Here is a 71,086-nt window from a genome sequence, read left to right on the forward strand (position 1 = left end):
GCGATTGTGAAGCTTTAAAAAATAATTGCTCTTTTTAAAAATAAATCCTTGAGACATATCAATAATAGGATATAAAAAAACATAAGACACCTATAATTGTATTTTAAGTTATTCTACCCTGCATGTTCGAAGAGACACATTATCCTTTTTTAATCAAATAATTTCATTATTTTAAGCCCTGGTTACCATTTTTTTTGCTTATATCACTATAGCGGCGATATAGGCAAAACAAACAAACAAACAAAAAAAACCTAAACATATATTTGCCTCACATTTCACTGCATTATAATTTCCAGGTGGAGATATAAAACTGGATTGGTATAAAATGGCTGCTAATAGACCTTTCATTAAAATGATTAGTGGTAAAAAAAAATAATTTGATTTTTTCTTCAGTAAAAATGGTAACACCACACTGTAAAATACTCAGTTGCAGGTGAAAATCTTGCATCCCTAATTTTACTTGATAAAAGTACTAAAAAGGCAGAGTTGCAGCCCAACTCCTAATAGTTTCAAGACCTATTCCTTCAATTTCCTTATTTTTATTCTAGTTCTGTGTTAATTGTTCTGCACCAAAATCACCAAAACAAATTCCTTGTATGTGCAAACCTACTTGGCAAATAAACCCCGATTCTGACCTGTGCTTTTATTTTGAAGGTACACCGGTTTGCTTAATGTCTGCCTTTGAGCCCAGCTGTCTGTTAGTTTAAGAGGCTCTTGTTGTTTCAAACATTGATGCTTCGCTGCTCACACACTACAGAGCTGTCTGCTGCTTTTCACGTCAGTGAAGTGTGCTGAGCTGTAAGAATCAGAGAGCTTCAAGCTAATGAGACATGTCTCCTTTTAATTAAATACCTTCCTCTGTGCTCTCATGACTTTGTGTTGGTCTTCAGTACATTTTGTGACTGCTTTGCAACTCACTAAAAAAAGTCATGCAGGAGTTCATTTTGCACATATTGTGATTGTTTTTTATTCGACACATCTGATGTTTGTAACTGCAAAAACTTATAATCACAAAACCTAAGCAGTAAGAGATTGAACGACGAAGATACAAAGATAAAGGTTTTATTAGATGGATTTTTCTATTTCCTACTGAAGTACTATAAAACAGTACATTTCTAGAAAATGTAGAAAAAATAGTCAACAAGAATCTAACTTTACAAAACTGAAGCAAAACAGACATTTCCAGGAAGAGAATAAAAATAAGAATACTATTTACAAGTCGGAAAAGCTGAATCTTCCCTTCAAACAAACTCAAGCCGGCAGCTGAAACAGACAGAGAAAATATGAGACGTGTATGAAATATACCAGAAGAACAGCTCATGAAAGACATCAATGACTGACAGTAATAGCTTCCTCTTACATGTGACTGGTATAAATATGTTCTTGGGATCGTTTGCAGATGAGTGTATGGAAGCCCAGATGCACCAAGTTTGTTACCAAGTTATTTATGAGATAATAAAGCCAGTCAAACATTTCTTTCTAAATCAAAATTATTCTGAATATCAACTTCCTTTTGGGGGATGGACTTATTTTATCATTCTGAATTTAAATCTCATTATTTTGAGTTCATAGTCATGTAATTTCCATATTTCTTTCTCATTCTTGCAGGAACGAGCCTCCACAGGTGCATCTCCAAATCGGTTTGATAATTTTACAAAAAAAAGTGTCACTTTTTATTCACTTTTCATAATGCCCTCATCATCGCTGCTCCCCGCAACAATGTTACAAAAGATAACAAAGCATTAAAAGATACATAACTATAAATGTAACATTGATATTTAATACTTTAAAATATGTAACAACAATGTAACCACAGTATTCAACACCTTGTGTTGTAGGAGAAGAACCACCAGTTAAATGAAGTGTATGTTAAGAATTTGGCAATTAAAAAGTAGAGAGTTAAAAAACTACATTTCAATTTAACACAAGCTTCACACAACTCTCCAACCAGATGATATCACATTAGCAGGTTTCTGACAGTTTAATGATTCATGAGTGGTCATCAGATTACTGCCTGCTCCAAACACAAACATTTAGATGACAATTCTTTGTTGGAAAAACCTTCAAAATAAAAGCATGCTGTTAAAACATACGACTGTTCAATCATTCAAATCCAATGTATAGTGATAAAATGTGTCAACACCAGCTGTTAACATAGAATTCCCCTTTCTAACGAAACATGTTCCTAAATGAAAAGACGGATTTAATGAAAATGGTAACTGTTAAATGACATCATTCTTTCCCCAGAATATGTAGTGTTAACTTAACTTCTAAAATTATCTCTGAATTGGTATTTTTTTATACATTCAGCAGCCTTAGGCAAAAAGGGTTTGAAGGTAATGAGCCTCAGAAGCTCTGATTCTGTTGGATGTTCTTGATAGGGATCAACCTGTCGTCTCTGTGGTGTTGTCTCCTCCTGGGTTACTGCATCAGAAAGTGCCCGAAAAGTTCGTCTTGCTATTAAACCTAAATTCATACGAGTCAGCTGTGTATCAATGAAGGTGTTGTGCTGAGGCAGTCTTTGGTTTCGAACCGGTTTGCTCTGTCAGCATCTCAAGAGAGAGTCCTTCAAAAATCATCCAGGCAGGGCGACCAGCGAGACGAACTAAGTACCTTAGTTACAAGCAACTAGTGTTCTACACACAGTGGTTACCAGGGAGTGGTGTTCTAGAACTCAGTGGTTACAACAGTCACCGGGGAACAGTGTTCTAAATGCAGTGGTTACCATAGTTACCAGTTAGTAGAGTTCTACAACTCAGTGGTTACAACTGTTACCAGAAAGTAGTGTTCAAGAACTTTGTGTTTACAACAGTAACTGGGAAGTTGTGTTCTAGAACTCAGTGGTTACAATGTTACCAGTGAGCAGTGCTCGAGAACTCAGTCATTTCCACAGCTGAACCACAGCAGTGCCTCATATTAAGTTCCAGTTTCCACTTCAATGGAAGGACAGCACTTGAGTTCAGGTTCAAGGTCAATACATTTCTGTCCCTGTGGTCACAGCAGGAAGTGTCTCCTACGACAACACAACAGGTGCGAGTCCGTCGCCGTGCTCCAGGTGGTCGTGGTGGTGCAGCTCAGCTTTACAGACTGTGGCAGCGCTGCAGCGGAGCGACGTGACAGCAGGCGGCTCCTCGTCTCCTGAAAGACACAGCCATAATTGAACAATTACAATTACAATTCACTTTAAATATGCTAACAGAGTATTTTATGGGATGATATGTAAATTGCCATCCTTACCCAGCCCAGACGAAGATGATTCGCTTTCAGCCAGAGAGGAGGAGTCCGCCTGGTCATGTGACAGTCCCTCCATGAGGGGAATGGAAAGCTCCGAGGAGGGCACAGACGAATCATAGATGCCTGAATCACGAGGAGGCGGGACTTCTGGTGGAGAAGGACAGCCTTCTTCTGACTGGGCGAGGATGGGGCACACGTCCTCCTGAAGGATGGAGGGAGCAGACAAGGAGGAGGAGGATTCTTCAGGTAACAGTCCGGATATTCCAGAAGTGGACCTGAAGGAGCAGAGAAGCAGACAGGTTGATGAGTGATCTCATTATCTGCTATGGAGCCCAAACTACCTCCAAACTACTGTGGAAGCTACAACATTATTTTATAATATTACAATTTCCTTTACCTTGAAGTGGATCCCAGCATGGACAGAGAACAATGTGGCAGACCTGGACTGGGACAGACACCAGGGCTAGGACAAGGACCAGGACTTGGACTGGGACTGTGGCTGCAGCCTATGTTAAGGCTGGGACTGGAGCCAGGAGCCAGCAGGAGCATGTTCCTCCTCGGTGCTTCCTTCCCGCCCTCCAGCGTCGGCATCTTCACCACCACCTCGTTCAGCACCAGGCCGGAGTCAAACCTCTGCTCGGGTTGAGACGAGCAGGAGGAGCAGTGAGGCTTCGGAGGAGGTGTTGGAGCCGGATCAGCAGGTAGAGGAGGATGTTTGGAGGAGGCTGAGGATCCTCCTGAGGGAGTCAGCTGCTTCTCGAACCAGTCGGGGTTCTGGCTGATGTGCTGGTGCATGTTGCAGATGGAGACGTAGAGCGAGCGTCCGGACTTGCTCCTGAAGTAGTTCCTCCTGGAGACGTTGAGAGGCTGCGACTCGCGATCAGACAAACTGGACTGACCGGAGTGGAGACGGCTGAAGAGCTGAGGCAGCTGGTCCATCAGCTTAAACCTAAACACAGGAAATTATTTTTGAACTTCAACACCAGAAAATAAGACAGAACTGTATTAATCCTGAAGGAAATTGTAGCACTAGTATCCAAAGGTGTTTCTGTTGTTTTGCCCTTAGTATTCTTTTTACCTGGGAGCCAGACTCAGAATGGTCGGGATGTCGTTTTCTGTCGAGTAGTCGAAGTAAACGGTCATGAAGCGGTTCAGCTCCTGACCACCGCCCCCCTCGCTCTGCTTCGCCAACCGCAGCTTCTCAGCGATCATGGCCACGCCCACAATGAACAGATCGCTGCTTGATCCACCAATAGGAGAACTGCTGCTGCTGCTGTTACTACGGCGACTGACTGGTGTCTTCCCTCTGCGGCTCTTCTTCTCCATGTAGTATCTGCAGAAGGACAAGTTAGCTTTTAGATAATAAGGAAATAAAATACAATATACACTTTTTATATGTATTATTATTGATATTGTTTGATTATGTTTAAGGGTTTTTTGTTGTTTTCTTTTTGCTTGACTTGTTAAAAAGGAATATGTATGGGAATACAAATAATTAGTTGAAGGCAGGATGGAAGAGCAATAAAAAGAAGAGAAGAAAGATAGAAAACGAAGGAGAAATCAAAGAAAAAAGGGGAATATAATTTATATAGTACTTCTCCACAAAATCTACATGGTGCTTTGCAGGCATGAAAGAGCGCAGAGCAGGAAGAACATGGGGGAAAAAAGATAAAGGAGGAGGAGTAAGGAAATAATTATGAAAGAATCAAGCAAAGGGAGGTGAAGAACAAAGAACACAAAATGAAGGACAGCTGGGATCAGAGCGAAGAAGCAGAGCTGAGGAGGAACAGGTGGAAGGGACAGCGCTGACCAAGGCGAGTGTTTTGGGTGTTATAGGTTGAGACAACTGTCAATCAAACATGAAAGCCTCCTAACCATGCTGCTGTTTAAATTTATTTTAATGATATAATATCTACCAAAGCACAGAATAAAAAAAAATTGCCAAACTTCTTTAGGTAATAAAAGGATTTCTTTTGTTCCTTTGGAGGACTGTCTTAAAAAAGGGTGTGTTGGCAGCATCTAGTGGCCACTGGAGGAACTGCAGCTGAAACACTTAGTTTTGACAGAGAGGAATAGAGTAGAGTAGAGTACCGTAGGCCTTTGGAGCAGATGGTGATGATGAAGTTGGCTTCGTCCAGCTGCCTGCTGAGCCACGACATCTGACCCTCTTTGCACATCTCCAGGTGTTCCCACAGGTCCAACACCACCTGAGCAGGAGCGAACAGAGACTTTAGAACCATCCCAAACTTTACCTCCTCACCATTCAGCCATTATCTGTTTATTCTGTCTCACCTCACAGCTGCAGAAGTCCTGCAGGAAGTAGGCGAAGCTCTGGATGACGCTGGTGTGTTTGGGACAGTCTCTGTTGGAGTAACAGATAAAGACTTTGGGGCGGGGCCACGGCCGATCCGTGTTCAATGCTGCGCTGTGATTGGACGACTCGCTGCTCTCCTCGTCCAGCTGGCTGTAGATGTTTTCTAAGAGGAGAGGAGACAAGGGGACCAAATTGGTTAATATTTTAAAATAATGTAACATATGTCTACTTAAATAATGCATCACTGAATGCATCAACAGTTTTACATTGCACAGTCCTAACTCACAACTGCATCAAAAACTTTATTATGAGGTCTCCTTGAACCTTGCTAAGTGTTATAAAGACTATAAACCTGGTGAGGTGGGAAAGTTAAATCAAATTCAAGTGTGCAATAATAGCTGGTAAACTATAACAGGGAACATCAGCACAAATGAGCGCTCTCACCTTGTTGTTTCTTGCGGCACATGACAGTGAACAGAGTGGCGAAGGCGGACATGATGACCAGAGGGACTGTGATGGCCATGGCCCGGATCGGCCCGGCCCAGGGGGAGTGGACTGCAGAGGAAACAAACACACCCAGCATGAGACAAAAAAAAGCTTGCTATATTATAACTAGTCATTAAGTGAAATTGCTATTTAGTGTCTATTTAAAATCAGTGTATATCCTTAATTTGCTAATATAAGCTTTCTATAAGCTCTTTTGCTCCTTGTCATTACAGACTAACATTCCCCGCAGCTGCAACGTTTTGGGTGGGAAATTATGGCGGGAAACTTTTCACATTTTTGATATAAATAGATGAAGCAATAACTTCATTAATCTTATCTCAGGTTAACAGATAATGAGAATCATCCTCAGTTGCAGCTCTAGAGGGATAAAGTTGATTATTGTGTGTCTGTGCAGCTCACCCTGGCTGACGTGGTACTGAGTCTGCCTCCTGGTCGTGTTGCTGTCGTCTCTCAACTGAAAAGGAGGGATAGTGAAAGAAAGGGAGGCAACAGAGGAGAGAAAAACACTTTATTAGAGTAGAAACAGACAGAAATTGATCATTAAATGCTTTAAAACTTTTAAGTTTTTAAATCCATGTATAAACTGAGGTGGTCATGTGGTGTGTTTAAGTACCTCTATAGTGTAGGTCCCTGGAGTGACGTCCTGGAGGATACACGTAGTTCTGGGCTGGTTCAGGTCCTGCACATAGTAAACTCATTAAAACCACCATTTTAACCTAAGCCAGGACTTTAAACAGCATCATATCATATTTTACAGATCATAAGGGCAACAAAATAAGAGCATCTTTTTAATTTTTTAAAAGTTAGGTTTGACTTTCTTTCTGACGGCAGAATCAGAGACAGTGTTGTGACTTTTGAAACATGATAATACTCACAGGTTTGCAGCGCTGCAGCCTGAAGGGCCCGTCCTGTCTCAGTTTGTAGTACAGGAAGTAGAGGTGGAAGCCGAAGGAAGACGGAGCCTGGTCGAACGCCACGTGGAGGTTCGACCCCAGCTGAGACACGTTCAGGGTCTTTGGCTTCCAGACTGCACAGAAAGAAACGGCACTTAACCTCCACTCTGTTGGACATGCACTGTGTGCACTTAAACTTTGATTTGATTCTGTTTTTAATTCTAACAATGTTTTCAATAACTTTTCATGCATTTCAATCTTTGTTAAACATTTCCTGCAAAGACTTCCAAACATAACCGTCTCTTCTTTGGTCGGCTTTTAATTTGAAACATCTGCACCAGCCTTTTTTCATCTGGTGGGTGTAAAATTAAGAATATACAACTTTATATCTTGAATAAAAAGAAGGTTATGATTGAATTAAAACCTTTTTCCCTTCACAGAAAGACGCTGTGTTAAGACTCAAAGGGAGTTTGTGGAAATGTTTTATTTATTTTAACTACTTTGAGAAGAAGACAATCAAACCCTGAACAAACGCTGTCTACACATGGCTCTTATTATGACGACGACACTGAGGAACTTACATGGTTTGCAAACCAGGTTGTCTGATCCCAGGAGGACTTCACACGCTGGAAGATGAACACACACAGAAATGGTTAGAGAGATTGTTCCTGTCTGTACTTTATGGGGACTCTATTAATCTCTGTCTTAGATGGACACTATTTTCATCTCAGCGAGTCCAGTACAGGGATTTTTACAGGATGTGTTTAGCCTGAAGCCTTTATCATACTCGTGTATAGATGACAGCTGCAGAAGTGTACTTTACTACAAGCACTTCAATCTGCGGTTTGGCATATGCACACTAGAAAACAAGATGGAGATCCTTAATAAAGATCCTTTGTTTGTTGTATTTGGCTGAGATTAGGACAGAGCAAAGGGAACACAGTAAATACACACAGTAGAACAAACCCGCATCCTTGCAGGCTTGTTGTCAGACCTTTTCAGACTTGGGAGTGGAAAGTGGAAAAAATATGAACCTTCCAACAAAACTCGACATGTTTTATCTTGTCTTTGGTGGCGACAAAACAATAATAAAAAGCTCAAACCTGACAACACGACTATGAGTCTTACACAAAGAATTTTAAGTTGCTGCAATTCATTAAACTTATTTGAACAAGATGCTTTTGGGTTTGTCGGCATGGAAGGCGGGGCTGCTCGATTAATCGAAAATTGATCCCGATTTTGTCTTCCAACGATTAAATAAACATAATTGGCGGCAATATTGACATTTAAAACGCTCCTCAAGTAGAAAACTCTGCTGCATACCAAATCAAGCGCTCCCTAAACTAACAGCAACTCCCCCAGGGGGCGATGGGGAGATGTTGGTTTCACTTTTGAGGGAGCTGGCTTGTCATGTGTTGAGCGCCTACCTTGCAGCAGCAGTTTAGAGTGGAAGAGTAAACAACAGAGGCCGGTGTTTCGATTCAATGAGTGACCATGTTAACTGGTTTCAGCTTAATCTGTGGTTGTCGTAGTTACAGCACCGCAAACAGGAAGAGAACACGTAGCTGTCCTTGTGAATGCCTCTTTGATGCTTTTCATCATGAGCTCAAAATATACTTCTCTGTTACGTCTTTGAAATGTTGTTTGTGCAGACGTGTCTTGTAGGCTACTGACGCTCAGTGTTGTTTTGAACGCTGCTTGTTGTGACGCTAAAACAGGAAAAGAGCGAGTCACTCATTAAACCAAAACTTCGGTCCCCCGAAACGGCTCGTCATGGCTTGTTTGGAGGTATTTCAGGTTGAGGGAAAGTTAAGATGAAAAAAGAATCAGCAAAAAGTGCATGAAACTTGTGTCTGCGCCGCAAAGCAACACAACTAACTTGTTCAAACAGCTGAAAAACAGCAAAAACGTGCAGCATGATGTGTGTATGAAGGCCAAGAGGGAGAACGCCGCTACTCCCCGTCCTTGTTCAGCGTCAAGTCAGACATCCAGAACAGAGGCGCTGTACAGCACAACACCTTATCCACCCAACTCCCAAAGACAGAAGACATGCCACTCACGCAATTATTCTCCAAAGTGGCATTACCTGCACTGTATGCAAATTGTCGAGGAGGAATAGAGGGAGAAGATGCACCACATTCAGGTAAAGAACCTGATTTTAAGTCTTAGTTTGATACATAATCATGCAGCCCTAATGGAAGGCACCATTTCCTGTTTTTGCAGGCTAGCACTTTCCTCCTGCTTCCGATAGTTAGGCTAAGCTAAGCTAAACAAATGCAAGATAAGATACATATAATTATTTTGTCAATTAATGTGTGATCTTGTCTGGATGAGGAGTTTGCTGCACTCACAGTTGGTCCTAAGGAATGACGGAGGGAAGAAGCTCTCGTTCATCAGCGTGGGGAAAGGAACAACACGAACCATGTAGTCGGTGTCAAAGGTCAAACCGCTGAACGGCTGACTGCTCAGCTTCTGTGAAAAAAAAAAAATTAATTAACAATAAATAACACAAAGAGCAAAATGGAGACACGAACAGGTAACATAGTGCAACTGTGATGAATTTTGGTCGTACCGTGATCCTGTAGGAGAAGTTGAGCTGTCGGGGGTCTTTGAGGATCAGATGTTGACACTGTTTCCCTTCAGGATTCTTGTCTTCCAGATAAACTCTGAAACCTTTAATGTGTTCGATTCCTGCAGAGACACGAGAGGAACAAGTTCAGCTTCAACAATGATCAGCTTCCATCCTTCTCTCCTTGTTTCTTTTCCTTTTCTCCTCCTCTGTCATCACCTCACTCTGCCATCTGTCAAACGATTCTTTGTTTCCTCAAGTTTCTCCCTCCTAGCCTCTCCCCTGCTATGTTTCCTTCTCATGCCCTCTTTCCTCTCCTTGTTTCCTTTGTTCCCTTACTCTCCTTGTTCTCTTTGCCACCCTGTTATCCTCCTTGTTTCCTTCGGCTCATTCCCTTCCCTTAACACATCCATTTTCTTGTCCTCCTTTCTCCTTTGTTTACTGTACTCACCTCAATAACTTTCCTCTCTCTCCTCTTTGTTTTCTTGCTCCCTATCCTCCTTAAATTAGTCTCCTCATCTCCTCTCCTTTTTTTTACTTTCTTCTCCTCTATCTTTTTCTTTCCTTACTCACCTCTTTCTCTTATCATCTCCACTTTCCTTGTTTCTTTCCCTTTCTCCCCCCTCCTTATTTTCCCTTACCTCATCTCCATGTTGCCCTTCCCGTCCTGCACTCTTTGTTTCCTTTCCTTCCTCTCCTCTTTTTGTTTTCTTTTCCTTGTTTTCTTTAATCCCTCACATCCTCTCCCCTCTCTTGTTTCCTTTTATCTCCTCCCCTCCTCCCTCCTTGTCACACCCCTTCCTCCTCCTCTCGCCTCCTTGTTTCCTCCCCTCCTCCTCCTCCTCCTCCTCCTCCTCCTCTTTGCTCTTTGAAAACTCGTCTGTCTTGTAATTACACCTTTACATCCACAGGACATGTTTTTCTTATTAGCTCTGTGGGGATAGAGAGAGAGAGTGAGAGAGAGAGAGAGTGAGAGAGAGAGAGAGAGAGAGAGTGAGAGTGAGAGAGAGAGAGAGAGAGTGAGAGAGAGAGAGAGAGAGAGAGAGAGAGAGAGAGAGAGAGAGAGAGACCAAAACAGAGGAGGACGGAAAAAGAGAGAGACAGAGGTAGAAAAGAGAGAAAGTGGTGGGAAAAGAGAGAGTGACAGAAAGAGCAAGACTGAGGGAGAAAGAGAAAAAGATAGCAAGACGGAGAGAGAGAGAAAATGGAGGGAGGAGAGAGAGAAAAGAGCAAAAGAAAACAGGGAGACAGAGTGAGAGAGAGAGAGAGAGAGAGAGAGAAAAGAGAGTGAGCGAGCAGCAGAACAGGTTTTTCTGTCTCCGGGCAGATTCCTGAACACCTCTCTGAGTCTCTCCTGCAGAGTCGACGACAGACGAGGATTTTTTCTGCATTTTAACGACAGCTGCAGCGTGACTGCAGGATCACGTTTAGTTTAGTTTCTCCTTTCATATCTATTTTTTCTACATGTTTTAAACTTTACCTATTTTTTATTATCCAACCTCACCTGGATGCGTCTATGCTTTAATCCAGACAAAAAAATCTTTCGGCACATTGAACTTTCCCTGAAGGTTGATGTTGCTGTCAAATCCCTTCACATCGTTTTTAACTGTTAACCAGATGAGGGTTTAAGTTATCAGAGAAGCAAGCGTTGTCCCCCTGAAAAATACCCCTTTCCAACCGAAATTATCGTGCAGGTTTTTCAGACCCGGGAAGACCCACTTATAAATGCCGATTGTCTCTTTTCCCATTGCCAGTGGAGTATACTCCTGTTGGTCTCTTTTCTGCGGCGTCACCGTCTGACGTCACAAACACACCCGAAACAGGGTTAGTACAGTGAAGAGGTTACAATGGTTAGGCCTCTATTGTATATTTTACTCATTCAGTCTGTGTATAAAACTCGGCGCCGACAAATCTGGAACGATGTTCAAGCGCTGCTCGGAGACTAGAGTCGACACGGGTTTTGTGTTCCCATCAATGCCATGGCGATAATTACCCGGGTCTACTGATCTTTTTGACCAGTGGGAAAGTGGCTTTAGGAACGACCTACCTGTTTAGGGTCTGTGTCCACTGGCAGCACCCACGACCTAAATTTCAGAGCGCTTCTGACCGGCGCTTACTTACTCGCTAGGTTACAAAAGTTGTCTGGCGGCCCTTCCGCTTCCCTCGGTTGTGATCGTTAAGTCTGTTTTGAATCTCTCTGTATGCTTAATATTTGCTTTTATTCAAGTAAATTTAACAAAGAAAACATAAAAACGATGGAAAGGAATCGTGTCCCGACATCAGCAGCAGCTCTACACCTGGATATTGTACCCTCGAAGAAACGAAAGGATTAGCTTCTCCTCCGCCACTGTTGACACTGAACTGCGTTTGGTTTTGTACAGACATGGAACATTTCTGTGTCTCTGTGAGAAAACAACAGGATGTATTGTCAAAGAGAGAGAGAGAGAGGGGGAGAGAGGGAGAGAGAGAGAGAGAGAGAGAGAGAGAGAGAGAGAGAGAGAGGGGTTCACCTTACACTGAGCGACACACACACACACACACATTCCTTCACGGTCAAATAGTGGTATTGTAGTGCGAGATGTGATCCTCTTTCTTATTCTCCGGGCCTGATCAAAGGGACACACACTCTTTAACACACACTCTTTTACACACACTCTCACACACACACACACACACAGCGGGGTAATCTTACGGATCTGAGCACTTTGAAGGTTTCACTTTCCTGTCCCTCTTCCCCCTCCCTCTAACAGACAAGACAGACAGACACATAAACAGGTAAACAGACAGACAGGTACCTAGTGGACTGGCTGACCAGTGGACGACCACAGCGGCCTGATCCTCACAGGCGAGGTGACTGAAGGAGACGTTGGTGACCTCATGGATCACATGTTTCCCCAACGGGTAGTTTAATGAGCAGTCTGCAGGGCGAGAGAGAGAGAGAGAGAGAGAGAATGATCAACAGCAGCACACACACACAAGTACTCAAATCCTTTACAAGTGTATTTGTTGAAAGGAAAACAAAGATATCTTTGATGAAACAAACTGATGGTGTCTGAATTTCTGTTTTTATAATCTCTGATCATTTTCTCTAACAATTTGCGAGCTACTTCTGCTAAATCTCAGGCAGTATTCGGGTATTTTTTCTTGTTCTTGTGATTTAACCACTTTAAAGGGATAGTTCGGTTTGTTTGTAGTGGGGTTCTATGAGATACTTATCATTAGTAAGTGAACAGCACTTTGTCGTTTCCATATTTTCTCCTGTTTGTTGTCTCTTCTACAAACCGCTGACACAAACAGCTGATCCGACACCGTACGCTGCAGGCGTAGTAACACGTATGTGTTGCGGCCCACACAAAGTAGTGCCAAATAAAGAGTTCTTACTGAAAAGTGAAATGCAGTGAATTATTTAAATTTAGCGTACAACTGAAACCATTATTTATTTTTAGGTGGGACGTCCTTATAAGTGGACAAATTACGTGCAAAATTGACCCTATCTGCAGCAGCACATAGCCTAGCATCTGTGTCGGCACTCCACCAGGGCCGTGCTGACCGGCATCTACTGTATGAAGTACACTTACTATTGATATGTATCTCATTCAACCCCAATTCAAACAAACCAAACTATCCCTTTAATTTCAGAAAATGTCAATTTTGCCAAATTCACATTCAAATTGTGCATTAAGAGCCATTTAAAGACAAAAGTGTGCGTCTTTTACAGGCATTTCATTGTAATGTTTTGTATATACAGCTCAGGTGGGATCTCATGAGGCAGGACATAATGTAAAAAGTACACTTTGGTCCCCACAACAGGTTAGCAATGTCAGCGTCGGCCCTCACAGCCAGAAGCTCCTGAATCTCTTCATCTCTCCAGTCTGCAGACATCTTTGTGTTCGTCTTGTAAACGATCCTTCTTCTTCAACCTCAGATGTTTTTAATCATCCTGTTATGTGTCGCTCTTCTGGTTTCACCCCGGTCACATGATATAAACATCACCACCCCGCCCACTCGCTCGCGGTGAATGTTCCTGACTGTTACCTGCTGCGTTTACACATCGGCTCATCCCGACTTCTTGCGGACATTTTACCAGGAGGCTGGCGGGAAAAAAGTCTGCATGAAGTCGGGGAGAAAAATTCGGCTGTTTGCGTTCACACATGCAGCCCACCCGGACCGTAAAAGCACAAATAACGTTAGCAGTAGGATTCTTTAAGAATCATTTCTCCTGATTCTTCAGGTGTCCAAGCTACTTCAGCTTCGACCTGTCAATCATAAGTCTTATAAATCACTTTTTTTATCTTATGAGGAAAACGGAGGGACATAGGAGGAGGAGGAGGAAGAGGAGGAGGAGAAGCAGCCAGCCATGAACTGAGAGGGATCGGAGGAGAAAAGCTGGACTTAGGATGCAGAAAGAAAAGGGGGCGTGAGCTCAGACACGACTCACTGCTCCTCTTTCCTCCTGTCTGCCTCCTTTTGACGGAGAGGATCGCGCTGAGGAAGAGGAGGAGGAGGAGGAGGAAGAGGGGACAGGCGAGAGGAGCTTTAGAAGGATGGGGAAGACTGGGAGGAGGTTCAAGAGAGCATGGGATACGACACGAGTCACTGCTCCTCTTCCTCTCGCCTCCTCAAAAGCGGGGTCATGTTCAGGGCTAAAGAGTAAGGTCACGGCTGGACGCTCATCTTCTTCCTCCTCTTCCTCTATCGTTAAAGCCTTTCTATCGGTTATAGGAAGGAGGGGATGGCTGCAGATTGTGCCTCCTCTTCCTTCTTTCCTTCTCTTTGTATTTAAAGTTTCTTTAAAAGACAAAGGAGAGGAGGAAGAGGAGGATGAAAGAAGGCCAAAGTAGACTTGAGAAATAGTAAAACCTTCATCTTTCACTTCTTTCTGCTCCTCTTCCTTCTTTTCTAGTTGCTGTTGAAGGAGCAAAAAGGAGAAGATGGAGGTGTTCATCTTCTCCCCCAACAGATAAATTAGGAACAAAAGAGAAAGTCACAGCTGCTTGCTCCTCTTCATCCTCCTCTACCATATATTTATCTTATGGGACCCATATTATAGTTTGTTTCAAAGATACTGGCTTTTATTAATGACTACCTCTTAATACTACATTACCCATGAGTCTTAGATGCTGCGGATGGAGAGAAGCAGCAAGTTTGGGCTAAAATTCAAAGCTAATACAACATCGGTAATTTCCCTACAAAAAAGCTGGTCTTTGTAGTTTTTTATCAAACAGGAAGAAACAGCACATTTGTTGGGGACTATTTTCAGTGGCGGATGAATCCACATTTGGTCTAGTGAGTATTTCAAGCAGCAGGATGGTGTATGGGGGATGTAGTCAAAATAAACTACAGTGTGTGTTTGACGCAATTTAAGTGCATGTTTCCTATTTTTGGAGGATTTTTGGACATTAATAAAAATATAAAATGTCATCAGACTTATACGTTAAGGTTTGCAGATCAAATCACCTTCTGTTAGTGATGTAACAGAGGTCAAAGGTGGAAGAGGAAGCCTCTCCGCCATCCTTCATCCTGCAAAAGAAGGAGGTTCAGAAGAAAGGAAGCAGCGAGGTGTGTCGCCCCCTTCCACACACACACACACACACACACACACACAAAGTCTGATTGTCATGCTAAAACACCTCCGTGCTTTACTTTGGCTTTAAACGTGTGGGTTTTAACACTTTTCACTTCTTCCGTTCTTAACAGGATGCGTCATCATTTTTAAGTCACATGACCTATGACCTTTGACCTGGTGACATAATATGTATTTAGGTTAGGTTAAAAGAAAATGTCAAGTCACCCTCAGAAAGATAAACCCTTATTTTTGCTTATTTGCAGAGACTTTAATAACGAGCTTTATACCACTTTAATATCTGTATTGGTAAATTTGAAGCTAAAGCCAAAATAAAGTTAGCTTAGCTTAGCAGAAAGACCTGTAATATAGAGGGAAACAGCTAGCCTGCATCAGTCTAAAGAGATGGGAGGGATTATGTGGGATTTTCCGGATGGAGTTTGATTGTAATTCTTGGTGCAATGTTTTGATTCAATATCTGCCTTAAGATCAGCTCAGCATCATAGAAGACAAGAACTGCAATAAGGTCTGAAACGATAAGTCAATTAAACCAATGCCAACAAATATTGGATTAAAATATTCAATAGAAATATGTATCAAAAGTTTGAGTAGCAGAAGGCAAAAAGTGTTGTAAAAAATGTAACATATTGTAACATATGTGATGGGCATTTTTGTTGTAAAATAAATAATGCCTTTAATAGCAGACTTAATCTTTAAAAATCAGTCTCAAATGTGTTTCCCAGAAAAGAGACCTATTAATCATTAAAGCAGTTTTCACATTTTATTTTGTTCTGATTTTAGAAAGAAAAGTTATTTTTCATTTTAACGCAGGGATTTCTTGAAAAACTGCAAACAGACACACGGACAGTCCCTACAAACACACACACACACACACACACACACACACACACAAAGGGCACTCTGAATGTGCTCCTCGCTCATGGTCACGGACAAAGGCAGGAGGCAGGGATCGGCTACGGCTCAGGAACTTGACTTTTAGGGAGAAAAGAACAAAAGAGGAAGGAGGAGGAAGAGGAGGACGAAGGGGTGGAGATGTGGGGGGGTGAGGATTCTCTTGCTGGGTAAGAATTGACCCCCAGAGGAATATGAACGTTCACAAAAATGATTTAAAACTGCAACCTAGTTCTGTTGAGCAGTCAGGGACATAAATGTTGGAATCAAAAGTTTTATTTCCAACGAAACTGGAAGTAAAGTTTGTTTTACTGGAAGGTGTCAACATCTGGGCTATGACCTGAAGAAAACGGGGTTCAAACACCTGAAAAAAAAATCAATCAGTTTCTAGAATATTAGAGGAACTCACTGTCTGCTCTGAGGGTGACGGCCAACCTGCGACCCCCATCTGCACCAGACTGCACCTGAGAGAGAGAGAGAGAGACACACACATTAAACATCACCATACTACAGATCTCTTGTTAGTCGTGTACTCTTTGGTTGTTAGATTCATTTGGGCTACCATTCCAATTCAGAATAAGAATGTTGAATATTTGATGTGGCTTCTTAAAAAATGAAGATGTTGCCTTGTTAATACAACAGAATAAATGCTGCAATCAGCATTAAATAAGCAGAAGAAGCAGCTGTTAGTGGACTAACAGAACTAACAACTGAAATTAGTCTTGACTTTGATCAGAGTTTCATTAACTACAACAAGCAACTACTGCCACGGAAAATCGGAAGATCAAAGGACAGATACATTAATCACCTGATCGGTTTGAGCAAAATGATCTTTTCTAACAAACAAAACATGGCAGAAATAAGAACATGATATCAGACTGAAAACTTAAAGGAAGTCGATTCTCAGTCTGATAGTCAGACCACATCCTCCTGAAGTCTCAGGGTAAAAAAACATTAACTGTGACGTGAAGTGAAAATAGAAAAATGCTCTCATTTATTGCACTGTGTTGCAAATCACACTTTTGACGACATTTTTTTTTCATCATTTGGACGCTTTGTGTTTATCTGCACTATTTTCGCACCAGCGTTAGGGGCAACTCGTTTCAAAGCAATCCATTAGAGTACTCTGATTACTTTTTCATTGTAGTGAGTAACGTAACGCGTTAGTTCTGCAATTCAACTAATCTGTTATTTAGCTACTTTTCCGTAAAAAATAATGTTACTGGAAAATAAATTGCCGTATTTCTCTCTTCCTTTTGTCGCCACAAAAACAAAAAATCCCTGAAGCCCTGTTTCTGTTTCCCTCCTCCTTCTTGGCAGGTAGCTGGGAACCAGCAGAAGGTAAACACAGCTGTGTCAGCGCACATGTGTAGCTAGCTAATTCAGCTAGCGAGATGGCAGATAGGACAGCGTTTCCTTTGTGGAAATATTCACATTATTTTGAATGGAGAAGTGCTCGACAGCTGTGAAGAGCTCGACTTCAAATGTGAAGAAGCAGCTCAACACAGCTCCACAACACTGGTGTGACTAAGAGCCTGTGTTGTTATTAACGTGTTACTTTTCTCAGTATGTAACAGTAATGCAACGAGTTACTGTCTTACCTACTTACTTTTAAAAGAAACGTTTCCCAGCACTGTTTGGCACTAAAGGTTATGCAGGATAATAATGTCAAAATGTATCACAGTCCCAACAACAGACAACACTGAATTTACAGTGTTTGTGTAAAGTATGTCAATAATAGCACAACTTTTTGTTTCACATTTAAACAACAAACATTTTTTCCCCTTATCTCTGTTTAAAATAAAAATAAATTAAAACCTGCATAAAATCCAAGCAGCGCTTTCAGGTTAGTCTGAAAATGGCTGCTGTTTATTTTGGACTATATTATGCAGAGTAGGGAAAAACTGTTTGCCCTAATGAAGGTCGAGCACCAAGACGTTACGAGCAAATAAATGTATTTTCTGCAAGTTGGACAGTGTGCAGGCGTTTACTTGCAATGTGGACTGCATTACGCAGCTAACTGTTAGCAGCCAGAGCTAACTTTTGCTAAAACTTTATCCGACAAAACAAAAGAAGAGAAGTAATAAATGTAATAAGCTAACGGGAAATAATTAAATCAGTGTTTGTGAGTACTTCCTATTAAAACGTTAATTCCCTTAATCCCTGCTGCTACAGTAACTTGACTGTAATGAGACACCTGGTAGACTGTGTGGCATGATGTCAGAGGTGGAAATTTTCCAGAAAAATCAACTGCATTTAGTTTTTCTGCAGTAAAAAGAGGCTGTAGGAGGAAATTGAAGGACCTGGACATCTTTCAAAGCTCCACCCAGCAGCTCTTTTCAACACAAAGGACGCAGGTAGAGTTACACATGAAGAAGAGAGAGAGGATCTGACTCTTTCTTTGGAGCTACAGTTACCCAGAATCCCTTCCTCTGAGTCCCAACACAAAGACGTGGACTCTCATGAGGTGTGTGAGAGCAGCTTTACAGCTTTGACCTTGTTGTCACACACGCACACACGCACACACACGCTCCACCTTCAGGCTTGTTACAGAGGTGTCAGGCTTTGGTCACACACAACAAGCACACACACACACACCTGACTCTAATCACACAGACCCCCTACTGTGACAGTGTGTGTGTGTGTGTGTGTGTGTGTGTGTGTGTGTGTGTGTGTGTGTGTGTGTTAAAGAAAGTGTGCCATGCTTATTAGCAGTGACTGTAACTCTCTCTCTCTCTTTCTGTCTCACACATTCTCACACACACACACACACACACACACACACACACACACACACACACACACACACACACACACACACACACACACACACACGTTTGTAATTATATAGTTGTGAAGACCCTCATTGCCAGAACACATTCCCCAGACCCTAAAACACTCACAAACAAGGACCCTGAAACCATCAGCCGCCTTTTGAAGTGAAGATCAGACAAAATGTTTGCAAATTAATTTGTGAAAAAGTCCCGAAAATTGTCCTCAGAAAGACAGAAAAACACTCACACGGAGCTCAATCCTATGATTTCTTTGTAATCATACATTTTTCTTCAGTTTGCCTCCACTTCTGACCTTTGACCTTTGGAGGTTTACATGCTGCTGTGTGCACACATGTCCCGCTGGCAGCATGAAATGGGAGGCTAATTAAAATCAAGGGAAGGCTCAGAACAGCAGACTTCCTGATTGGATGGACTGCAACACAAAACCCCCACACCAAGAGAAAAGTGGGTTCTTTTTCAGCTTGTGTGTGACTTAAAGAAAGACTGAATGCATGTTTTTTGGAGTTTGGGAGAAACCCAGAGCAGCAAAAGAAGTCCACAGGTAGGGCTGAACAGCTAATCAAAATAGTAAAGAAAATGCAATAAAAGTGCAACATCCAGATTTGGTCCTGCAGACATGGCCTGGCCTACAAATCCAGTTCTCCATTTCCATAAAACACATACAGAACATGCAAACATTATGCATAAAATCTGACATTTAAACCCAGGACCATCGTGCTCAAAAAAAATGCAAAGGGGTTTGAAATTTGTTGAATGCATGGCTGTTGTCTGTTAAACATGGCCTCAGGGAGTTAGTAGACTCCCAACAGAGGAACTGTCCCCCAACAACTAGGCCTGAACGATAAGTCGTGTTACCACTGCAATTGCACATGGTGCACATGTGCAATGGTAACATCGCAGGACGTACGATTGTGAAGCAAATTGTCCGCAACTCGTCAAGCTGCTACTTTATTGTTAATTTGTGCAAAAAGAAAACTCACAATTTTCAGGTTTTCCATCACAAATCTACAAAAAAAAGTCTCTGTTATCACATCAGGGCAGCTCTTTCCGGCGCGATGCAATGCTCCGTCGGTAACTTCTGCTACTCCTTGTCATCTCAGCTAAAAATTCCACCTGTCTCTGTCCGAGCAGCGCTGAAACATCGTTCCAAATTTGTTGCGCCAAGTTTCATAAATAGACTGAATGAGTAATAGATACAAGACCTAACCAACTAACATCTGCACTGTTAACTAACCCTGTTTGGGCCCGTTTGTGACGTCAGACAGTGACGCAGCAGAAAAGAGACCAAAAGGAGTATACTTCACTGGCACCGAGAAAGAGACAATCAGCATCTATAAGCGGGTCTTCCCGGGTCGAAAATCCTGCGTTAACACGCTAAATTTAGGTTGGAAAGGGGTATACTTCTTCATAAGGGTGTCAGAGTTTCTGAACTGGCAGCAGCATGTAGGTAGGACCTTATACTTACTGTAATGAGAGAATCATGGATCAAATGTCCAAACAGAGGATTTAAAAAGCGATAAACAGATTCAGTCAGGAAGTATCTGTGTTACTGACTGGCTAACACTTCATGCTCATCTTTCCATCTCAAAACAACTCTTTTTTTTTTACGTACACACTTAGGTCATTGAAGTATTTAAGCTCCTTTTCTCCCTCCGTACTCCAGCGGTGACCCTGCCCATCGCCACGAGCCAAACCTCCATTCTTTACAAGTGATCATTTTTCAAACAGACAGGCAAAGGAGACACTTTTCTTCCTTCCTGCTGCCAGGTGTTTCTCACTAGTAATAATCATTATCCACCCTACACACACACACACACACAAACACACAGACACACACACACACACCCTCGGGGCTGGACAGACTGAGTCACATCAGTAAACAAGTGAAGAAAAGACGATAAAAAGGGAAGAAAGAAGAGATTAAAGAAGAGAAAAGAGAGGTTTATTACTGGAAACAAATAAAGACTGAACAGCAGACGTTTGATTACAAGAACTCGCTGATCGTTTCAGGAAAGTCGCTGGTTTGATTCCAGGACTTTTTAAAGTGACAACGAAGAAAAGAAGTGCATTTAAAAACGTGCAAACACAAAATCTTCAACTATGAAGAGAGCAGAGTTTCCCCTCGGGAATCCCCAAACACACACACACACAGAATGTTTGTGTGGTAATCAGACGGCTAATTACAGTGTCTGTTAGCTGAACATCAACAGCAATTCATCACAGCGCTGCGGGGAAGGAAAAAAGGAGGGAGGAAAGGAGGCAAGGAGGAAAGAGAGGAGGCTGCTCAGGTTCAGAGTCGTACGGGGGGGGGAGTGAGGGATGATGGGAGATGTAATCACCGAGCCTGCAGAAAGGGAAGGAAGTGAGGAAGAGGAGGAATCTGATTAAACAGGAACTCCTTCAATTACAGCTTTCAGGGTTCACGTAGCAGCCTTCTCCTCTGACTCGTCATGTTTGAGGGGCGAGCGGATCAATTCCAGATGTGGGACGGACGGAGAACGTGGGACACACTCACAGCTGACCTTCTAATCAACACGCTGATCAGGAGTGGAGGCACAGGCAGCGAAAGGGGTTCAGTGTGGGGAACCAGGATCAGAGCTGGGATCGAGCGTTTTTGGGACATAGGTCAAGGCCCCTCAAAAAGAAATCATGATTCTGTTCACTCACTACAGCTTTCTTTTCTTAGTCAGTACACAACTACTAGTGCAATTTCTGATGCAAAAAACATGGACTGCCTGTTTGTCAATGCCAAGAGACAGTGAGAGACCGTGTGCAGTTTATTGTAGTTTAAGATCATCTTCTCTAAGGCCACTCCAGCCGAGGTGACCTGGGTCTGATGCCCAAGAAAGCCGGGTTTTAGCTATTTTTTTGACCAGTAGGAAAGCGGCCTCATCATAAAGACAATAGCAATCCAGCATCCAGCCTTTTGTTCGCAGCGTTAAAGGTTAAATGCTCCCAGACTTTAGAAGTTTTAGGACGCGATGGCGTTGCAGCGGCCGCTGACATTTTTTGTTTACTTGTCGTTTCCCGGTCGCTGTTTTGCATGAGCAACTCTCAGCAGAGATGGTGAGGATGTGAGATCTCCAGGAAACGATGTTATGTCCACGCACAGCATGAAAAACATGCATGATGACGTAACCGACTAATTATCGACAATTAAATTGGTTGCCAACTACTTTTGTCATCGATGTTGACAACTTATGGTTGCACCCCTAATTCCTTCATGAGAGGGTCGTGTGAAAGAGGGGTGATGAATCAGGAAAACACACATCATGACTGATAAGCAGGCGAATGTCCATGTCTGTGCCAGCGTTATAAAAACTCTCTGTCTGGAAACACTATAGAAAAACCCACTGAGTTTTCAGGTCAGCAGCATTTCCAAATGTCTGTTTAGGGGCTCTAAAGTGCCAGAGTAGCGTGGATGCTAACTGTAAAAGCAGCAGATCTGTTTATAAACTCGACGGATTAAATCGGATTCAGCTTTTCACTTCAACTTACATGGCTGCCTTTGTGAAAGGACATAAACACTTTGATCGCTGACACAGCCAATGTGTCCAGAGGATTTGATTTTGTGAAGTCGTATAAATTTACGACCCTCTAAAGGAGGACAAACAAACACCTGCTTAACAAAGTGGCCAACAGGTCTTAAACGTATTCGCTTAAAAGCATAAAAAAGTAGGTTAAAAGTCACAAAGAACTGAGCTCTTCTACTCTGTGTGTGTGTGCGTGTGTGCGTGTTTGTGTGTTGATGAGGGTCTCGTTCTTGCAAAGGCCTCCGGGCTAAATTCTCAGCCCTGTTCCTCTTAATGTCTTCCTGTCTCTTACACACACACAAACACACAAACACACGGCTTCAAACGTTACCATATGTGACGACACGGCTGCTCTGATTATCTGAGGGGTCGGAGGGGGATGGGGGGGGCCAGGCCGGTACAACATTAATTACATGAGGTCCAGTTGGCTGGTAGTGACCATAAGCTCTGGTGAGAGTTACATTCAGTCTCCTCTGGTCTGGAGGAGTTTTGTTGAGAGGCTGAAGGTCTTTATGCATCGATATGTGGATCTACACTGACCCTGTCGTGTTGTATCATCACCATAACAACAAAAAGGGCTTCAGGTGACCAGATTTAGTTTCTCTGCTTGTATTTGATCTTCTGACAAACAAACAAAATTAAATTAAATCCCATGTGACTTCAGCTCTGCAGCCTCAGAGGAGGAAAAAGTGCAGAGAGCTGGAAAAAGCTGGAGACAAAACTGAGGTGCAACAATACAAACTCTGAGAGGAACTCTGTGTGTGTGTTCGGGAGCAGCCAACCAGAGATTTCCCACCACAGGAACAAAACCTGCAGCTTCCTCCTCCTGCATGACTGCTCCTCAATGACCCCCCACCCCTCTTCTTCATCAGGACTCCTCCTCACCCAGGAGGAGCTACTCCTCTCCCGCTGTGACGGTTTGTCCTCTAAAAGGCTTTTTCTCGTTACAGAGAGAGGACCGGGACAAACCAACGTCGACCACCAGCAGCTTTAATGTGCAGGAAAGTCCATGTTAACAAATCCAATGCAAGAAAACAGAGCAGGAAGTCATGTGACCTCGACCTGCAGTCACCAGCTGAGAGAGGACGGAGCCGTGGAAACCTTTTCTTAAGATATAAACTGATGTGATGTCTGCAAACAGCTGATGATCGATCTGTCTGCTTGAAAAAGAGGAAAAGAGGTGGAGAAGTTAAAGTGCCTAACAGCTTTAAGTTCTGAGAGGAAAATGTAAATAAAACTAATAGTGACTTTAATTAGGAGCTGTGCAGAGAACGAATTAAAATAAAACAGGCAGCAAGCATTGCACTGGAATCCCACCTGACTGATCCACATTTGTTTTCTACCTCATCTGCCAAGAAATAAAATATAAGAAAGCTGATTTTCAACGAACAAAAACAGGCTACCTCAACATCATCTGGCAGATACACTACGTCATCCTGCATTCTTTCTAATGGCCAGAAGGGGGCGGCTCTCGTAGCAAAAGGTACTTCCATTTAGGGCTGGGTTTAAAAAAAAAGAAGATTTTTCGGATTTGAATGGATTCTCATTTGAATGACTCAATATCGATTAATAAATCCAGAGATCGAGCTTTAAAAATATGTGTAAAAACGTGTCTGATCAGTCACGTGTCTGAGCGCTCCTGAACGCAGCACGACTCAGCACCCCCGAAACACGGCAGTGAGGGAGACATGCCCGGACTCGTTTACTGCACCAACTACGGAGACATCAGTGATCACTTATCGTGTGTGCTTCCAAGAATATGCAAGTTAGTTTTGCACTGAAGTTTATGTTACTCTCTGTAACAAGCATTGGCTTTTTCTCCGTGAATGTGAATTTTCGGCATGTTGTTATACAGTATGCCTTTCCCCAAAATCTCGTGGCCAAATCTCACACAAGTTGTAGCATGAGCCAGATGTACAGACTAGAAATCTGAAACTATTTCTATAGCGCTGAATCACACACTTAAGAGAAGCGCAGGTCTAGACCACCACCTCATTGATGACAAATCTCGACCCAAATTCCTGAAACTTTTCAACCACTCTAATTTTTTTAATGAAAAATGGTGCAGTTTGGACCTGAGATGTAACGAAACATCACATGTCAATCGTATGTCAACATCACAAAACACAACAGTATAAAATTCAAGCAAAGTGACCAGCAGGTGGCCGTGCATAAGAGGAAAATAAACTAGTGTAAATAAACTACACAACTACTGCACACTAGTCAAAGGAAACCCATGTCCTTCAAAATAAAAGTGCAGCACAGACTTTTTGCCACAACACTGATGTGTCCTTTTTTTTTCCGAGCACATGTGACCCACTGAAAACAGTTTCGCGACCCACTTTAGGGTCCCGACCCACCAGTTGAGAACCACAGGTCTAGACCGTACTCTTTAGCCCTTTTCACACATGCACTCCTCACAAGTTACAAGACAGTCTGCTCATTAAATTTTCCAGAGTCGCCCTCGGGGTGAGGGCAGATATCTTTGCTGTCGTCTCGTAAACGATCCGTCTTCTTCAGCCTCGGATGTTTTTAATCATCCTGGTATGTGTCGCTCTTCTGGTTTCACACTGGTAGCATGATATAAATGTCATCACCCCGCCCACGTTAATTGTAACTTGCGATTGAAAAGTCACTACCACAGCAGCTATATAATGTCTTGTTCTGTATTCAGTTGTACTTTAACCAGGACCAACAGAAGCACCCTTTTAACCAAGCTAGCACCAGCATTAGATTGCCAACCTCTTGTCCCTTTCCAACACTGCATCCGAATAAGGTGACTACTGGCTCCAAAAAACAAGACAAAGACGCCACAAAAGACTCAAACTCAAAGTCCACAAACCAGTTGGTGACGTCAAGGTGGCTACATCAACTTTTTATATACAGTCTGTGTTCCAAACACACATTTTTAATCCGTCCAGCACCAAAATAACCAAAACATCTGTCATCTCTTCAGTCGGATCTGAAATCTGTTTCCTTACTTTTGTTGGTAAAGGCAACTAAAAGTTTCCAGAGTTTCCTTGAGAATAAAACCAAACTCAGGATGTTGTTTGGGATATCATCTTTGGACGACAGCGATGAATAAATATTTCCCTGACATGTTTTATGTAAGAGGTGAAGTTCCAGCATCGATACTTCACCTTCTGCCTGATTCACTCGCCAAAAAAACAGCCAACACACGTGTTTCACATCCGACACCCACCCAGCCGTGACGCCCTCTGAGGCCCTCTGATGCCAAAAACACACCGACGCTGAGGAGGTGGAGGATGATGGGATACGTGAGGAATGGAAACCTGCTTTATGATGATGGAAAGGGTAGAGAGAGCAAGAAAGAAGGATGAGGAATCCAGAGAGGAGGAAGTTGGATGGTTTCCTGGTGTGTCTTCCTCCTCTGAGACGGACGTGATGGCTTCAGCAGATGTGTTCAACCGGAGAGACTTTACATGGAGCTAAATCATCGCTCATTCTGCAGCAACATGATTTCAAAGCCGTTTCCTTCATCAGGTTTAAATGACTCCTGTGTTTTTCTTTTGGAGGTCAGCTGATTATTTGTCCACATAGACGAACACATCAAAGTCTTGGGGAATCGTTTGAAGCCTTTTGTGTCTCCTGACGGGGCTACACGACGTCTGATAAAGTGATCGAGTGACTTCAGTCATCATTGGTCGGGGCGGGAGACGGAAAAAAATCTGGAGGTGTTGAACAAAGAAGTAAGCTTACCAGACCTCTGCAGCCTGCTCCTCATCTTTGTATAGTGGCTTTCCGACTGGCCAAAAAACCCATTAACACCCTGCTTTTTCGCTTAATGGGAAAGGCTACCATCAGCATTCAGACAAATGACTCTGCTTGGACCCGGGTAGTTATCGCCTCGGCTCCAATCTGACGGGAACACAAAACCTGTGTCGAAGCGCTAATCTCCGCCCCCTTTTCAACGCGATGCTATGCTCCGTCAGCGCCGAATTTGATACACAGACTGAATGAGTTACAGGTACAGTAAAGACCTAACCACTGTAACATATTCACTGTTTATTTACCCTGTCTCTGGCGCATTTGTTATGTCAGATAGAAACACAGAAGAAAAGAGCCCAACAGGAGTATACTTCACTGGCAATGGGAACAGAGAAAATCGGCATTTACAAGTGTGTCTTCCCCGGTCTGAAAAACCGGCGTCAACACATTAAATTTAGGTGGGAAAGGGGTATATGAGGCTAGCAGCTTGGCGCTACATTAGCCGCAACTAGCATCACACCTATATGTCCTACCAAACCACCATCAGACAACTTTAACTGTGGTTAATGACTGTGGGCACCACGCCTTGGTGAGGAAGACGATTGCATAGAACAAAAACAATGACTCTTAACCCAACTGGTCAAGGCAGATGGCTGTCCACCTCGAGCTGAACCAGCTGTTCCCAAGTGTGTACTCAAGGTTGGCTTTACGGTTTTCTGTAAATAACATTACAAAGAGCATGGTTGAGCCCTGTTCTATAAAGTGGCATGAGAACTTTTGTTGTGATTGGCACCGTTTTTATAAGATGATTTTTTTTGCCATTTTGCCTTTATTCTGACGGGACAGCTGAAGAGAGTCAAGAAATATTAAGAGGAGAGAGAAGGGATAACATGGAGCAAAGAGCGTGAACTATAGCCTCTGCACATGCTCTACCAACTGAGCTAAACTGCCGTCATTTGGAACTATATAAAAAAAAATCATGGATGGAATAATCTCTGGTTCTGATGCATCAATTTTGATCATTTTAAGCATCTATGGTGGTGTCCGGCAATGTCCAGAGCGAAATATCGCAGTGGAAGATGAAGGTTGAGGTCGGCTGATCCTTGACAATGGACAGAAACATCATCAATCTGCTCAACCCTACTCCACAAAGAGTCCAAATGTTATAACTCAGTTATCACTCTGTTTTAGGGGAAAACAAAAAAGTCTCTACTCTAGGGTTTGGCCCATTGATGATGCCATTGCCCACCGCTGATGGCTGACATCATCTACCACTAAGACCTCTGCCGTAATAACATGTAATTCTAAAGCCTTTGTTTGCTAAAAACCCAACAACAGTTCCCACCAAAACAACAGAATCAACGTCCATCGAGAGGTTTCACTCCTGACATTGTCGTATGCCAATTAAGCAGACAACAATCAGAGTATCTAATACTTAACACATGAGAACATATGGAATAAAGGCTGGAAACTTAAAATTTAGAGAGGAAGAATGACTCCAAATTGATGTTACAAAACATTATAACAATACCACAGAGACAGTCCGGCTGTAAGAATCACACTCGGTTCTTCTTAAGACCCCGGATCAAAAGCAGAAAGTTGGCTGTGTTCGAAGCTCTGGAGAGACCTGGAAGCAAACTAGAGCCATGTGAGTTACACTAAACTAAAACCTTCCTGGGGATAATAAAATCTAAGAGACACAGTTCGATGTGCTGGTCCAAAGAACTCTCCAGTGATGTGGATCGGGAATACCAGGAAGAGAAGATAATCTGGGAAAACATGTAGTGGCAAAATACACAGTATAGATGTTCTTGAGAAAGAAGAGGAAAAAAAGATGCTGAATGGGTCCCTTAGCTGTTTAAAAAGTGATGTATAAAACAGCGAACAAGTGCAATGACAGAAAAAAGAACAATGACAGTGAAAGTACCATCCAACAGCCCATTGTCACAGAATCCTGCATATTAATGACACGACATCCCCACTGTGCCGACACACTATTCTCATTGTAATTAATGAGGAAGCGGCACTTTTTAAATCAGGCCATGCTACCGACGGTCTGAACCTGACCTGAATTTATCCTGCGACTGAAACTGAGACTAAAAGTTGCTAGATTGACAGTTTAATCTCTTAAAAATGTTTAATAACACTTAAATGTGAGAAAAATTGAGGCCTGTGAGTGATGGACAAAAAGAAACAAATGACCCAGTTATGTCCCTGTTTAAATGTCCCTTATGTCCCTCGCTTAAAGCCCTTTTCACACATGCACTCCTGAAAATTTCCAGAACATTCCAAGACAGTCTGCCCCTGAAATTTTCCAGAGTTGCCCTTTCACACATGTCCCTCAAAGCGGGAGATTTTCCCTGTCTTATAGGGGTTCTCGTGAAGCAGGACATGACGCTGCAGTCCCCACAACTGGCGAACAATTTCATCGTCGGCCCTCACAGCCAGAAGCTCCTGAATCTCTTCATCTCTCCAGTCTGTAGACATCTTTGTTGCCGTCTTGTAAACGATCCTTCTTCTTCAACCTCGGATGTTTTTAATCATCCTGTTATGTGCCGCTCTTCTGGTTTCACACCGGTCACATGATATAAACACCATCACCCCAAGTCTGCATAAAGTCGGGGTGAAAAATGTGGTTGTTTGTGTTCAATGGGGGGTAAGTTCCACGGAGGGCAGTGCATGTGTGAAGGAGAAGTACTTAAAGTTTACATGTGTAATATTATAACAAAAAATGTCTCAATTAAGGGTCCAACTGATGACTTATCATAATCGTTTTGTTTAAGACCAGTCTAATGCCTTCATTTATCTTATTTTGTACGCCTGTCAGCCTAAAATGGAAAATTGTATAATATACGTCACATTAGACAAAGAAAAGCAGAAAAACAACTTTTAGAAACTCAGAATGAAAGAAAATGTTTGTGTTTTTTACCTAAAATAGCCCCTGAAGCAATTAATCAATGACCAAAACAGTTGCTGACTCTTATATTGTTGAATAATCCATTAATAGAGTAATTATTTCAGCGCTGTCCAAAGATTCGCAGCTTTTTTAAACCTTTTTAAATACAAAGGTGACATGTGAAACTAGCAGCACTTTAACATGTCACACACACTCACACACACACAAGCAGCTCTAATAACCTCACACCTGTAGAATAGCAGGTCCTCACACCCCCATCCTGCAGCCTTTGATGTGTGTGTTTCTGAAAAGGAGACGGGGAAGCAAAGAGGGAGGGGTGTGTGTGTGTGTGTGTGTGTGTGTGTGTGTGTGTTTGGGGGGGGTTGCAGGAAGGAATGTTTCAGCAGAGTAAACAGTGTGAAGCTTCCTGTAGAAAACACTTCAAAGCCAGAAAGAGGAAACCAGGAATACACACACACACACACGCGCACACACACACACAGCATCAAAGGCAGGTAGGAGTCATCTATCAACACAGGAAAATTAAAACCTGTACAGCTCGTGCACAGAGACACACACACACAGACGATCAGATAAGTTTGCATCCACGACAAAAGAGCCCTTTTCAACACAAATCTTCACACAGTGAAACTGAAAAGGTTCGCTCATTAATCCATCCGTTGATCTTCAGGATATTAACTTTTTTTGATTAGTAATAAATAATTTAAAGATTGCATCAAACTACTGGCTACAGCTGATTATGCATATAAAAACAGGAGGCGAGGGAGGGACTTGTAGCAGATACGGATTAGCATTTCCAGTAGCCATTAGCGCTAAATGTGAGAACATTAAAACACAACAGCGTGCAACTTTGTAGATCCTGTTTGTCCTGGAGTATAAATATTAGAGAAAGTGATTCAAATGGACACGAAATAAGTAAATGAGTAAATGCCATTAATGGCAGGATGAGTCATCAAATATTTCCTACATAAAGGCATCAACCATTGCATAACGTAATCATCTTGATTTCATAAAACTTAAACACAAAGCATTAAATCATTTAAAGACAAAGCTTTGGGCTCTCTGAACCTATAGTATTAGTCTATATTCAATTCTAAAAAATCAATTAAGATAGTATAAACAGATTAACAACAATAGCTGTAAATTGAAGCCCTTTTTAACTGTGTGAACGTTATGCACACAGAGCTCAACGCCTGTCTGCTCCGTGTCTGCACACAAAAGGGTAAAAGGTTGTTCCTCATAGTAAAAACCCTTCAAACAGAGAAGAATCTGGGGTCTGGTTACAGTCTGTGTTTTAGCTGTGAGTGATGTGGATCCCGGTCTGTGGGTGAATGGGATTAACAAGGGATTAAACTGTGACAGGAGTCCGATACGTCCCATCACTGACTGTGTGAGAAACTTCCTAATCCAACATTAAAGTCTGGGACAAGTAGGCATTTTGGAGATTCAAGACAAAGCCTGTGCATGCGCATGCATCTGTAAATATAGATTGTTTGCATAATAGCATGGCTTCATGTTAAAGTTTAGACGGATATCAAGAACTTTTGCACCCAATAAAGTTGTTTTTCAGGCTTTGATTCATTCGTGGCTTCTATTCCTCTGCTAAAGTGCACACATTTTAAACTGAATGAAGGATACAGTCTTTATAGTTGTTCATTCATGTCCAGAATCAAAGCTGCTGTGAAGTGCAAAAGCAGAACGGCAGTGCGGAGGCGGTGTATTCCTTTTTTTTCCACATCAAATGTTTTTAACAGAACACACAAAAGGCAGGAAATCACTTTACTACCTGCAATTCCCCTGGACCTCAAAAGTCAGATGGAAAGATGAGAAAGTGTTTCATCCTCATGGAATCAAGTCATTCATCACCGAGCGGAGGCTTTTTCATCATTTCTGCTTTTAACATTAATTCTCTGGTTTTCTTTGGGGGATTAAAAAACAACTTTGGCTGTTGGAGTTTGTTTGGTTTCATTTCTCTTTGGTAGATTTTATGTATGCCGAATGTAAGCACAGATATGCCAGATAAAGAAAAACAGCCATAAAGATTTGAGAGTTTACTTTAAAGCGAGGGATCTTGTAAATACAGTTTTCTTTAAAGGAGTTTGTTTTACAGCAAATAATGGGACCTCCTCCTCTCTGCACAGGACAGGTAGGAAAGGATTTAAGAGACTTTGGGGAGATTTTTACAACTTTAATTTCTTAATGGGGTGATTAAAGAGTCTCTTATCTTTATACATTTTAAAGAAGTTTCTATCTGAAAAGACATGCTCCCATAGCCAACAATTCACATAAACAAGAGCTTTGGGAGTCAGGCTAAGACTCCCAAGATTCATCGTTGGATGTCTGGATCTCAGCAAAGATCCAGTAATCAATATGCAGAATCCACGGTTATATCAAACGTGATTTAAGTTTACCGCACTCACATGTGGTTTTTCAACATGTTTTTAGGAGACAGCGTAAACAACTAAGCTGTAAAATTGAGATTTCTTTACTAGATTACATCTGTGCCGAATTTGAAAGGACACCTGACTTATTCATAAGTGTATAAATTATATATTCTAAGAATTCTGTAGTAACAGTACAGCGAATAATCTTTAAATAAGCACTGTTTAAATTACAGTTCATTAGCTTCTATAAGCTTTAACCCCTCTATGGTAGATAACATCTGTGCCGAATATCAAAAGACACCTGACTTATTAATGAGATGTAGATAATATATATTTTAGGATCTGTATATTAACAGTCCAGCGAATAATCTTTAAATAAGCACTTTTTAAATTAGAGTTTGGCTTATAACGTTACGTAAAACCAGAGTGGCTACATCTCCGAACGACAGGTAAGAAAGGTAGCGTGACTGACGCAACCTGGCTTTGAAAACACTGCGAGTGTTTGAACTAAACTTCTTCTGATTCTATCTAATTTTACCTGCTATTAACTTAGTCAGACAAACTGGAAAGATGTCACAGAACACAGAAACAGTCTCCGAAAAAGTTCTGTTTTCGGAGACTTGAGACGACGCAGCAGCAGCAGCAGCAGCTTCAACCAGCAAAAACAACGCGTTAACAAAGTGAGACTTTGTGTTTTACCTTGAATCCGCATCGCTCCAGGTTTGATCTTTTGTTTCCTGACGTCGTAGATCCACAAGATAAATATAAAACCAGCAACAAACCGGAGAGAGAGATGAAGAAACTCCGAGGGGCCGCCATTCCTCCCTCAAGTCTGAACAACTCTGAGAGGGAGAGAGGAGGAGAGCAGTGAGAAGGAGGTGTGTGTGTGTGTTAGCGTGTGTGTGTCTGTTTGGGGACTATGAAGGTGAGAACATCCGGTCCGGTCCCCACTTCTTCAAAGTACTCTTAAGAGGGTAAAAAGACCTGCATGGAAGCCCACATCCGCCCGGTGGAGAAAAAGCAAACAAACACAAAAATAAAAGTATTTTCTTTTTTTCAATATTCTGATATAAAAAGTTAAAAACTCACTTACAAAGTATGTGGTTTTATCTAAAATAAAATAACTATTTTGATTCGTGTGAGCCCTTTTCAAGAAGAAGGGTCAAACATTTGGTGGTTACAGCTTCTTAAATTCAAGAGTCTTTGGGTTTTTGACTGTTGGTTGGACTAAAGTAGCAATTAAAAGATGTCCCTTTGGTTGCTTGAAAATTATCATAGGCCTTTTTTCACAATTTTTTGACATTCAGAAGGCTTAAAGATTATTCGATTAGTGGAAATTGGTGGAAATTTAGCAAATAAATCGATGATGAAAATAATTGTTAGGTGCAGCCTTATAGATTGCAATTTTATGTAAATAATATATCTTATAATAAAAAATAATAATAATAATATATTGTATACTATTGTATTATATCTTGTATATCATATTATAACATAAATATAAATGTTACTAATAGTATTAGTTGTGCATTTTAGCCACTTTACAGAGTTTAAGGATGAGTACTAACTGAATATTCCTGACAGGACATCAAACCTGACACTTTACACCCTCTTGTGGCAAAAGTTAGAAACATTGATTCTCCAACTCCCTTCTCCAAGAGGTACTCACGTTTTGTTCTTAAGTACACATAGCAACAGGAAAACTGTAAAATATTCTATAACAAGTATTAGTCTTTCATTAAAAATACAGTACAGTAAAAAAGTATAACTTTAAAATTTACTAAGTAGGGGGGGGCTGTGGCTCAGTGGTGGAGTTGGTCGTTTGCAATTGGAAGGTCGGAGGTTTGATCCCCAGCTCCCTCAGGCTACATGCCGAAGTGTCCTTAGGCAAGACACAAAACCCTAAATTGCTCCCGGTGGCATAGCCAATGGGTATGAATGTGATAACTGATTGACAGTTGGGCACTTTACATAGCAGCCTCTGCCATCAGTGTATGTGAATGGGTGAATGTGGTATGTAGTGTAAAAGCAGCTTTGAGAGGTCGCGAAGACTAGAAAAGCACTATATAAGTACAGTCCATTTACCATTTTCCATTTAAGTACCAAAAAAAAAAGTACTCATTATGCAGACTTGTCTATTTTAGTTAAAGCACCTGTGAGGAGTTTTTCTCCGGTTATGAAACAGACTGAAATTAATTCTCATTACTCTATATGACTAAAACAAGCAAACCAGACCATCAACAACAAGATAATTATTAGGATGAGATTATAACATAACTTAAGCATGTACAGGACAAAATCAGCAAAGAGATAAGAGGTACAGCTTTGTCCACAAGGGGGCGTTCCTCACAGGAGCTTTAATGTCATTTAATGAAGCTACATTATATTACTGGATTATAATTATTAAGTCATAATGACACCTTAATGCAGCAGGTGGTAAAATTGGAGCTAAATTTATCTTGTATACTTTTGGGTAACTTGTGAATTTCCTGCAGGACCCCGATTTGTCGACGGAGCTGTCAATCATGAGGTCACACCCCCTTTTTAGAGCATCAAATAACTAATTAAAAGTAAAAATTAACACTTGGACATAAATCAGCATGATAAGAACGAACTATAATGACAGAAACCATGTTTGAGAAACATTTATTTAGATTTTATAGTTTGACTCATGTCCCATCTGTTAACATGGAGGAGGCGGGCTTTATGACCTATACTCATTTGGCTTCACTTTTGGGGAGCTGTCATGTCGGCCATCTTTTTATACACTCTATAATATGTACGTATGAAGTTGTATTGTTCAAATGAGTTCTATTTGTGTCACAGTTCCTTCAGTTCCAGAATCTGTGAAGTCACAATGAGACATTCCAGATTCTGGTCTTAAGGTCTGAACAAGATCAGAATTCAGTCACTTGACAATTGTCTGGAGCCAAAACCACACAGCTAACAAAACCTCTAAAGACCCACAGAGAAAAACCAAAAAAAAATGAGTGGACAAGGAGCAGTTGCCGACTTATTAAACTCTGAGCGAGTTGAAAAGGAGAAAACAATAAGTGACATGACGTCTGCAGCCTTAACTGAACTCCGTGCAAATGGAAACCTGTGTGATGTTGTGATCAAGGTGGGTGACGTTAACTTTTACGCCCACAAGATCGTCCTCTGCGGCTGCAGCTTGTACTTTCGGTGAGTAAATTATCTCTGCAGAGCAACGACTGAGACACCAAACTCTTTAAACAAGCCTGTAAACAGATGTAGCTTCACAAAACGATCACAGTGTATAAACTGTAAAAACTAGGCTAGTCTTAGTAATCTACGTACTCAAAGAGTTTTATATAAGATGTTGTGACAGTTTTAGGGAGGATATAGTTGATCTCTAAAACCCTGATGTCTTCTTGATCCCACAGCACTCTCTTCACCGGTGCCTGGTCGACCCAAGACAGGCTGATGTACACTATCACTGGTGTGTCACCTGAGGCGATGAACCTCATCATCAGTTATGCCTACACCCGCTCTGTTCCTCTGACGGACAAAAACGTGGTGGAAGCTTTGGCAGCCGCCGACCAGTTCTTGATCCCGGGGATGGTTCAGCAATGCGGCTTCTTCTTTGAAGACCAGCTGTGCCTGAAGAACTGTATCAGCACCTGGAAGCTGGTGGACTTCTACCACTGCCCTGAGCTGAGGAACAAGGTCTTCCACTACATCATGCAGCACTTTGAGGAGGTAGCTTTGGTATCACAGGAGCTGTGGGAGCTTTCTGTGCAGCAGCTGACAGTTATCATTGAGAACGATCACCTCAATGTGAAACAGGAAGAAACGGTGTTTGAGGCCGTCCTCTCCTGGATTAACCACCTGCCCCAGCAAAGACGGAGTTACATCTCGGTGCTGTTGCCCAAGGTAACTAAACATAGGTTGACTGTAGTAGGACTCAAGTTGATATCTGTTAAAACTCTCTTCTAACTACTGTCTATATTTATCCAGGTGCGGCTCGGCTTGATTGCCACTGATTACCTCCAGAACCGCGTGATTGAAAACGCTCTGGTAAAGGAAAGCATCGGATGTATTCCCATCATCAATGATGCAGTCACAGCATTCATGAAGCTAAGGTTCCAAAGACGCTCAGAGTTTATCTTCCGTAACCTGCTGAGCCGCCCACGCCTGCCTCCTTCCATTTTATTGGTCACAGGAGGCAAAGATGGCATCATCCCAGCGAGCAGCGTTGAGGTGTACGATTGTCGCGCCGACTGCTGGGTCACTGTGAACACTGATGGGATTTGCCGCGCTCACCACGGCACTGCTGTCCTTCACAACTTTGTGTACTTAATCGGTGGCTGCGACCAGGACACTCACCTGAACACCGTGATCAAGCTTGACCTCCTCAGCTACACGTGGCACCATGTGGCATCCATGAAATCCCCCCGCTGCTACGTCAGCGTCGCTGTGTTGGATGGATGCATTTATGCCATGGGAGGCTGCAATGGACAAGTTTACTATAACACTGTTGAGTGCTACAGGCCGGAGACTGACCAGTGGACCGGGCTGGCAGCTATGCGTAAAAAGAGGAGTGGGGCCAGTGCTACAACTCTGAATGGCAAGGTAGGTGAAGCAGGAATGATGGTTCAACTTCCTGATAACTCGATGATCAATCAGATTAAACTGACACTTTGTTATTCAGTCTGATATCATGTCTGTTAGCCAGTTCATTCTCTTACGAGTCACTAACCTGTTATGTATGATCAAGTCATTTTCCTGTGACATGAAGGTTCAGGTAGTAGCTGGATATACAAACATTCAAAGAGCCATATTTTGTGATTTTCCACCTTGATAGTTAAGGTTTATTGAAGCCCATTTCTAACAGTAATAGAAAAAAAAATAATAAACTTTAGTCACTTGCATAGGTGTGTAGGAAGGTCTTGACACATATCCAATAAGAACTGAAAACATCTTTGGCTGATGTTCATTGAAGAATGATGATTCAGAAACCGATAACGACTTGATGAGATGAATGATGATGAATCCAATACCGGGAGACACGAGTCCACTAACTTGTTCACTGACTCACCCCTCATGGCAAGACCATCGTATAAACCGGGCCCTGTGAGATAAACAACCACTTCGGCGTGCCAGGAGCTCGCCTTGTTGTTTAAGCTGTTGTGACTTGTGAGTTAGTGACTCACTGGATAATTTGATACTCAGCTGTCAACTCAAGTTGGCAGCTCTGAAACCGGTTCAGTGCTTCAAGCCCACCGGGAAACAGTGCCAAGCTTTAGACAAAATTACATAGTAGTCAAACCGCGTAATCACAACTTCCTGGTCCAACAGGGCTTCCTCCGCACACAATCATGGGGAAACAAGCGTCACAAACCTGTGCAGTGACTCGCTTTACTATCAGAAATTGATCAATTAGGCCCAGAAACAATCAGGAGGTCTAGAAGAGCTGCATGATTAAATTTAATCTCCACTATTGTTAGCTGAGTGCTTAACCGGAAGTTAGACTCTAGACTCTAGAAGTCTCTAGTGCGCATGCTCTATGGGCGCTTGGGCCGGTGGGGGTATCACGCTCTGGGTAACCGACCCAAGTGACTCGAGTGACTCGAAAACTTCATCTTTATTATACAAGAGTAAGTAAAGGGATGTTATTCTTTATTCAGTTTGTCGCCGTCTTTGTAGCTGTTTTTCTGTTTCCTGGCTCTGGCATGGAAACATTTTTCAACCAGCCTCCAAAGATAGGTTGTTACTTCAACTGGGTGTTAGTCATCAATACAGTAGTACAACAAGTACAACAAGCGCTGAACAAATCAAAGATTTCGGCAGCAATCCAAACATCTTAAAACAGGCTACAACCAAACTATAGTGACATTTAGGCACTTAATCCCATATTCTGTTGGTAGAACTGTAGTCGTTTGCAGTTTACCAGAATGTGAAATAATGTATTTGAGGCAAAGGGTCGAACTAGAAGGTGATTCAAAATGAAATGTAATCTATGTAGCAGTATATATTGTGTACTATGTGTACAGTTTGATGATGTCCCTAACCTGTCTGTAGGTGTACATTTGTGGTGGATTTAACGGGCGTCGCAACGATAACTCAGCTGAATTCTACAACCCCGACACCGACACATGGACCTTGATTCGCGCCATGAGGAATTGTCGCATTGGTCTGGGAGTCGCTGCATACAAGGGCCACATCTATGCGGTAAGTGTGTGTGTGTGTGTGGACCATATTTTTCTCCAATCTTTGGTCTTCATTAAGAAGATTTAGCTTCTTTACTCTTTAACTTTGAACTAATTCTTTGAGACTTGGTCGCCCTCCCAACTCAGTCTTTGTTTCCTTACTCTGCTGAAACACTGGACTCACATTTCCCCCTCTCTGTCTTAGGTTGGTGGCGCCTCAGTTGATTCTACCTACCTGTGCAATGTTGAGGCCTACAACCCTCAAACCAACAGGTGGCGCCAAGTGCCATCCATGTGCAACCCTCGCAGCTACTGTGGCATTGAGGTGGTTGATGACCAGCTCTTTGTGGTCGGAGGATACAACGGCTCAAACTCTATGCTAACTGCGGAGCGCTACAACGAGGAAGCAGGCATGTGGTTCAGTGCCGCTCATATGGAGACATCCCGCAGCGGTCTGAGCTGCTGTGTGCTACATGGACTCCACAGCTTGGCAGAGAACCTGTTCGCTCGTGGTCCACTGATGCCCCCCAAAGTGGAGGAAGCTGCAGTAGGAACCATCTGAGCCTCCGCCCACCTTGGCATGACAACTGTTGTCAAGCGTCATTTAAAAATAAATACAAATATTTGAACTGCAGATTGATTATATCTTTGATTTTATGTACAGTGCATATATTATTAATACTTATTCAACCATTTATATTGTGAAAATATAAAATGAAAGGAGGCTCCGGCCGATTGTCGAACCTCGGATACAGGAGGAACAATGCGGATTCCGACCTGGCTGTGGAACAGTGGACCAGCTCTTTACCCTGGCAGGGCTACTTAGGATGGCATGGGAGTTTGCTCATCCAGTCTACATGTGCTTTGTGGACTTGGAGAAGGCTTATGATCGTGTCCTGTGGGGGGTATTGCGGGAGTATGGGGTACCGGGGCCGTTGACACAAGCCATCCGGTTGCTGTATAACCAAGGTGAGAGCTGTGTCCGCATCCTCAGCACAAAGTCAAACACTTTCCCGGTGCGTGTTGGCCTCCGCCAGGGTTGTCCCTTGTCACTGATGCTGTTTGTGATTTTCATGGACAGGATCTCAAGGCGCAGCCAGGGGGAGGAGGGTTTCCAGTTTGGGGACCTCAGGATTTCGTCTCTGCTTTTTTGCAGATGATGTTGTCCTGTTGGCCTCATCAAGCTGGGACCCCCAGCAGGCATTGGGGTGGTTTGCAGCTGCTTGTGACGCGGTTGGGATGAGAGTCAGCACCTCCGAAAGAATGAGATTGTGGATACAAGCTGGAAAATGTTGCTGGGGAGAGGGACGCTTGGGTCACCTTACTGAGTAGGCTGCCACCGCGACCCGGCCCCGGATAAGCGGAAGATAATGGATGGATGGATGGAAAATATAAAATGTAGGAGTAACCTGTCAGACTAAACTACTAACAACAGGTTGATGCTCTACTTCATGGATTTAGGAGTTACACTTTTGGATTGGATGGCTCTATTTCCGCACATATGTATTCACATAAATATTTACAAAGTTCCCTTTTGAAGAGAAAGGTTTTATACAAATGTTTATATGTTTTGATTGTAATTTTTAATCTGTTCTTGTTTTATGTTATTTGTTTTTCTACCTCTTGTGCTGCTCTGTGAGTTTACTGACTGGATATATGAGTGAATGGATGAATATGAATACAAACACAAAAATGAATATATATATCAATAAATGTAAATGTAATCTGTCAAACATTCCCTTGTTCCAGCCTCTCTCCTGAGTGAGGACTTGCTTTTCAAAGTTTCATTGATGAGGAATGTCAATGAATGAAATAATAATAATAATAATAATAATAATAATAATAATAATTATAATTATAATAATAATAATTACAAAACCACATTTATAAAACATTTGATCGTTACAGATTTAGCTAGATGATTTTAAAAATATTTCTGTAATATAGTTTTAGAGCTCAGTGCGTTAACTAACTTATTATAACACACATAATACCATTAGCGGGAAATCCCGCTTTTTTATATAACTGTAGTAATCTTATAAACCAGGTGGCTTTATCAATTGTATTAATAAATACACTCACCTGCAAACTTTGCAGATCGGAAGCCATTATGGCTCTGATTTGTACACGAGTGCAGGCAATGGGCGATCCTTGTCAGAGCCAAAATGACGCTTTTCCCCCTTTAAACAATGAACCAATCGAATTCATGGAAGTTGTATCTATCCAATCAAAATACACTGGGGGGCGGGACCTGCGGGACCAGGCGGAGCTGTTTTGGGGTGTTGTGAATTCGTGTAGCTAAGAAATCTTGAGTGGGAGTTGTCTGACCGATTTGTTGTGCGATTTGTCGCTGGATTCGCACTGATCAGCAACGCGCGAGCCGCAGCCATGCCCGGGATAGAGAAGCTGCCCATAGAGGAGACGCTGGAGGACAGTCCGCAGGTAACCGCTGTCTTTCCTGGACGCATCAGCTAGCATGCTAACGTTAGCATCTTGTACAGCTATGCTAACTGTCTTTGTAGGCTCAGTGCCCAACAACCAGCGAAGAGATACCAAGTTCAAGCAGTTTGCTAACCGCTATCGGCCCTGCTAACCAAAGCTGTCAAGCGGACAGCTCAGACTGGATCCACCAGCTGCGCTTTGGCATCAAAATGTGACGGTTGAGTCAAACATCTGGTGGGAGTTTCTGTCAAGATGTCAGGGCACAATGTCCAACATTCAGAGTTGGTTTGCCCAGTTATTAACTGGTTTAATGAATAGTTAGCCGGTTACTTCCTTAGCAACTGGGCTGTACTTCCTCCCCCTCCTAACAGTGATATCTGGTAATCTTTTGGCCAAGCAGCGGTGTCACCCTCCTGCTTTATGCCATTGTTAGATGTGAAAGTCACACAGAGCAGAGAGCTGCAGCTGCACTGCTTCAGATTAGCTGAAACACCCCCAATCACTGATGTATTCCACAGCAGATCCAGGGCAAAACACCTGCTGTGACATCACTGATTGGGGTGTGGCCAGAGTATAATAACCCTAAAAGGTTCCTTCTGTAGAAATATTTGTAATTATTGTTTGGATATTTTAGTTAAGTTTATTTGTTGACAGTTTTTTAACCAATAAAATCCTAGTTGCCTGGCTTTACTGATCTCATGTCAGTCACAAGGAACGTTATGAACAGGCTCTTCATGGTTTTCAGCTGTTAGCTATGACATACTGGCATGCTTTGAAAATACAACTTCATCACGTCTCAGTGGGCTGGAGCAGACAAATATTTAACATAAGAGCCTGAGTGATATGGGATTTTTTTACACTGATAGAGACTTTAGATGGGAAACATTCACTTATTACTGATATTGCGGCCGATAAGGGACATTTGGAGCTTGAATGAATTTAAACATTTTCTATGTAGATAGAGCCCTGATATGACTATGCAGAGTAATATCATTAGACAGCTGTTGTAAACAAAAAACTTAAAGAAACAATACTTGAAGTTATGACACATTTTCGACTGGTGCCTGACTGATATATCGATTAACTGATATTATTAGGTCAATATAGATCTATTACAGAAATATTGGAAGCAGGAAACAATGCTTAGGATGATTTAGAAATGGTGTCTCCTGGTGGTTTGTCCAGTAGAAGCGCTCCAACACATTAGCTTATTATAATCTCATCACTGCCTGCAGTACATGCAGCAGAGCGTCGCAGCTGAGCAGACGGTGCTCTGCAGTAGGATTGTTCAGCAATGTATTATAATGATAAATATTCTCCAATAATGTAATTAGCTTAAGAAAGCGGCCTACTGAGTAACTTACGCATATTAGCTTTTAGTTAAGCATTTTTATCTTTTTGAAACTGTTAAAGAGAGCTACGCCATCTGCAGCAATAATTAGAGAACTTCCTCCCCTCTCTCTTTCTTCACTTTGTGTACCTGTTGTGAGGCGGGACTTTACGCATGCTATGCAGAGAAACACAAATGAGAGAGATAGGCGACCTCCTGTGCGCCCCTCCTGTAGATGCATTGTTTGTAAATTCTGTAATACAAATTTTAATTTCAGGCATTTCAGAAAAACATTTATAACAGTATATATATGTCTGTAATAGGCCCACATTGGACCCATATCCACCTGTATATCTGCCACATATATGCCAATATATATACACCGGTGCCAGCTGTTCTTTTAGATATTGGGGAGGATTAGACCAACCACCCACCATCCAGGAATACACCAAACTTTAACTCTCAAAAATGACTCATGAGCTTGCTGGCTAGCTAAAGGCAAAAATATGTGCACAGGTAGCAGGTTGTGGATTTGCATAGATACGTGTGGGTTTGGTTTTTGGCAGTTACACATGGGATCATTTGTGGCCATGATCTGCTGAGGGTTTATGTGCTGGTCAAAAACTTCATATTCACTAGTTTTATTTCCTGTTTTGTTTTTTTGCAGACACGCTCTCTTCTGGGAGTGTTTGAGGAGGACACTGCAGCCATCTCCAACTACTGCACACAGCTCTATCAGGCCATGCACAGGATTTATGATGCACAGGTGTGACAGGTGTACTGCCCCTGGCTTTGCATGTTTAGGCAGAACATTCATGAACGTTACTTTGCTGCTGCCGATACGAAAGTTTTCAGCTACTCAGTACTGACTTCCTTTTACTCTCTCAGAATGAGCTGAGTGCTGCGACACACCTGACCTCCAGACTGCTGAAAGAGTACGACAAACAGGTAGGCAAAAGCACACCAGCCAACCAGCTTTGGGACACTAGCCACCAAGCTAGTACATTAGACAGTATGACCCACTGACCATTCAACGCAGGCCACTAACCTTTAATTACCAGCCATCAGCTTTGCAACAGAAGCCACTAGTGATCAGTCTGATGACTTAAATCATTAGCGTTAGCCACAGCCTCATCACACTAGACCCCACCTTAAACATACTGTATATTAGAAGCCCCTTATGCTTCAACACAAGCGTTAGTCTTATGACCCGACTTATAAGCTTAAAGTCTTAGCCAAAGCATTATTACAATAGCTGTCAACATTTAAATACTAGCTGTAGCCTTGTAAGATAAGCACTTAGCATTATGACACTAGCCCCAAACCTTAATTTTAGCCCCAATTTAGCCCCATTTCAAACTAGCAACAAGTCATATAACATTAACAGACAGTTTTAGCAGACTAGCAATCAACTTTATAACAGTAGCCATTGTCTTATAGCCCTAGCCACTTGCCATGTAACAACAGCGAACAGCATTATCACACCCGCTATGAGCCGTATGGTGCTAAATATCACCCTTAGATCATTAGCTAAGTGCCACAAAATAACACAGTAGCCATACATTTCTTTAACTAGCCATAGCAATATAAATCTAGCTACTGGCCATTTAACTACTAGCCACCAGTATTACTCTTGCCAGGAACATTAAGATACCAGATAGGCCTCTCTTTACACTATCCTCTAGCCGTTAGCTGTAAGAAGCTAGCACTAGGCTAATAACAGTAGCCACTAGCCTTATCTCTTCCGTGATATACCCCTTTGGTTATATGCTTCACTTGTTATTTTAGGTTTTAAATATTGGCACATGTATCTGTCCAACACTTTGTCCAAAACATGAATTTAACAGCTTTGTTATTTTTTAGCTGACCCTTGACCTTGTCCCTCGAGACACCTTCGGGTCAACACATAACCAATGTTTGTTTTAGGACCAGTAATCTTGAAAAGTGTCAGGGTCTAACAGGTTTCCTCTGCCGTGCGCTGAATGCTTTTATCTTCAGCAACGACCCTTTTTTCTTCACAGGATTCAATTTAATGTTTTCCCTTATTCTCCTGTTGTCTGCAGCGTTTTCCTCTAGGGGGCGATGATGAGGTGATGAGCTCAACCCTGCAGCAGTTTGCAAAAGTCATTGATGAGGTGAGAGAGATTACAAACACACCAGTCTGTTAGTTTAGTTCAGTGTATATGTATGTAGATGTCATACACAGGCTGATTTTACCTGACATGGAATACCATTACATTTGATTTGTCATTGTGAAGGAGATTATGAAACTCTGTGTTCACCCTCTAAAGTTCAGCAGACTCCTGATTAGGATTTGTTTTAACTTCCTGTCTCTCTCCCTCTTTCTAGTTGAGTTCCTGTCATGCTGTCTTGTCCACCCAGCTTGCAGATGCTATGATGTTTCCCATCACTCAGTTTAAAGAGAGAGACCTGAAGGGTAGGAGACACACACATGCAGAACACTTATATACTTATAATCTGACACTGCCATACCTCTAAGTTCAAAGACTACTCCTCTCATATTTGTCAGATTAGTTACTGACAAGCGTTTTTAACAAATCAGATACACCCCAAAAGTAGCAATCGTTGAGGTCGCTCACTAGTCTTGTGATAAAGTCATTTTTTATGGACCCGGCTTTGCACGGGGGCTTGTTCTCATGTTAAAAAAACAGGAGAGAGTCCTTCTCAAACTGACTGTTCCTAGAAAATTGGAGTAACACTGTTGGCAAATAAGATTTCCCTTCAGTAAAACTAAGGCGCTAAGGAAACGAAGGAAATGCACATTTGTACATATAGAAGAAATGTGACAGATCAAATAAAGGGGTGCTTATGTGAAGGAGTTTTCCAACCAGTTAATAAACTTGTAACAACTGTCGAGCTGAAACGTCATTTCGAGAGTATCTAGCTTCCGTATCGTGACGTATTTCCGAGTGAAACAGGACGTGCAGGTGGGACATATCATTAGAGGGATTTGATTTGGTCGTGGAGAAGTGGGCGTAGACAGACGTTCTCCACAGCGCAGTAGCTAGCTAACTGACCGAGCATTCTTGGTACTCTGCGGCTAAATGTTGCAGATTGATTGGTTGAAATTGTTTGGTGCTATCTAGACTTGATTTCATTTTAGTGGACAGGAGAGCAGGAAGGCAACTTTAGGTGAGGCTAGCAGAGAATTCCTGCAATGCTAACTGTACTACCGTCCAGATTAAAAGAAACAAAACAAAAAAAACAGGCCTTATAGAAAACAAGAAGCTAATTATTTTGCCTTCCTGTTTTTGAGTAAGACTTTTTGTTTGTTCATCTGAAAGTTTTGTCCGTCTGCCGCCGATCTTTTGCCTGAATTCAATGTCAAAGCAGCGATCTTTAACCATTGACTTGTCCTTCATTGTACACACCTACATGCACAGAGACAATTGAAAATTACCACTTTTACTAACTTGCTGTTATTTTTGTCTCTCCAGAGATCCTCACTCTGAAAGAAGTCTTCCAAATATCCAGCGATGGTGAGTCAGATCTGCTTCTTAAAGTAGCAACTATCTGTTTACATTAATTTATTGTTTTTCAGAAGGAATAATGTCCATAAGTTGAGAGCTCCAGTCTTCCAACTGACTGATCCTAAGGCCCACTCATCCTTAACTACTGCTGCTGTTGCTTAGTGTTTGAATAATGTAAATAACAAAATGTGCAGATTTCTGTGTCAGTATATCTTTGTTAAATTTTTGTGCAAAGTGAATAATGCCAGAATTAGTCAAAAAGATGTTTATCATCTGTAGTCCTTCACAAAAGTGTTCCAAAAACACAGCTAATAAAGAAAGGCAAAAACATGGAGAGCAGTTTAAAGAGACACACAGTTGATAAAATCACTTTTCTCCAACAAGACCCTGATTTGTTGAGGTTGAGCTTACTTACAGGAACATTTTATCGTGCACTTCACAGTTACTGGTGAAGTATGTTGTTATCTGAGTTTGTGCTTTGTTTTCGTTTCACCAAGAAATGAGAAAGACAAAACATGTGTGGCTGTTTCTGTTTGCAGATCATGACACAGCCATCAACAGATACAGCCGCCTCTCCAAGAGGAGAGACAACGACAAGGTAATCCTCCAGTGACATAAATACACCTTATAATAGCTTTATACTTCTGTACTTCAATACATCCATACTGAAAAGAATGCTAACTGTCTTTAGAACGGTGTCATTTGTCTGTAAATCTTTGAAACTTTCATACGAGTTTGTAAAGTTTCAGATGCTGAATAACTTCTGGAAATTTCTGCACAATTGATAAGAAATGTTTGTCTATCTAAAATAAGATAGACAATCATTACCAACTCGTCGTCCAGTCTGATTTAGCGGATTTAAGTTCTCATTTTGATGTAATAATTTTAACATATTTCTCTTTACTTTATTTTTCAACTGCTTCTATGGCACACTTCAGTTTGTAGATTAATAAGATTGATTTCCTTTCAGGCAGCCGTGAAATCAAATCGCACTGCCCTGATGCATTTTACAGTTTCAGTCAAAGTTTATTTTTTCATCTCTCATAAATATCATATCATCCACAGCACAAGTTATGTGCCAGAATGATCCCTCCACAATGTGATTACCTTCACAGAATGATATTTTCTGAGTAACTTGATCCTGAAATAAGAGGAGAGTTTTGTTTCAGCTGCGGGCGGAGGCTGTGGAGGACGTCTACACCTCCCGAAAGAAACAGCACCAGACCATGATGCACTACTTCTGCTCGCTCAACACACTTCAGTACAAGAAGAAGACGGCTCTGCTGGAGCCGCTGCTGGGCTACATGCAGGCCCAGGTACACACACAAACACACACACACATTTATTAGATCCATCTCCAACAATGTGACATGCAATAAAACATTTTACTAACTGTTTAAGAGCTGTTAGCAAACTCGCTGATGTGTCTTTATCTTTGTTTGCTCCCTGCAGATCAGTTTCTTTAAGCTGGGCTCAGAAAATCTCACCCAGCAGTGGGAGGAATTTCTGGGAACCATTGGAACCAGTGTCCAGAAGTAAGAGTCCTCCCCAACCAGAGGGGTCTTTATATATTTAGATCTTTTATGTCTTCTACTTTCAAGGTCCTAAATGCTGTGTGCTTAGATTACTTTCAAATTCGATGGAAGCATGATAGCAATATGTCTGCAGTGAGTGAGCATGTGAGTTAAGTGTGTGTGTGTGTGTGTGTGTGTGTTTGCAGTGTGCGTAGAGAGATGGAGGAGGAGGTTGGGCAGATGCAGCAGACCATCCAGGATATGGAGAGATCATGTGACCCGCTGTATGCACCATGTGACCCTGACCCCGCCCACTCGCCTGTCTGTCGCAACCTGACCAGGAAACAGGGCTACCTGCACATCCGCAAGTAGGACACACATACTTCTATCGTCGTACCTTTATTTAACGCGTCGCTGCCTTAAACCTGCATTCTTTTTAACGGCCAGCAGGGGGCGACTTAACGGGAGTGAATAAGAAAATGAACTTTTCACTTGTTTTATTACCTCACTGAACAATTTCCTAATGAGTTTATGGTCTCAATCTCTAGTTTCAAGTCTTTTTCAATCCAGCATGATGTTCAATTTATAAATCATGCTCCCATTTGGACCATAAAGACGATAAAGCAGGGTATTTTTTATTATGGCTACCGATCCCCAGCCCCCAAAAAACAAGAAAGACCCAAAATGCCAAGCTTGTTGTTTGTGTCATCTTCTGAGGAGTTAAAGTAGCTCTTCTGTCCCTCCCTCAGTAAGACGGGGCTCGTGTCGACCTCCTGGGAGCGTCAGTACTTCTTCACGCAGGGTGGTAACCTGATGCAGCAGGGCCGCGGCGAGGTGGCGGGCGGGCTGGTCACAGACCTCGACAACTCTTCCGTCATGGCGGTCGACAGTGATGACCGTCGCTTCTGCTTCCAGGTCACCTCCTTCGATGGCAAGAAGTAAGACAGCTTTTTAATATGTGTTTTTCAGAGTTGAAGTAGAGTCTAATTGTCACTTTTTGTGTGTACTGAGATTAATCTTTTTCCTCACGTTGTGATCTGTCAGAGTTGTGACGCTGCAGGCGGAGAGCAGGAAGGACTGCGAGGAGGTAAGGTGTTTTTCCGTCACACGACCTGCTCTGTTTTGAATCATCAGTCTGCTCACGCCGTCTCTCTGCTGCTTCCTCCTCCAGTGGATCTCCACCATCAACAACATCTCCAAAAGGATCTACCTGAGTGAGAACGCTGAGGTCTGTGTCCGACTTCTCTCATTCGCCTTTATTCACCCGCTCTCACAGGTCTTAGTGAGGCTATCTTTCAGTTTCAAGAGTCTCGCTGATGACTGTAATGGCCATGTTAGCAGCTTTTCTAACGTTTGTTTGTATTAGAGAGCGGACAGTAGAAAGATTATGGGAAATGAGAGGAGAAGGAGAACGGGTGCAACAAAGGGCTTTCTTAGGCCTGAAGAAACAAGACGGTTCACTAGTAAAACTTTCAAATATAGTTTATTAACATGCGGGAAAGTTGTCTGTCACATTTTAAGGCTGTATTCTTTCTTTTTTTTAGTAAAGGTAATTTTAACCAGTAAAAACACTAAATAAAGCAGTTTCCCCTAAAATATCAAAACATTAGCTCATGAGATTAGCTTAGTTTGTGTCTCTCTTAACTGGCTCCCTTTGTCATGGTTCTACCTCAATTTTCCTCACTTTCATTCCAGACCTGCCAATCATTTGGTGTATGTCTTCCCCCACTCTCTACTCCCTGCGTTTCCTGTCTCTCTTCAGCTGTCCTATCACTTATCAAATAAAGGCAAAAGCCCCCCAAAAAATAATGAAAAAATGTTCTCAGGGGTCACAACCCGAAAGGTTTGGGTAGCACTGACCATCAGGGTTTTGTTCTTTGATGACCTGTGGTTGTAATGTTTGGTTGCTCACATACTTTTGGTCTTTTTATGTCCTCCTGATCTAATATCAAAATGTAAATACATTTGTTTATATTGAAGAAGAAAAATCAACTAAAACATACAATCTATCTATCTAATCTATTGATTGACGCTGACAGTGATGTCATCCTTTTGGCAGGAGCTGGCAGCCAGAGTGAACCAATCAGCTCTCGAGGCTGTGACGCCGTCGCCGTCCTTCCAGCAGAGACACGAGAGCATGAGACCCAGCAGGTGAGTGTGGTAACTGCACTTTACATACAGCATCTTCATCTCTACAATGTTTGATTCAAAACATCATCACCAGCTGTCCGATATTACAGCAGATTTGGTTAGTACATGTCAGACCTACAGCAGTAAGACCATCCCCTCTCTCTCTCTCTCTCTCTCCGTTCCAGTAAAGGGCGTGCGGGTCGAGCAGGCAGCATCAGCTCTGTGGGCTCTGAGCCGTCGCCCGCCCTATCTGTGCTCTCATTGGATGCTTTGGTTGCTCCAGAAACACCCATCCAGTTTGACATAATTTCCCCCGTCAGCGAGGAGAACTCAGGACAGAGCAAGACAGCAGCACAGACCGGCAGGTGTGTGTGTGTGTGTGTTTCCTCTTATTTAACATTGATTTTAAAGGTTCAGTTCAACCAACTAATAAAAATGCTGAATATCTTGTCTTCAAATAGTCCAACCATATAATGCACTATATTTACTGTCACTGCAAAAACACAGTCAATAGCATGTAGAATACTGTCTGCTGACAATCCCACAATGCAATGCCCCCAGTTTACAGATGTGAAAATACACATTGAGCAGCTATATTCAGTGATATCTGAATTTACCGCTCACTAAGGAGTAAACTGCTCCCTGTAGGGTCATTCTACCATACAAGAAGTGATTTCGGAAACTGTCCTGTCTGGATAATCCACAGAGCAAAGTGAACAACTACAAACGAATTGTCTAAAAAAAATTTCCGAGACTAATCAATATAAGCTGATTCTCACCTTATCCGTTAGTTTTCCCTCATGTGTGTTTGGGTGTGTCAGAAGGTCTGTGTTCTGTCAGGTGATCTAGCTGCTGCTGCTTAGTGTTTAATGTCTGGCGTGTTTAAATGTGTGTCATTTTGTGTCCACAGAAGGAGTAACCCATTTGGAGAGTCAGGAGACAGCACATCAGAGGACAGCGAAGGTAACACCTGTCTGTTACAGTCTTATAAAAAGTAACTGGAAACACTACTGCCCCCTTGTGGATGGAGGACAGAAAACATTGGGTTAGAAAATACTGTAGGTAGTGGGTGTTTTCCCCTCAAAAGCCTAAGTTGACACCACTTAGCAGCATGGGAATTATGGCCAAATTTTGGCACATTTAACTGTGCATCGATTGATGGTATTGATGCTAAATATTAAACACCCTGCAATAACAAGAACATGCAGACACATGTACTGTATGATCATTTCTCCCTGGTGTCTACATTCAGACTCGATCCTGCACCAGCTCTTCATCGTTCGCTTCCTCGGCTCCATGGAGGTGAAATCCACCGAGTCGGCTGACGTCATCTCTGAGACCATGAGGCAGATCCTCGCAGCCCGAGCCATCCACAACATCTTCAGGATGACCGAGTCACACCTGCTGGTCACCTGCGACTGCCTCAAGTAAGAACCACAGAGAGAGAGTGAGTGTGTGTGTTTGATTGGGAGCAAAAATCTTGACAATTAATTGTGGGTATTCAGCGCCCTCTAGAGGCTGCTGAGTTGATTACAGCCACAACTTGAACATCTTGATGATTGAGTGATTAAACGTTGTGATTTTCATGTTTTATTTTAATCCTACTTATTATACCTTTAAGAAGCTGTGTTGCAAAAGCCCTTCAGTTTAAGTTTCTCCTTTCATTGCATCAGTTAAAGTTGATCTGAACTCAATCTGAAAACTTTTGAAGAAGTTGTGTCCATCCCTTCTTGTGGACCGACCTGACAAAGCATGAATTTCTACTCCTTACAATTCCATGTATGTAGTTACTTTCAGCCTGTTTATTGCAATTAAACCTGTGCCATAAACAGATGGTCAAGCACTTCACAGCTGAAACAGATCGCACAGCCCAACCAAGCTCAGCCGATCCGGGCCTAGTCTGGCCTGGATGCTGCAAGAAAGCAGGCTGTGCAGAGAACAGAAGTCTCAAATCATCTGTTTCTGCTGCAGCCTCAATTTGCTGCCAGTAAAATAATTGCTGCTAATAATGTACAGTTGCAGTGCGTAAATGCCTGAAACTTTTTTAACTGCTTCAAATATTAACTTTGTGTTTTCTTTCCAGGCTCATTGATCCTCAGACACAAGTCACTCGGCTCAGGGTAAGATGACCTCTGTTTCTCTACCGAGATGGTTTTATTCTCCGTCATGTTCCCAATGGTTTATCCTCTCCTTCCTTCTCCTCCCTCCTCCTGCAGTTCCCACTCTCCACCGTCATTCAGTGTTCGTCCCACCAGGACAACAAGCGGCTGTTCGGTTTCGTCCTGCAGCCAGCAGGCGGGCGGGGTGACAGCCGAGCCGTCTGCTACATCTTCGAGTCCAACAACGACGGAGAAAAGGTCGTGTGTGTGTTCATCTGTTCGTCTCACTGTCCTCCACCTCTCTGTTCTGTGTGTCTGACTGTTTGTCTTCTTCATGGGTTTCAGATCTGTGACAGCGTCGGTCTGGCCAAGCAGATCGCCTTCCACTCTGAGATGGTAAGACACTATATTATAACACTGAAGCTAATGCTAACGCTTACTCACTGGTGAGTAGGTTAATTCCTCTTGCTGTCTTCTTATTCTCATGTTTGTGCAGGACCGTAAGGCGTCAGAGAAGAGGAAGGAGCAGGACAAGGCCAAAGAGAAACAGCAGGAAGAGCTCAGCAAACAGAGACAGATTGAGAAGGTGACCTTTAACCTTAAACCCACATGTTAACCATGACCTCACACTTATTATTATTTATAAAGCCCAAATTCACAATCACAATAGCCTCAGTGGGCTTTACAGTGACCCTCTTTCTCCTTATGTCTTTGCCTCATCTTGCCTCCAGGATCTTGAGGAGCAGAGCCGCTTGATTGCTGCCTCGAGTCGCCCCGCTAACTCCGCTAACCCGCCTCCCTCTGACGGACAGTTCCTCGTACTAAGCAACAGCCAATCAGAGGACAGCGATGCCGGGGGGGAGGAGGGGAAGAAGAAGGGTGAGTCTGAAGCCTAACAAAGGGTGGAGGATGCATGTTTTACCCCCCAGGCGAGTCCCAGCTGGTACTCTCAAAGCAGCAGCTCAGGATTCAGAGGAGGGGAACACCACCCGCCCGTCTGGGCTGCCTGGGACTGAAAACATGCGCTCCCTCCCTGCTGGACTCTGTCTGAAGTTTGTGGTGGAGCTTGTCACTCTGAAAACGGAGGATAAACTAAATGCACCCTCACTATACGAAGAGGAGGGGAGCAGGCGTGGAAACGTCTGGTCATGGACGCTGCTTTTTTATACCGGCTCCACAGATATACATTAACCTGTAAGTTTCTGTTTTTTATGTTTATTTTATTAAAAAAAAAAAGAGCTAACAACAATGACAGCGGATTTAAAGCAAAACAAAATGTGTAGGCAGATATACTCAAAGGTGGAGGCAGGATGTGAATGCTTCTCCCGGCCATGAAGACATCCCAGAGGTCAACAGGACTTGCTGTGTGAGCGATACATAAAGAGAGAGCATGTTTTGAAAGGTTCTTCCTTTGTGATGGATTCTTCAGCTGACCTGCGCTTAAAAGTATCCTGCAGTGAGAGAGATCTTTCATTATCTGTCCTTCCTCCCGAGAAGTTTGCAGGAATTACTCCAGTTTTATGCCAAAATATTTTAAGACAAAATGATCCACTTTTAAAATACTGACCACTGAAATTACAGCAGCGCTTTTATTGTGGTAGTCATGACCTAAACAATTGGTGCACTATGAATTCAGCGTGTCAGACAGGCTCAATTTCTGCTCCTCTGGAGTCAAAGGTCAACTTTACTTTAGCTGCTGTGGTGACGATATTTTGACCTGAACCCTCATTGGATAATTGTTCAGCCACAGCCTTTACTAACTTTATGTTTCCGCCTTCTTCTGTTTTTATGCTTTCAAGATAATAGTAGAAAAAGATAACATATCATAAGCCATGCTTTGTTGAGCATCCCAGCATTTCCAGCCATGTGTTTGCAGTGTAGGTCTGGGAGACGGCATGCAGTAAACCTTGTTGGACGTGATGTTGTTGTTTTTTGGGGCAGCAGAGCACTTTTGTTTTTTAAGCTGCAGAGAAATTCAAGAAGAACATGACAGGTTAAATACTTTACAAACCCAGTCTCAAAATCACAAAACTAACTGTGATGGAAGCAGGAAGAGTGATAGAAAACGCCAGACAGAGTGAGGCAGCTTTATTTGTCAACAGAGCTGTCAATCATGAGGTCACACCCCCTTTTTATAGCATCAAATAACTAATTAAAAGCAAACTTGTTAGAAAAATAAACACTTGGGCATAAATCAGCATGATAAGAACTAACTATAATGACAGAAACCATGTTTGAGAAAAATGTATTTGACGTGTATTTTGATTTTATAGTTTGACTCGTGCCATCTGTTAACATGGAGGAGGCAGGCTTTATGACCTGTACTGCAGCCAGCCAGCAGGGGGCGATAGAGAGGGTTTGGGCTTCACTTTAGGGAGCTGTCATGTCGGCCATCTTTTTATAGAGTCTGTGGGCAGGGGATGTGTTATAGTGGAAGAAGAATCCTTGGTCGATGTCAGTCTGCAGTTGAAGATGCAACAAACTTGGTCAGTCGGCACAACCCTACTGCAGTTTGCATTAAGGATTGAAGCCAACATGGCTGCCACAGAGAAACATGATGGTCAGGGAAAAAAAGGGGGGATGGAGGTATGAAACAATATTCATATCTAAAACACTCATTTATGCCTTTATTGACAGAGAGAGGACAGTGGATAGTGTCCAAACAGGGGAAGAGAGGGCTGGGATGATATGCGACAAGAGGCCATGTGTGAGAATAGAACCCGGGGCCGCCACACTGAGGAGCCTCTGTATATGGGATGCACTATTTAACCACTGAGCTAAAGTGCCGCCCCCCATGCAGATATTTGTTTGAATAGATTTTTAAAAAATGCTCAAAAATCAGAAGAGAGCTTAAATTGTATTCCAGTTCATGCTTTTGCCTCTTTCTCTCCACATGGACTATTTTTCTCGCTCGCTCAAATCAGATCAGTCAAAACGACTCAGACGAAAAGCAGAAACCAGAATATTTCTGACACTAAATATTGTCTCTTGCCTTCAAATTCTGCATTTATATACTGACACTAGTTTATAGAGATTATTAAAGCACTGTTCTGATGTTCAGTTAATTTATTTGAGAAGAGACAAAGCAAATTTTATAGAAACGCATGGTAAAAAAATTAGCAAAAAGGCCTCAAATGATCTCTTTTACTGTTTTGGTTAACGGTTCTCCGTTTTGAAAGCTGTAAGGACGGAGACATACTTGCTTTTTAACCTTGCATTTGCGTACGCGATCGTCTGTGTCATGATCGTACTTGTTCACATCCTCCTCTATGCACTACGCATGTTACTGGAGGATACCTCTAGAGGGCAGCTCAGGCCTTATGCAACTTTACCGTATGTGCGGGATATAAACACCAGACATGGCCACACTAGAGGAGCTTACTGTACCGTTCATTCTGAGGGACAGCTTGTGTGTGTCCGTCTGCACCGTCTCCACTCCGTTTCTCCCGCATGTTCCTCCGTGCACGGAACTTATGGAACTTATCTCCAGCTGTTTTGACAGGCATGTTTGTCTCTGTGCAGCGGCAATGACACATCGTATAGATGTGGATAATCGTGGACTTGGTCTATCAGCTTGTCTTCAGAACTTTCTGCCATTGTTGCCCCTGCTGCTGTGTTGCCCTGTCACATCCCCTCTGCCTCTCCACTGCCCCCTACTGTTCATGTGTAAACTGCATCTCCCATTCGCGTAGCGTTACTTTTTGACGATGTGCACAGCAGACTCTCCAAACAGACGCAGGGCAGCCATCATGCGTACGCAAACGCTTAGTTAAAAGCAAGTATATCTCTGGCTTAAGAATAACTTTAGAACTTTTCTCTGATAATTTGGTTCGGTCCATTTAACTCATCCAGGAAACGTTGGAGATTAATACTTTTATTACCTTGATGTATGCAAGGATCATGTTGTCATAAAAACATCTTTTCTGAGCTCGAATTTCTCCTGACGTCACGATCTTTATCTGTGATGTCCAAAATGTTTGGTTTTTTTGGGGCCTTTTATGTTTTCTCACAGCTTTTATTCATTAGTCTGCCTTCATCCAGAGTGATTCACAGCAAATATCCGTAGAGAACCAACTGAAATAAGCTTCAGTTCTTACATCACAAGAAGGGATGTTAAAGGTCGAAGGCCACGTGTGGGGAGACGTTTCTAAGTAAATCAACGGTTACTGATGATGATTTAAGTTTCTGTTACTTTGGGAGGATGTTTTCTTGCTGTAACCAGGTGAAGGACTCGTGTTGACGGAGCTGCACTTTACTGACGCAGGAAAAAAAAACACAATGAGAACGATAAAGATGATGTTAAAGTGTAAATATGTTTCAGTGATAATTGTTTCATGTGTCATGAATAATAAAAAGGCTTTTCAGTGACAAATAAAGCACTAACTCCACCTGACCGAGTCAGTCTGCTGATGTGATCAAACAAACCTCAGAGAGCTAAATGTGTTTAAATATACATCATAATAACTTTATTATATAATAAACAAGAACACAATCAATAAAAATACAAAACATACATTTTCATTGAGATTTTGTCCATTAAATATAACATACTGTGACAGGACAACATAAACTATTGATCTAAATGGCAACAACAAATGTTTTCTTCCCAACAAAACCAGCGAGACATAAACTAGAAACATGTAGATAACTCATGAAAGAGGATATTTTTTATGTATTTAAAGTGCAAATCCTAAAGACAGATGAAACGTCTGTAGAAAAATAATTGAATAACAGATGAAAATATGAAACAAATCCACCTGGTTGTCTGACACAGTTGTTCCCAACACTTGTAGAATAACTTATAACAATGAACGTTATTTAAAGAGTACGTTATAAAGTGTTCCACAAAGGCAGCAAAACAAAACCAACAATTCATCAAATTATTAAAAGAAAGAAAATAAAAAATAAAGTGTAGCAAAAAAATAGGAAATCAAAAACATTTTAAGGAAATTAAACAGTTAAAATTAAACTTTAGTTACACAAATAAGGTCACTTTTTATCTGCATCTTAAAGCTTTGATTTGTACGGGAGCCCTAAGTGTACATGCATCCATACATTTCATTTACTCCATTTCCCGTGATAACGAGTAATTTCTGTCGTTTGTCGACTCTCGATTTATTTATCTTGTTATCTCGAGATAACAACGCTTGTTTTCTCGTGATAACGGGATAATTTTCTGGTCATCTTGAAAACAGAACAACAGGCTGGTCACTGTGATATTACAGAGCAGGACATGCCATGCTACCATCGCCCTCACTAATGAGGTGAGTTAAGCCGGTTTCTATGTTTGTTCTGTGTTTTTGCTGCTCTGGGGATACGAGCTACGATCATTTAATGTTATGGTGGTGCGGCTTTGTTATCTCCAGATAAATAAGTCGAGATCTCGAGAAAACAACTGGAAATGATCACGGGAAAACGGAGTAAACAAAATGTATGGATATACAGTATGTCCGCTTAGGGCTTCCGTAGATTTGACAGTGAAAAAGTCTCTTCATAACAACATTGATTGATAAATTATTGTGATGATTCTCTGATTTAAAATGTATTCTCTACAATTATCTTCTATTAACGAGGATTTTAGCGGTATATCGTACAGATATCATACAGAACATTTTCTGATCTACATGATTCAATTCTTCTGTGTTTTTATAAAACAAATCTAGTTCTACCACACTAGGACATAACATTTAGCAAAATTATAATTAAGAGTTTGTTTAATCACAAACTGTATGATCTGATACATTCCTCGAAGTCCCAGTGTAACAAATAGTTATAACTGTGTAAGAAATTATACCATGGTACTGAAGGTGTTGTAGGAGTAAAGGGTCCAAATCAAAGCGCCTCCCACCGGAATTTCTCTCCCAAAATATTTCTGGACACATTTGCATATTAAGAACATAATTTTAGGGACTATACACACGTTTTCCGGAACAGTGATGAATTGAAAATAAATAGGAAATATAACCAGACTGATAGTCTGCTGACAGGCTTTATAAAGAAGGACATATTTAGTGGCCAAACATTTGTTCACATCAAACTGATTTAACCATAAATATCACACATTACTGCCTGCCTTGTACAGAAACAATAAAGTAAGCAGCAGATGTAGGGATGATTTATATTAAACTTTATATTGAATTAATGTGGCACAAACTGTAAACCGTAAAGTGTTTTCCAGAGGAAGTTGTGAACTCCCAAGTTTTAGTGCATGCTTTGAATGCAGCAGTAAAATACCATGATCTTGCACGTGCAATATGAGTCTATGCAGGGAAACCTACTGGATCTAGTGCAATAATTACATTTATTCTAGAGAAATTTTTAATAACTATTCTAGCGCAATCATTTCATTCATACTAGTGCAAAAAATGCATTTATTCTTCTGCAAAAATTAAATCTATTCTAGGGTTTATCACATCTCTTTAAAGACAAACATTGATTTTATTACCAGTTGATGCTTCGTGTTTCTCCTGGGTTTACCGTCTTGGCTCAGTTCATAGCAGACCGCCTGATGTGAATAAAGTTTCAGCAGGAAAATAAAGCAGCCGGAGCGTCCCATCACTGTTTCATGATCTGGTCTGAGAGCCAGTCCAGACCCTCGACCAGACCTGACCCGCTGACTGCACAGGACGCCTGGATAAACCACTGCACACACACACAGAGGTACAAACACGTTAGATTAAAATACATTTTTCTGTAAAAAAAAATACTTGAGGTCACTAAACTAAACCTTCTTTTTTGATTGTTTAAACTTTTTATCGTGCCTACATATATTTTTGCTTTCTCAATAAATTTGGCTACGAAAACTTGTCATTGTTGAATAGGTAACCTAAAACCCTGAGTAGCAGTTTTGCTTTGTGAAGTTCAAATAGTGCGTGATTGACGTTTTAAACATGCCATGGACACTTACCGGCTGTGACACTGCTGATAGGCTCAGAGCCTCTGTGATGTCACTGACTGACATGGCTCTCGGCAAATCCTGTTTGTTAGCAAACACCACTAAGGCCACGCCCCTCAGCTCCTCCTCCTCCAACTGAAACACAATTGCATTATTAAAAAAATACAAATCACATTGTACACACTTGCCCAATAGAGCTGAATCTGGTTTGGATTTGCTGTTTTAGTGACGTTTCTCTGTAGTTTTCTTTGTACTAATTAATTAAGACCAAATTGAGTGCGTGTGTGTGTGTGTGTGTGTGTGTTTATTTATGTGTACCATCCTGTGCAGTTCATCAGCAGCTTCTTTAACCCTCTCAGGGTCGTTGCTGTCGACCACAAATATCAGACCCTGAAGACAAACAGAAAAAACATTATTGCATATGTCTTCCAACTGCTCCATAAAAACAACCTTTAATAAGTTGTAGTTGTAGTAGTAGTAGTAGTAGTAGTGGTGGTAGAAGTAGTAGTAACAGCAGTACCTGTGTGTTTGTGAAGTAATGTCTCCACAGAGGTCTGATGAAAGTCTGACCACCGACATCCCAAACTGTAAAACTGATGTTTTTATACTCCACCGTCTCCACATTAAAACCTGCACACACACACACACACACACACACACACACACACACACACACACACACACACACAGGTAAACTTTATGATCTTAAATTATTTTATATTTCCATTCATTTTGTGCATTAATATAAACAAATCAAATTGATCTCTTACCAATGGTTGGGATGGTGGTGACGACCTCGGCCAGCTTCAGTTTGTAAAGCAGAGTGGTTTTACCTGCTCCATCCAGACCCACTGCACACACACACACACACACACACATTACAGGACAGTTACCGTTAATTACTGCTAATAGTGTTAATAGCTGCTATTGTTGTTGTTTTTAGTTTACAACACTAGCACAGGACGTAATAATCTCTCGAGTATAAATAAAGGTTGATTTAGACCGTTTGTATAACTAAAAATAGAATGTAAGATTAAAATACAACGTAACAAAAAGGTAAAAAATGTCACTTTAGTTAAATGATGTTAGTGTTGTCAGCCAAAATGTTCACTCTTGTAAGAGAAAGAAATAACTTATTTAAACTATTGGTTTTAATATAATAATAGTCTAAATGTTATAATCTATGACATGACAATGTTAATCTATAACAAAACATAGGCTACGTCATATTTCAAGCTGTATATATATTTTTGTTAGAATTTTTTAATTACCAATCACTTCCGGGACTAAATGTTGACAAAATTGGCAATTATTTGTCGATTAACCAATAAACCAAACAATTAATTGTTTAAAGACGAGTTACTACTCTTATTGTCGTAACAGGTAGTATTACGAAACTTTAAAACTTTTGAAACACAGAAAGCAGGTAAAAAAAACTAATAAATTATACATCTATAATAGTAACAATATGATATAATTAAATTACTGACCCATTAAAATCCGGACCGGTCTCTTTGAAGTGAACCTGGAGAAGATGTGTGAGATGATGACGCCCATGTTTGTAGTAGAAAGCTCCCCCTCTCAGTAAACGGCTCGCGCTGTCTCTGTCGGTGTGTGTGTGTAGGTGTGTGTGAGTGTCTGTGGTTTTATAGAGGAGTAACAGCACCGGGAGTGTGTGTGTGTTATCCATGTTGTCACTCCGGTTGTTGTCAGCTCGGTACACGGTGGCAGTGAAAGCGTTGGCAGAAGCAACTACACCGTTGTCAACAACGCACACCGGAAAACACTACTTCCGCTAACGCTGCCTTCAAAATAATGGTATGTCTTTCTTTTTTCAAACTCAAATTACTACTACAGTTATTCGATTATTAAGGAAATGACTGAGTTATTTAAAAGAGAATAACATAGAACACTGTGCTTTACACAATATATGGTACTAAATTACTGAATAAAAAGAAGGATTAGGTGCTGATATCACCTAAAAAAACCTTAAAGTACAGCAAAATATTACATTTTCACGTGTCCAAAGTTTGTGTATGCTTGCTTACTACAGATTTTGCACTTTAATTTCCCCCATTTTTATCATATCCATTTTTGTATATCACGTTATTTTGACTGTTTTATAAAAAAGAAATAAGAAAAATAATTATTTTATTGAATTTAATTTTTAAATGAATAAATAAAAGAATATCACTTTAAGAGCACCTGACATTCACCTGGGGTTGTACCACCTTACCGTGAGCACCATTCTAAATTTTGAATTAAGTTTTGTTCTGTGCTGAACTGTTTGACTTTTATTTTGGTAGTCAGACTTTGGTTCCTGTGTCGCCCTCAGGGGTTGGATCAGGAAGTGTTTCTCGGTCTCCGTCTTTTGTTGTTGTTGGCAGAACTGACTTGTTTCCCGTCGCGTTGTCAGGTTTGTGTTCACTCAGTCTGAGTTTAGTTGAAAGTTTATTGCAAATTTTTTATGTGCAGTTATAATAAAGGGGTTACAACACAATAACATTTCTTGTCAGTGAATATAAAGACTTTATAAGTCTTAATTAATGTTTCTGCTCCTTTTAATATTAGAGATCTTTCTTTATGTTCCAGCACTGAGGTCCTCCATTCTTTTTTCTTTTAATGTTCCTTATGTGAAATATAAAAGTACCAATGAATTAGCCCTCTGTTTTTTTGTTTGTTTTTATTGTTGACAAATTCATCGGGTTTTTTCATTGCTTTTATCCCTGGTGTTACTTTTATTTAGAAATGTGCTTTATAAATAAGTTGAGTTGGACATTACATATAAAATCTATTTAATGTTATACATTTTTACATCATATCAATAACCCACAGATGAAGACAAAAGTCATAACAAAAGAGAGATCTCAGCAGACCACCCCTGTCTCTCTCACCTTCACATTTACATCATTTCACTTTATCGTCTGTTTGACTCTGAATAGAACCATAACTGACGTAATGAACATCATGCTGTATTGAAGAAGACTTAAAGCTAAAGATTGAGACCATAAACTCATTAGGAAAATGTTTAATAAATAGGTAATACATTAACTGAGAAGTAGGCTCATTTTCTCATTAGCTTCTTGATTTTAGTGGTGGAGTGGAGTCACCCCCTGCTGGACATTAGAAAGAATGCAGGTTTGAGGCACTTCTGCATTGGCTTCACTTTCGACAACAGGAGGCCACCACTTCCACTGCTTATAATCTTTATTGCAAACTCTTGAAACCTGAAGGAACATACAGGAAAACAGCTGAAGCATCAGAACAAACCCATATATTTAATACATCTTTAAAGGGAAGTTGCTAAGAGGTTTTTGTGGACATTAAACATCATCAGTCCCTCCAGGATTTTGCCTTGAGGCTCTGTGTAGCACATTACACATCCACTGTGCGTGACTCACATTAAAGCCATCTATTGGCTGAGCGAGCTGTTTGTGTTCTGCCTGGTCGATTTCCATGCCAAGAAGCCAAATAACATGTGTACAAACTGAATGACACTGTTGCAGCCAATTTAGACTTGTGTATGTTTGTGTGCGTGAATGTGGGTGTGTGTTAATGATAGGCACTATGCTTGCTATTGGTTACCTGCACCGCTGTGGGCATAGGTGGTGATTAGTCACATGGAGGCTAGATAGGGGAGACACGGGTGATCAGTGATTAGGGAAATGAGAATCAGGGGAAGCCACACAGTTTTTCAACCGTGTCTGTGTGTGTGTCGAGAAAATGAGTTTTTGGTACAGTCGTTTTACACCCGTCTTTTTGTAGGTGTTATTAATGTTTTGATCTAATAAAGTGTTAAACGCATACGATGGAGGACCTCATTTTTTACACACCAGCATGAGTTGGAAAGGCTTCAAGTTCCCTCAAGCGGCATTTTTTGTGGATCGATTGCCGCTACAGACACTAAAGTAAATATCCATTATTTCGCACTGCGCCTGCACATTCACTGCCAAACCTGTGTGCATAGCAGAATAATAAAAGATACACTTTTATTGATCCCAAAACGAGGACAGCAAAGAAACGGCAGAAAGCACACGGCGCACAATATATTCAAACAACTAGAGTAGAGTAGTAGTGCACACAGTACACAGAGGCAGACGAATACAGCGCACAGAAAGTGAACATGATATTGTACATACAATGTTTACTATTTTCAGTTAGGATGTGTGCGTCTATGTGTTATGTTTTACTGGGACCAGGCTTGGTTGAAGAGCCTGGCGGCAGCAGTGCAGAGGGATTTGGGACACGTGCTGTAACCGTCTCATGCAGGGGGTGGGAAGTGTTCTCCATGAGACATGACAGCCTTATAGGGTATCATCGTCCTGTCTCCCACCACCTCCACAGGGTCGAGGGGGTATCCCAGAACAGAGCTGGCCTTCTTTACCAGTTTGTTAGGCTGTGATGCTGCTGCTCCAGCAGACCCCTCCATAAAGGGGATAATACCACCACAGAGTCATAGAAGGTCCTCAGGAGGGATCCCTGCACTCCCTTTTTGTATAGTGCATTGATGTCTACATGTTATCTACATGTTATTTATCACATTTAAGGTGTTCTACTGGATATTTAGAAAATGTTGACTCGTCAAATTTGAGGAAGGTCAAGAAAAAGTTGCATCAATTTGTGTGAATTTGCAGTAACACAATATCACAACTTCCCGGAGGGACTGGAAGATGGACCAGTTGGCAGCCTATTGGTGGTTGACCATAGTTTATTCTTTTGTTAAAGTTCAACTTCATCTTTGTTATGGGTTGTGTTTTGTGTTGTCGCCCCTCCCCGCTCTGTTTCCTGCTACAGGTTGGTGTTTGTAATCAGTGGAGAAGTGTTTCCACGTGTGTCAATCAGGCTGCAGGCAGCAGAGATGAAAAGGGCGCTGTGGGTAGTGTGAGGTGTCTCGTGCTCGTGTGCGGCGGTCCAGGCTGACGCTCCCTTCAATTTCATTCATTTTTGTGGCTATTTCTGTGACAAGATCTAGTGGGTTTGTTTTGCGTGTGCGGTTAAATAAAAACCCTATTTATTTCGCTAAACTTCTTCCTGGTCTTCCTCTTCATTCCGGGCATTATAATTTTGTTGTTCCCCACATCCCCTAGTAGTACGGGGAACGTAACAATCTTTCACCTTGTGATTATTTTAACAAAGCATATTAGTCCACAGCCCTTTCAGAACATGTCTTTGATCAAATTACCAAAAACATGGCGGCCTCCTCCTCCTCCTCCTCCTCCTCCACCACCACCAGAGCAGCCAGGTTTGAGGAAGTGAAAGATGAGACTTGTTGACACAGCAACAAGATGTTATTATAAAGTTAATTTCAGTTCTTGTTTCAGACTGTGTTATGTCTCTGTGGATGTGTGTGAAAGGAGAAGTTCACACACAGGACAGAACCATCCCAAACCCTCATTATGAACTCTCCACATATTTGAGGGTAGGTTTAGGTAGCATAGGTTTGCAGTATTTATACGACAAATCATATTGGAAATAGAGGACATGATTCCTGAGGTAACCATTCTTGCCACCATTCTTCTTGTTTGTATATAGACGTATATATGCACACTTACAGTCCCTGTCCTGTTCCTACAAGAGCACACACACAGGACTACAGCAGAAACACACAAGGGCACTTCAAAAGAAATAAAAGAAATACAAAAAAATAAAAGACATACAAAGAAATAAAAGCATTAAAAAGCAATAAGAAGAATACAAAAATTAATAAAATAAAAAGTTTTAAGATATCATAAGAAAAGCTGGTTAAAGGCTGCAATTAAGATTTCTGTACCACATTAACAAAATGTTTTAGTTGAATGGCCCCAGACTCTTGAAAACTGATGGACAAATGTACCACTATCATTGCGGGGGAGGGCAGAAGTACTGAATATGAAAATACTAACTAGATTAACCTTCATTTTTTCAACAATACCATTAAAATTCCTCAGAAATGGTTTCAAGACATTCGTTAACTATTTTCAGGGTTCCTATTGAAAGAAAACAAAAACAAAATTAGCCTTAAAAAGTTAAAAGTCCCTCGGGACAAAGGTGTATATGTCACAAGTCAGAACCAAAAACAAACCCAAATGCATGACTCAGAGACCGGAGTTCACAAAAAATAGTTTCTTTACTGAAACAACAGAGTTTACAAGGAAAAATATCCAGGCAGGCAAACCAAGTGCAAGGGATCAGGCTGAGGCAGAGTCGGGAAACAGGCAGGGTCGAAAACAGGATCAAAAACAGATAATCAGGCAGGATACAAAACGCTGGAAGGTATAGGTACGAGACACTATGACAATCTGGCAGAGGGCGAGTGGGGAAGCACATGTGAAATAGTGTGGGGAGTGATTAGGGAATGAGGAGCAGGTGAGGTGAGACTACAGGTGCAGGGACTTGTCTAGATGAGGTGGGAGCGGTTTGGAGGTGGAACTGGAGAGGAGGAGGGGTGAGTGAACTATGGGTGAGGGGAGCTGAGAGATGAGGATGACCGGGTCTGAAATGACTGAGGAGAATTAGTAAACAGAATATTGCAGGCAACCAGAATGAATATTGCAGGTGTATAACTAAAACCATGACAGTATATCCATTATCCTGGGCCTACAAGTCAAACCATGCAGACGCAGGTAGCTGGAGATGCAAAGGATTGTCTCAGAAAAGAGAGTCGCTTAGTAAAGGATGGAGAAATATTGCATTTTCATGAACTTAAGAAAAATGTTGGTCTAACAAATTTCAAACCTCTTTCAGTATTTGCAGTTCAAATCTATTCTGCGCAGATTACACACTCAAAAAGATCACTCTGGGTAATAATAAAATGAGTGATATTCAACTACGAGATGAGGAACTGTGTCCAAACTGTACAAATTACTGTGTCATCATTTTTGTGATTGTAGTGCATCTACACTTGCACAATGGGAGAATGACCTGGGAGTACGTCTCGCAACAGAGCAGTGGAAAGCAATATTGAGTAGATCAAACTACCTTTCAAAGTGTGCGAGGTACAAAGTAAATCAAATGAAGCTCTTGTGGAGGTCATGTGTCACCCCACAGAAACTAAACAAAATGAACCATAGTGTTTCAGATGTAAAAGATTTGTTGAGTAAAATATTGAATGTAACTTTACCAGTATGTCCCACAGTGGGTCTACTGGGAAGTCAGGCAGCTGGAGTAATGTCAAAAGAACTACAACACCTGATTGGATTAGCTTTTCTATCCGTGATACTCATAAACTGGAAGGAGAGGAAACCAAATTGTTTTAATATACAAAGCTGGATTAAGGATTATTTGGAATTGATATCTATCGAGCAAGCAGCATCACTCCTTGAGGGTCTTGGCAGCAGATGTTTTCTGAGCCTTGTTACATCAGCTTTGAATAAAAGGCCTTGATTGAGTTATACGGGAAAATGTGTAATGTTTAACATCCTGAACAGAGACAATTCTTGTGCGTATATGTGTGTATGCACATATGTATATGTATAATCATTTTGATTGTATCTTAGTAACACCCTCAACCCCCTGTTCCAAGTCTTGTCCTGTTGAAGGCTAGCTGTGTTTCTGACCTGAAGCGCAAGCAGTCAGACCCTCAGTGCCTGCCTCACAGAATCTGGCTTTCACAATTGCACATTTGTTTTTGTTTTGTTTGTGGTTGTCTTTTGTGTGTTGTATCGTCTTTTTTGGTTTTGTTGTATTATAATTTTGTAAAATTAAAAATAAAATATAACATAAAAAAATAAAAAAACTTAAAGTATCTGCTGACGTCTGGAACAGGAAATGAAACTACACACAAGCAGAAGTACAGCCTGTTAAGAGGGACACACACAGATACACACAGAGAGGACACACACAGATGATCTGATATGGCGAGGATGAAGCTGCTCTATGCTCCCATGATGATGGTGCTGCTCATCATAAATCCTGGGCTCACATCAACTTCTCCACCGGCGAAAAAATCAGGTACACAGAGAGAGAGAGAGAGAGAGAGAGACCAGAATATTCAAGACACTTTTGAATACTTAAATCTGTCTCTCCCTGTCTCCCTCCCTCTCTCCCTCCCTCTCTCCCTGTCTCTCTGCCTGTGGCCCGTTCTCCCTCCCTCTCTCCCTGTCTCCCTCCCTGTCTTTCTGTCTTTCTTCCTGTCTCTCCCTGTGGCCCGTTCTCCCTCCCTCTCTCCCTGTCTCCCTCCCTGTCTTTCTGTCTTTCTTCCTGTCTCTCCCTGTGGCCCGTTCTCCCTCCCTCTCTCCCTGTCTCTCTGCCTGTGGCCCGTTCTCCCTCCCTCTCTCCCTGTCTCCCTCCCTGTCTTTCTGTCTTTCTCCCTGTCTCTCCCTGTGGCCCGTTCTCCCTCCCTCTCTCCCTGTCTCTCTGCCTGTGGCCCGTTCTCCCTCCCTCTCTCCCTCCCTCCCTCCCTCCCTGTCTCTCTGTCTGCAGCCCGTTCTCCCTCCCTCCCTCCCTGTCTCTCTGCCTGCGGCCCGTTCTCCCTCCCTCTCTCCCTCCCTCCCTGTCTCTCTGCCTGTGGACCGTTCTCCCTCCCTCTCTCCCTCGCTCCCACCCTCCCCGTCTCTCTGCCTGCGGCCCGTTCTCCCTCCCTCTCTCCCTCCCTCCCTCCCTCCCTGTCTCTCTGTCTGCAGCCCGTTCTCCCTCCCTCCCTCCCTGTCTCTCTGCCTGCGGCCCGTTCTCCCTCCCTCTCTCCCTCCCTCCCTGTCTCTCTGCCTGCGGCCCGTTCTCCCTCCCTCTCTCCCTCCCTCCCTGTCTCTCTGCCTGTGGACCGTTCTCCCTCCCTCTCTCCCTCGCTCCCTCCCTCCCCGTCTCTCTGCCTGCGGCCCGTTCTCCCTTCCTCTCTCCCTGTCTCCCTCCCTGTTTCTGTGTCTGTCGCCCGTTCTTCCTCCCTCTCTCCCCCCATCTGTTTCCCACCCTGTCTCCCTCCTTGTCTCTTTCTCGCCCTGTCTCCATCCTTCCCTCCCTGCCAGCCCCCCCCCCGTCTCCCTCCCATCCTCCCTCCCATCCTCCCTCTCTCTCTGTCTCCTTCCCTGTCTGTCTGTCTCTCTCCAACCCTCCCTCCCTCTTCTCCCTCTCCCCGTCTCCCTCTTTCTGCGTCTCTGTCTCCCCCATCCCTCTCTCCCTCCCTCCCTGCCTGTCTCCTTTCCCCTCTCCATCTCCTTCCTTGTCTCCCTCCCTGTCTGACTCTGCCCCTCCCTCTCTGTTTCTCTCCCCATGTCTCCCTCCCTCTGTGTCTCTCTCACCCCCTGTCTCCTGGTCAGTCACTCTCCCCTTGCCCCCTTCCTGTCTCCCTGTCTTTTTCCTTCCCTCTCTCCCTCCCTCTGTCTCTCTCCGCCCCTCCCCACTCTCTCCCCCTGCCTCCCTCTCTCCCTGTCTGTCTAGTTAAAAATGTCTGAATTATACATCAAAAAAGAAAAAGATGTTAATGTTTGGTGTGAAATCTCGCCCTCTCTGTCTTCAGGAAAAGATTTAAATGGGAAGATGTTCACTTTGACTCCCGTTAAAGGAGGAGTATCCTTCTATGATCCCTCCTTTCCTCCTGCCCCTACTTCCTGGCCTGTCCCTACTCCCTTCAGAACCAGCAGATACAACACCAGCCGACCCACCATCTCCTCCCCTACACCTACAACCGGAGGTGAGGAAAATAATCCAAAGTGTTCTACTATCTCGAACAACCTTCATTTACAACCATATATTTTTCACTGATTTATGTCTCACTTTATATTGTGTTTGTGTATTTTAGGCTTTTCCTTTTTACTTAATGAGCAACATCTGTTCATGTGCCTGTTTTTTCTTTACTTTCTCTCCTCTGTGATCCTGCAGGTGTCTCTGTGTGTCTGCGTTTCCTCCTTGAGAAAAACTCACAGCCGACTCTCTTCACCCTCAGTCCATCCACGAGTCCTCTGACTCTGCGAGTCTATAGCCCTGGTCGCTATGCACTTATCTTTAGCTCTCGCAGTGGCAACCTTTACCTGCAACCTGACATAGGGCTATGGGCAAACATACATCCGGAGATCTGGAACAGAGTCTGTGTAACTGTGGACACCATGAACAATGTGGTCCAGATGTTCAACAACAACTACATGAGCGTCAGGAAGATGCTTTCTGCTCAGGTGAGGACAGAGTGGCCTGCTTTTTTTTTAGCCTGGTAATCTGACTGAATTTCAGTCAACAGCTGAAAGATAATCAGAGATGTGGGCTTCAGTTCTGAGGTCTGAAAGCAGGAAAAGGTCTCAATCAGGTCACCAGCAATCTCGGATCCCATCGGCTACAGTCTGACGATTAACGTAACCGATAATCGACTTCCCGTCAAGACTTCCTTCTCCGCGTGCTGCATTGTTAGAGAAAGAGAAACCTTTTTCTTGTGGTTTACTTGTTTTTAACGGGTCTTACCTTTGCCGAAATTTCAACATCATGATGACGATTTGTAAGAAGTAAAAATTCAAGCTTTGTCAGGTCTGTCCTCAGGGGGAGAAGACCACTTTTAAAATGCTCGTTTGTTGAACGGAGGTCGGATCGATCTGATGCATTTGAGGAAGACGGGAAATCTCAACGCTGAACGGCTTTCATGACACAGCGTCAAGGGAATTCTTCTCAAGTTCAATTTTAGATCTAGAACAGATTGTAAACTGAATTTAGATTCAGACGTCTGTTTATAGAGATTAATAAGAAGCTAAATCGTTGTCAGATCGCGCTGATGGGAGCCGGGATGGCATTACGGTGGATTACGTCTTTTGCTCTCCTCACGGACTGTTTTTCTTGCATACGCCACAGCCTGCTGATACATGATTAGTCAATATTACTCGGACCACAAGCATAGTTCAAACTGAAACAAGAACACTTGCCTTCCTAGAAATCCACGTCCCTGCGTACAGATTCTACTACGTAGACTATTCTAAAATGTAGAATCTGTAAATAGAGATTAGGTCAACTGTAACCCTGATCGAAAAATACACACATTCACAAATTCCAGGAAAACTATCTTTAACATGAACACTGTAATGATTTACCTCATCATTCTCACAATGAGATTTAAAATGGGTCTCTTTCAAGTTAAGTATGACCACAGAGAGAGTGATCTCTTTTTACAGAGTCTACATAAAAATGTAGACTCTGTTGGCACGAGACTGGATTTTATTACGGACTGGTTTCTGTTTGTAGGACGTTTGTTGTCCAATCACGTATCAGCAGGCTTCTGTGTTTGCAGGAAAAACAGTCCGTGTGGAACGATTCATTAATCTCTATAAACAGACATCTACATTAAAGTTCAGCTAACAATCTGCTTTAGATGAAACATTTCAACTTGACAAATTCCCTTGAAGCTGTGTCTCAAAAGCGGATGAGCGTTCAGATTTCCTGACTTCCTTGAATGCATCAGAAATGACAAACAAACTTCTCATTTTAAAGTAGTTTTCTTCCCCTCTTGAGGACAGACCGGACAAAGTCTGGAGGGGAGAATTTCACTTCACTTTTGATCTGAACACAGTTGTTTCCCAAGCTGCTGTAAACAATGCAGGTGCTGAAAGGTTGTTTATCGCTAACCGCTTGCTAAACCGGACACGCCTGGAAAAGTTTGGCGTCACTCCCAGAGGCTATTCTGTCTTTTTCTGTATCCCGCCATGTTTGAATGAAGTTGAAAAGAGCATTAATCATTAATATCTGACCTTAACAGACACCTGAAATATTTTGTGTTTCATGTCTAAAAAGGAATTTAAATGATTCTGATTAATAGTGTGATTATTTGTCTCTAATCAGCCTGCTGTGTGTGTCCATGTCTGTGTGTGTTTAGTATGTGTGGTCAGGTGAGGCTGTGATTGACGTTCCAGGTTTCCAAGGTCAGGTGACAAGCGTCCAGGTGTGGGATTATCCTCTCCTCTACAAAGAAGTCTTCCACTACATGAACAGTGGACGGTACATTATGTGTGTGTGCGTGTATGTGTGTGTGTGTGTGTGTGTGTGTTCAGTTCTTTTAGTAGATACATGTCAGGTTGCACTGCTGAGGTTTGAATCTTCTCAAAAAACTATTAAAGCTGTTTCAAACCACTGACTCTAAGTAAATATGGACGACATGTCGCCACCTCCTCTCGTTGTACAAAAATGAAGCTAAAATACTCCACAAGAGATCGGCTGGTGGAGCTGCAGTATTGACGTCCCGCCCCTTCCTCTACCCAAAACACACATTGACCTTGTGGCCTTGACATGTTGGAGCCCTCAGGTGGGCTCAGTCTGCAGCAGAACAGCTTCTTGTGTTGGTCTGAAGCAGATATTCACGCTTATGAAAAGTTCAATGACTGTAGTGTTAGTGTTAGTTACGTCTCCTCTCGCCGTTCCTCCTCTACTCTGCTGCTGGGGAACAGAACGCTGCAGGAGCCTGATTTGTCAACAGAGCTGTCAATCATGAGGTCACACCCCCTTTTTATAGCATCAAATAACTAAAAGTAAACTTGTCAGAAAAATGAACACTGTACTCGCTGGAGGGATTATATATCCCGTCTGTCCTGGGAACGCCTCGGAATCCCCCAGGAGGATCTGGATAACGTTGCTGGGAAGAGGGACGCCTGGGTCACCTGGCTTAGCCAGCTGCCACTGCGACCCAGCTCCAAATAAGCGGAAGATGGATGGAGGTTGACTCATCTGTTAACATGGAGGAGGTGGGCTTTATGACCTGTACTGCAGCCAGTCAGCAGGGGTATAGACAGTTTTTGGCTTCACTTAAGCTCTAGCTTAAATCTTAATGATTATATCAGGGTGTTGCTACCATCCCCACACCCATTAAAAGAGGAAAAGTCATATATTATATAACTTTTTGGACTTGTGTTGAAACCATTACTTAAAAAATGTCACTGATTTTTTAGGTCGAGCCCCGGCAACGTCCTTGCCTGGTCCTCCATCTGCTACAGTCTCAGAGGAAACACACTATTGGAGAACGTCTATGAGCAGTTAATGCTGCAGAGGAAGTCGGCAACGCCCAGAAGGAATGCTGGAAAAAAAAGTCTGTCACAGGTGGGGAAGGGATAACAAAAAGAAATGAAAGGGGCATGTGAAAAGCTTCTGTTTTTCATTAAATAAACAAAAATCCTCAAGAAATTAACAATAAAAGATTCACAATAAATATGTGATCATATAAAGAAAACAAGATGAAACACTAATCTTAGTATCAGAATGAAATTTGTACTAACATGTTTGACTTTAAATCCTTTCTTTTACTCATTATATGAATAAAAACAATTAAAAATTGCTGAAGGAATATTGTCAGACCCTGTTGTGCCTTAAAGAATTACTTCAACAATTTGGGAAATATGCTCACTTGTATTCTTTCTAACGCTTCACTCCCCCACATTCGCTGTTTTGGCAGCTGTTTTCCAAGAAGTAACCTCCCGGCCTGAAAATTATAGCAAATAATTTAAGGGTCAAAACCTGCAGTTCCTAGAATGACCACTTGAGGCTGACTCCAAAGATGAGTCACTCCCCATAGAGCCCCATGTTAAAATGCTCAAATTTAAAGCTGATACAAAGGTGTTTAAAAAAAAAAAAAAGGGTATGGTCTCTATGGCTCATTTCTCCATTCACGACAACTGTACGAGGGGTCTGGTGGCATTAATGAAGACGGTATAAATAACGGACGTAGCCACTGTGACGTCACCCTTTGGTTTGTCGTCTTAATTTTTAAAGCCTTAAGTTTGGCATTTTAGCCGC

The 71,086-nt window shown here is 42.1% G+C and overlaps 4 protein-coding genes and 1 pseudogene across 4 annotated transcripts; 3 read left to right on the plus strand and 2 right to left on the minus strand.

Annotated features, from left to right (window-relative positions):
* Positions 1-1,144: 1,144 nt before the first annotated feature.
* On the minus strand, positions 1,145-28,536 carry il17rd (interleukin 17 receptor D). The gene is made up of 16 exons (XM_069678389.1): positions 28,384-28,536; positions 16,402-16,456; positions 12,313-12,435; positions 9,521-9,639; positions 9,300-9,420; positions 7,530-7,574; positions 6,931-7,082; positions 6,669-6,734; positions 6,455-6,509; positions 5,993-6,103; positions 5,527-5,711; positions 5,326-5,441; positions 4,313-4,567; positions 3,632-4,183; positions 3,238-3,509; positions 1,145-3,138 (listed from the first exon to the last, which is right to left on the minus strand). Exons 1-16 carry the CDS (start codon positions 28,534-28,536, stop codon positions 3,014-3,016), a joined length of 2,505 nt encoding a protein of 834 aa, XP_069534490.1. The 3' UTR covers positions 1,145-3,013.
* Positions 28,537-34,408: 5,872 nt separating this feature from the next.
* Positions 34,409-38,082, plus strand: LOC138605932 (kelch-like protein 10). The gene is made up of 5 exons (XM_069678391.1): positions 34,409-34,533; positions 34,755-35,244; positions 35,329-35,943; positions 37,393-37,542; positions 37,726-38,082. The coding sequence occupies exons 1-5, from the start codon at positions 34,409-34,411 to the stop codon at positions 38,080-38,082; spliced, it is 1,737 nt and encodes a 578-aa protein (XP_069534492.1).
* Positions 38,083-39,809: 1,727 nt separating this feature from the next.
* On the plus strand, positions 39,810-54,914 carry appl1 (adaptor protein, phosphotyrosine interaction, PH domain and leucine zipper containing 1). Its single transcript, XM_069678217.1, has 22 exons — positions 39,810-39,962; positions 41,960-42,058; positions 42,181-42,240; positions 43,356-43,427; positions 43,642-43,729; positions 44,751-44,792; positions 45,323-45,381; positions 45,953-46,099; positions 46,236-46,318; positions 46,504-46,665; positions 47,047-47,235; positions 47,342-47,384; positions 47,469-47,525; positions 48,357-48,448; positions 48,613-48,792; positions 49,338-49,390; positions 49,680-49,854; positions 50,511-50,547; positions 50,644-50,784; positions 50,872-50,922; positions 51,023-51,112; positions 51,258-54,914. Exons 1-22 carry the CDS (start codon positions 39,909-39,911, stop codon positions 51,420-51,422), a joined length of 2,139 nt encoding a protein of 712 aa, XP_069534318.1. The 5' UTR covers positions 39,810-39,908; the 3' UTR covers positions 51,423-54,914.
* A 2,075-nt stretch (positions 54,915-56,989) lies between these two features.
* LOC138605491 (ADP-ribosylation factor 4-like) lies at positions 56,990-59,150 on the minus strand (annotated as a pseudogene).
* A 6,103-nt stretch (positions 59,151-65,253) lies between these two features.
* Positions 65,254-70,547, plus strand: LOC138606468 (jeltraxin-like). The gene is made up of 5 exons (XM_069678936.1): positions 65,254-65,350; positions 66,852-67,025; positions 67,214-67,503; positions 69,180-69,301; positions 70,246-70,547. Exons 1-5 carry the CDS (start codon positions 65,254-65,256, stop codon positions 70,406-70,408), a joined length of 846 nt encoding a protein of 281 aa, XP_069535037.1. The 3' UTR covers positions 70,409-70,547.
* The last annotated feature ends 539 nt before the right edge of the window (positions 70,548-71,086 follow it).

This window comes from Semicossyphus pulcher, unplaced genomic scaffold, assembly GCF_022749685.1.
Source record: "Semicossyphus pulcher isolate SPU_LCO1_2020_fin unplaced genomic scaffold, fSemPul1.0.p SCAF_3, whole genome shotgun sequence".
Lineage (NCBI taxonomy): Eukaryota > Metazoa > Chordata > Actinopteri > Labriformes > Labridae > Semicossyphus > Semicossyphus pulcher.

Coding starts and splice junctions, on each gene's coding strand:
- il17rd (XM_069678389.1), bottom strand. CDS start 28,536: ATGTCTACAGACTGGAGAGATGAAGAGATTCAGGAGCTTCTGGCTGTG. Junction 9,421..9,520: donor ACTTCTCCTACAGGATCACG/GTACGACCAAAA, acceptor TTTTTTTCACAG/AAGCTGAGCAGTCAGCCGTT. Junction 7,575..9,299: donor GTCATTCCTTAGGACCAACT/GTGAGTGCAGCA, acceptor TTCATCTTCCAG/CGTGTGAAGTCCTCCTGGGA.
- LOC138605932 (XM_069678391.1), top strand. CDS start 34,409: ATGACGTCTGCAGCCTTAACTGAACTCCGTGCAAATGGAAACCTGTGT. Junction 34,534..34,754: donor GGCTGCAGCTTGTACTTTCG/GTGAGTAAATTA, acceptor TTGATCCCACAG/CACTCTCTTCACCGGTGCCT. Junction 37,543..37,725: donor ACAAGGGCCACATCTATGCG/GTAAGTGTGTGT, acceptor TCTCTGTCTTAG/GTTGGTGGCGCCTCAGTTGA.
- appl1 (XM_069678217.1), top strand. CDS start 39,909: ATGCCCGGGATAGAGAAGCTGCCCATAGAGGAGACGCTGGAGGACAGT. Junction 42,241..43,355: donor TGAAAGAGTACGACAAACAG/GTAGGCAAAAGC, acceptor TGTTGTCTGCAG/CGTTTTCCTCTAGGGGGCGA. Junction 47,385..47,468: donor GCAGGAAGGACTGCGAGGAG/GTAAGGTGTTTT, acceptor TTCCTCCTCCAG/TGGATCTCCACCATCAACAA.
- LOC138606468 (XM_069678936.1), top strand. CDS start 65,254: ATGGCGAGGATGAAGCTGCTCTATGCTCCCATGATGATGGTGCTGCTC. Junction 65,351..66,851: donor TCCACCGGCGAAAAAATCAG/GTACACAGAGAG, acceptor CTCTGTCTTCAG/GAAAAGATTTAAATGGGAAG. Junction 67,504..69,179: donor GGAAGATGCTTTCTGCTCAG/GTGAGGACAGAG, acceptor GTGTGTGTTTAG/TATGTGTGGTCAGGTGAGGC.